Source organism: Acipenser ruthenus, chromosome 11 (assembly GCF_902713425.1).
Source record: "Acipenser ruthenus chromosome 11, fAciRut3.2 maternal haplotype, whole genome shotgun sequence".
NCBI lineage: Eukaryota > Metazoa > Chordata > Actinopteri > Acipenseriformes > Acipenseridae > Acipenser > Acipenser ruthenus.
The window spans coordinates 12,057,436-12,129,524 of NC_081199.1; positions in this window are offsets into that span (position 1 = coordinate 12,057,436).

Below are 72,089 nucleotides of genomic sequence, written 5' to 3' on the forward strand. Positions count from 1 at the left end.
TGCCTCCACTATACCCCCATAGCTTGGGATTATAACAGAGCTACAGTATAATCCCTTCTGCGTTTACTAATACAAGCAAATTGTATTTCACTAATTCAAAACAGCGAGAAAGACCTAGCCTAGAAGAAATGAATTCCAAAGTCATCAATGACTAAAAATAAGTGTTTTTTTTTAATAACAGGAGATTTCTTTTGGAGATTTGAACCCATCGTTGCTTCAGACCTGCTCGCTGTTGATCAGTCGGTTTGTGTTCACATCTGGGATCCCAGCTTCACACTAAAGCACAGGGAGGAAATGCTTGACAGGACAGAATGACAACAATTACATTCAGAAAGGGACACCGCACAGGGAACAGTCACTTTACGAGTTAATTAAAAATCCCATTCGGCATAAAATAAATCAATTAGCTTTAGACCTTTAAGGAGAAAATAAAATAGCGTGCGGTACTAAATTGTTTAACATGGACAGTGGCATGCAATGGGATTCAGCTCAGCGCCTCCAATCATTTGCAGCTAAATTTAATACAGAACAAATGAACTGCAGAACATTATTGCATTCAGTGCAAAGTGGGGCATGGGTGTTAATTTAGTGTAGGACCATGGACAACAGCACAGTATAGCATTGAACCACTCATATCTAAAGACAGAAGGGCAGCTTTGAACTCTGTATCAGGGACACAGGAGAGCATAGGTCAGCAGTGTGGAGTAGTGGTTAGGGCTCTAGACTCTTGACCAGAGGGTCGTGGGGGACACTGCTGCTGTACCCTTGAGCAAGGTACTCTACCTAGATTGCTCCAGTAAAAACCCAACTGTATAAATGGGTAATTGTATGTAAAAAATAATGTGATATTTTGTAACAATTGGAAGTCGCCCTGGATAAGGGTGTTGGCTAAGAAATAAATAATAATATTTGCAAGGCTTCCCATTGAACTCTGTATCAGGGACACAGGAGCGTATATTTGCAAGGCTTCCTGTTGCTTTGGTTCAATGATCTTTTTGTTCTACTGGTTTCCCATACAGACCTCAATCACCAGTGCAAATAGCACAAGGGAAAGAACTGCCTTACATCAACCCATGTAAAAATACTACAGGAAAACATATAGGAGTATAGGATTAATACTATATAATTACCTTAATCCTCCACAAGGGATGACATCTCCAATGATAGCGATATAGTGGAGGCAGGCATATGCAAATACATGTGCATGTCACATCCGTCCATATGGACGCATGTTACTCTTTACGTTTTTACATATTCCTGAAAAACCTCTTATCCAGTTGTGCAGAAACAGTGTTAACTTTAGTTAACACTGGGCAGTTTCAGCAGTGGAAAGTCACACTAGGCTTGGCTGTTTTGTGCTGCCGTTGTAAAAAATAAAAAAATAAATAAATAATTAATACAAATGATAACCATGGAAACGAGTGCCAACAAGATTCTAGGACTGCCATACCTCACAGGTGAGAAAGAGTCACCTAAATTGTACCTAATATGTATTTTTCTGACACATACATTATGGTTAATGTTTACTGTATTTTGTATGAATTATTTATTTATTTATTTCAAAATTATTTTACCCACAGTTTTCTCCCCAATTGAAAATGCCCAATTACATAAGCAATTTCCCCACACCGCTCAGGTCAGTGGGCATCCTATCCCACAAGACAATCGTCTCTTTACACCCAGAAACTCCAGAGAGGATTTTAGAAAGATACTGGCCTCTGGAGGACCAAGGCCAGCCCTGCAGGTGTCTGCTTGAGCTCACCAGGCTCCGGGCCAGTAGGGTGCGCTGTAGCGCGAAGAGGAGAAACAGTCCCTGCTGTTTTTAACTGTATGCCTAGGTTAATTGGTTCCATTGTTGATATAACACATAATCAGCAGAAAAGCAATAGCAGGCAGAGGGTTTTGTTCTAATACAATATGGATTAGTAAAGAATAAAATAGTTCTATACTGTCTGTAGCACTGTATAGTCGAATAGGAAAATTGCAGGAAGTCCAGTGGCAGTCACAAACCATTAACATATAAATGATATTTTAGAATATGAATAAATAATTTGAAAGCATTCCAAGCAATTTTAAAATGTAGTGAAACAGTACGTTCACAAATAGAGCACCACATTATCAAATAAATGATGAATTAATATAGCAATTTGTTGATCCATTCGACTATTTTTTACCTCAATTATCTGACTAGTAGTCGTTCTACCCCTAGTATGCAGTAGAAACGTTCACAGGCCACCTCAATATAAAGGCCACCCCCTTATATAGGCCTGTGACAGGGAGGACCCTGTCGCTGGTTCTTGGGTGGATGTGTGCCTTTGTGAAAGCAGCTGGGACGCGTAACAGGAGAAGCATTGCTAGGCAATTGAGCAAGAAGGCTCTCCCAGCGCTGAGCTGATCCGAAGATCCTGATTGGCTAGAGGGTGTGGCCTGCAATGCCACAGACCCACAGACGTGAGCTGCGCTGAGCTCCAGTGTTTGTTTACACCAAGGGGGAGAGCATCAGTTCCAGGAAAGGATTACTGCACGAAACTCCCAGACGTGCCCTTGAAGGCGCTGCCCAGCCAGGTCCATCAGTGAGAGTCAGAGTCGCTGAGAGGATGCCAGGACTCCGGGAACACCAGAAATAGGTCAGTTTAGGGAATGTTTATCCCAAACAAGTATAGGGAGAGTTGTGTAGGGTATCCGGTTCCTGGAGCGGGACGTCCCTTATAGTGTTTTGTTTTGTTTTCTTTATTAAGTCTGAAGCTAGGATTACCTTTGTTGGTACCCGAGCATCGGGCCTGTGTTGTTATTAAATCTGCATGCCTGTGAGGCATGTCAACACCCACTGCTCTGTGTCTGACTTGTTATAATTCAGTGACGACTCACACAGGTAACATCCCCCTGTTAAAGGCCACATTTCGCTTGTCCCTTAAAGTGATTGTATCCAGCAAAATAATTCCATACATCTAAGATTTTGCATGCCTTATACTCAGGATATTACACTTACACTTGGGTCATTTTAGCTCAGCAGTGTCTTCTGAGTCCCGTTACTTGCTGTCAACAGGGGAAGCAGCTGGTTGGTTCATGACAGTTAAGAAGTTAAAGGAGGGGGAACAAGATCACTCTCCAGGTAAAACGATTAAGCTAATGCAACACTAAAATAAAAGCATGGCTTGCAAACAGGGATTTCTTTACCCTAGTGTAGCACCAGATCTCATGTTTTAAAATAAAAATGCTACTTTAACATGGCTTTCTTTCACAATGGATATATCAGACCGACTGTGCATAGTGAATGGAAGTGCACAGCAAATACGATTAATATAACTATTTTGAGCTACAATCACTTTATTTGACTGGCATTAACAGCAAGGTTAGAGATTTGAAAACACATTGTTTCTGGTGATCTTTCAGGCAGTGTCAGAGCAAGGTGTAGGAACATTGCGTCTGTCTGTGCTCGTAGACCTTGAGTTACAAAGTTCAGAAGGCAGTTACGTGACTTCAGATCTATTGTTATATCACCTAGCAATGGAACTGGCTATGGGATTAGTACAAAAGTACTAAAGACATACACAGTGAGTGGCGTACACAGTGAATTTTCATACAATCTACTCCTAAACTAAGCTGTTGAACTCTTTTTTATGTGCTGCATTTTCACCACAAGAGATGCTCACATTTGATTCTCTTTCTTAAAAATCTAACCTGTACAATGTAATGTAAGGGCATCTTCTCAGCCTAAAATACTGCAATTGAATGCAGGCAATGTTGAAGACAGTTCAATTGAATGGCAGGTCCTTATTCAGTCATTAATGTTTGTCCTAGTGTTGGCTGATGGTGTAGGTTTTTACATTTGCTTTTTTATTATTATTATTATTATTATTATTATTATTATTATTATTATTATTATTATTATTATTATTATTTGATGTATATGTTACACTCAGTCAGGATTCGATCAATCACCGAAAAAAAAAAAAATAACCATTTCGCGATTTGAGAATTTACAACTTATCAAAGAACGAAATGAAAAAAAAATTCAGTCTTTGAGCACATTATTTAGATCCATTTGCAAAATGTAAACTATCAAACAAGCAAAGAACAAAACAGAAAAGAAGATACAGCTTCTTCAGTCTGAGTAAAGTGATATAATCAAATTACGAAATTTTAAATACCAAACCAACAAAGAACGAAGCATAAAAGAAGAGACTGCTTCTTCAGTCTTCGGTCTGCTGGAGGATCTCTGGGGCACCTTTACATTCGAATTGAATTTCAATTGTCCGACAGTTCATTCCTAATTTGGACGAAGTACCCAAAGAAAACAAACTTCTCTTCGTACAGCAGCAGAAGCTGATTCTGGGGCTATGCTAGGGTTAATTTGTGTCAAACAAAGAAGTGCTTCTGTGTGTGTAAGGGCATTCAGTGCAATTATAAATGCCACAGCAGCAAGCCATGCAAACACAATTAAAGTGATTTGTATGTTTCTGAATCTAAATTGTGATGTTTTTTTTTTTTCAATGACCTCTCATTATGGATTCTTTATATGTATCTAATTTGATTGAACTACTTTAATTTGACCTGACTGTTATTATCTAAGCAATCAAAACAGTGTTTTAAAATGATACTTAGCCGAGTGGAACTCTCAATATGGTTTCCTTTGAAAATGTCATCATCATCTCAAATAAAAACCTTTAAGAAGGGTTTCTTACTGTCAAAAAGCAGTTTTTATTCCACAGGCACGGCACTGTCTGGTACTGATCGGGTCTGCAAACTCTGGTTTCTAAAAAGTGGTAGTTCAACCCTTCCTATGATTTATGTGAATATTAAATGTTTAAGAAGCATACTTTTCTTTTCTTTCTTTCTTTCATTCACAAAAGAATAGTGATTAGACAAACGTAGATTGACATTTGACATTTGACATTTGATTTTTGTATTTTAAATACTGTGCATACTTATAATATGAATAAAACAATCCATTTTAGTTGTGTTCCCCATTTTTCCTCTAAAACTGTATTTTCTAAATAACAATGCGAACGCTATTTCAAACTTGCAAATGAGGCCACGGTCTCAATGGGTTAACTTCCTGCATAAATAATAAATACATAAATAATGAATCGATGACATGTATCGTATAAATATAATTGATTTTATGTTCATTCAATACAAAAATATTGTATTAAAAAGTTTGTATTTCACTTGATGCCCATTTTTAACACCCCACAATTAATTGCTATTTGCAGGTTGAGCAGCATCTTCAAAATCTGTTTGGGAACTGCACATTTGCTCAAAGCTCATTTTGCAATTTGATTATATCGCTTTACTCAAAGACCGAAGAAGCTTCATTCTTTGCTTGTTTCACAATTTGAGCAACATAATTTGCTCAAAGACCAGATTATCCTTTTCTTCCTTTCTGTTTCGGTCTTTGCTTTTTTAATATTTTCCATTTCGCAATTTGAGCAAAATAATTTCCTCAAAGACCGATATAACCTTTCAATTCATTCTTTCATAATTTGTAAATGCTCAAATCGCAAAATGGTTATTTTTTATCGGTGACTGACGGATTGCTGCCTATGAGTGTAATATATACATACACCAATCAATCAATCAAAACCTGTATTTGTCTAGGTGAGTGAATTGATAACAAATTCTCATTTCCAATGACAACCTGGCAAGAGGCTCACAACACCACAGCAAACAACCAAAAACACAATAAACATAATCAATCATAAATACATGAAGTGAATTGTAATATTGTAGCACATGCATATAGACTTATTCAGTTAAGAGTTTAATAAAATCAGCATACACCCATTTTTATAATCAAACTAAGATTTTAAGTGATTGTTATTTTATTTTATTTTTTTAAGCAAACTTCACACTATTATGTGCAAGTACCAATATGTGGGTGTCCCCAAGTGGCTCACTTGGCAAAAGCAGCCACATGGTGTGCAGGGTGAATCATACAGTCAGGGGAGTGCAGATTTGCATCCTGGCTGTGCAAAGTTGTCTGTCTTAGCGGGGCATTTCAAAGGGAGCGTTGCATTGCATCTGGCGCTCCCGGGGGTTAAGGAGGTAAAACCAGCAGGGACTGTTTCTCCTCATTGTGCTACTGGTTAGGTTCCTGGTGAGCTCAAGCAGAAACCCACAATAAGGGTGTAAAGAGGCAGTGGTTGTGGAATTAAAAGAAGCCCATTGAGCTGTTGTGAGGAATAGCTTGTAGTAAGGGAGAGTAATTGGACATTCTAAATTGGGGATGAAAGAGTGGGTAAAATTATTTGGCACTGTAAATAAAAAAATAAATATTTTGAGGACTCAACACTTTAAACTAAACAAACCACATGTATGGTTAACACATGTATGGTTAACACATGTAAAACCAGCTTTGTATGCTGTTCTTTGCATGCATCAGGATTTGGATACTTGGCAAATCTGAATTTATTAAATGTATTAATCAAATAATAACGTTTAGGTAACTGCATTTTATGTCAATAGCAGTTGAACACCTCCATCCTTCCTTCTATACAGAATATAAACCATACCACCCCCCTCCCTCCATTGACAAAGCACCGGGTCTGAAGAGTGCTCTCTTCCACACCCAGCCCACCTGCCAGAAGGAATGAGCTCAGTACTGCCTGCTCTGTGCTCTTGCCTTGTAAAAATGAATATATTACTGTACAGTGCCTTCAAATGAGATAGGGAGCTACAGCATTCATATCATATTTATAGAAAAGTTAAACATTCACCCATGCCCCGATAGTGACACAAATGCAATGGATTTTCATGACATATCCTCTAATTCCAGGCACTGCTGCCACACATGTTCTTATCATCGTATTAACAACCTATTGTCTCATTTTTAAAATTGTATTTATGATTCATCTAAAGCGATTTTTTGTATTATTCATTATATGGAAATTGGGACAGGGATTTTATATAGGCTGTGCCCGTTTTAGGTGCAGAAAACACATCACTAAGCATGTGAAAAGGGGTCAGGTGACATCATAATTGGCTGAAGACCTCAGCCACTTAACCTTTTCCATCTTTTCAATGAAATTGACAAGGGATAACAGTAAATAAAGGTTGGTAATGGCTACAAAACAAATATAGCTCGATTTGTAACTTGTATATTAAAAATAAAGCAGAATATACCAGGTTTATAGGACTGAAAGTGATTGTGTATGGGTAATATCAGAACACACAGCCTCGGTCTGTTCAATTCTAGAGGAGGTCCATTACAGTCTAAAACAGTAGAAATAAGTACAGAAAGTTATCAGAAACCTTATTTTAAAAATGTGTTTTACACAACATTTTACTCCTGTTTCTGTATAAGTGGATCAAACATAAGACAATATTATTATTCCCCAGATCAAAATTTGACCCAACAGGACCAAAACAAGGACCTAGCACCTGGAAGTCCTCAATGCAGCAATCTTACCTCAGCTGTTTTTTTTCTACCTGTTTCACAAAACAATATTTTAAGACAGAACGGCATAGTAGATCACCTAGTAGAATCAAAGACACGCGAGTTATACCAGTATGATTCAGATCCTGGGTTAATTCACCTTGTATTTCAGTGACCCCTCCTGGATGCCTGTCTGGTGAGTCCAGGTAGAGAATAGCCAGGCTGGGTCTTCAGCAGCTTGGGTGCATCTGTTGCTTCAGTTCTACGGGTGTGAAGGGTCGATATCTTCAGTTCTACTGATCGGTAGGAGGGCCGAAGTGCTGAGATGACATTTGAATTGAACATTCAAATCCGGAAATTAAAGAAATGCAAAAAGAAAATGGAAGATTAAAAAAGACTTCTAGTCAAGATGTTTGTCATTACATTTACAGTACTAACTTTCTTTTAGCAATTGTAAATTCAGCACTAATGAGTGTTTAATAGTTATGGAGGATAGTTTTGAAGAAACACGTCCCTATTAATTAATAACACCGAATTAAAAAAATTGTTGGATTGTGTATAATGAGAATGAACTGCAGTAAAAGAGCTAAGGCTGTACATTATCGTCGTTCTTTTCTTGTGTACCCAATTGATCACAGCAGCAGAGACTCCAGCAGCGCAGAGTAAATGGGCAAAACAGCATCGATCAAAGAGGTGGCCTTCAGGTTGCGACCCTGACTTGTGGCATCTAAAACAAAGCGATGGGACAGGAGGTCCCTTGCAAGTCATGTGGCCTCCAGTCTGTTGGCAGATTTCCTTGTCATTAAGGGACATGGAGGCTTTTCTTTCACCTTTCTTTTTTATTGACCGCTGTCAGACAATGGGCTGGGATGAATAGACTGAGGATCTCTTTGTTTGGAGTGGGAGTAGGGGAATAATGAAGATGTCTAACAGATCTTTTCAACATGCCTCCTCCTTACAGTGAACAAGCCTGCTGTCACCTCCACAGAGTTCACAGGTCAGCGATACAATAATGGACCTCATGCATAGGAATAGGTGAGCGCGTGCAATTCTCTGAAAAGGGCTGACAGGGGCCAGGGAGGCTGGGGAATGGAAATTCTCAACTTAATCATTTCAATTTTTTTTTTAATCAGTCAAAAACTGGCTTGCCATTTGAGGGCTAAATTCATTTATACATTACACTCCAACTGGTATTGTTGCAGATGGATGCAGTCAGAACAGGCAGGTTTTCTGTTTTCAGAATAAGCCAGAAACCAATGATGTACAAGTAAGGGCCCTACCTGCTTTATTTTATATTTATTATTTTACCTCTTTCTCACAACAGCCTGGCCTGTTGGCTTCTCTGAGGTGTGATGATGAATAAAAGCTGATTTTGTCTCCCTGACTGTGGGAGTGCCACAGCCAGTGCTACTCTCAGGAGACCGGCATCTTCACACAAAATGTGTCGATGATAAAGTGCAGCTTTGTATGGTATGAAAATCTACTGTATTCTTCTTGTTGTTTAGATTGTTCTGTTTCATCACATCCTGGGGACTTTTTAAAGTTGAAACTCAAGTTAATCGCACCCCGTGGTAGACTGGAGTGACCTCTTAACCTGTCCCCCTGAATGACATAAAAATTCCACATTTGTTCCATGTATTTTTTTCTCTGATGTATTGCTTACACAGAGGGACAGATTGATGATGGAGCAAATCTCTAAAGCAAGGGCAAAACACATTTGCCCCTGATTTTGATATTTAAAAATATGGGCGCAAATGGGAGCAGACTACCTTTGCCCTGTAATGTGATTTTGGTGACATGCTTTACCCTGTCCTTTTCCATCTGCGTTAGTGCCAGTGGTCAGCATAACTTTCAGGATGGGTCCTCATTTGCATATTAGCTTTGAGCGATTTTGATTAAGGTTACAGACTGGGGCAACAGTCTAAAACTAACCAAGCGAGGGGAGGTTTATTTGAAACACAGACACTGTCGACCCCTTTGCAAAAGGGAACAGCATGTGGTGAAGGAGCGAGGGAGCGAGTGCGACAGAAAACACAAATTTTCATCAAAAAAAACAACAAATAATATAGATGTGGAACACGCCTTCATTAACTTTAGGGCTGCTCTGAAAAATATATATATTTATATGAAAACATATATATATATATATATATATATATATATATATATATATATATATATATATATATATATATATATATACTTCATAATGTTTTACATTTGAATATGCACGTAATCATAAGCTGTGTGGCGTCTTTCAGAATTTATGTCTGTACGTATCCAAGGGCTGCATGAAGGAAGTGCCTAGGCAGATGAATAGGGAGGAAAGTGCTTCCTTCACTCGTGGTGATGAGGCCAGACCGGCTGGCCTCCAAGGCTGGGAAGTGAGCTTCGCTTCCCCCAACAGGAAACATAAAATAGGATAGCAGGAGAATCAAAAAGATAAAGAGAAGACCAGAGGTCTCCCCGGCTTGATGAGGGTTGCCTTTGCTAAGGGAGGTTGGCGAGGCCGAACTTCCAAGGCTGTGTGGTGAGCTTCACTACCCTCGAGGGGAAAGAGAAAAATAAATAGGCATGCAAAGGAGGCTAGGGGTCTCCCCTGGCTCTCAGAGCCACCTCCGAACAGTCAAGGCTGCGTAGCTGGGCTCTGAGGCTGGGAACAAGGCATGGGAGAGAAAACAGTGAAGAAGGTTTTGGCCAGGGGGTTAAGGTTGGGAAGTGAGCTTCACTTGCCCCCAAAAACAGGACCACCCCCCCTTCCCCATGGTAGGAAACCTCCGGTGGCCCCAGCAGAGAGATGGCCCCCACTCTGAGCATGCTAGCAATACTCTGTTGGACCAAATAAATATTAGGCAGAGAAGAACGATTGTAATACTCCACTGCAATGGAAGACCAGCACTCCATTTGTTATGAGATGCTGGTTGACATTGACTTTGACTGCTGAGGTTGCTGCTCCTATACGGAAGGAATGAGGGGTATAGAAAGAGTGGGGGGGGGGGGCAAGCTTTGGAAATGAGTGAGGAAAGATGGGAAGACATCATGCTTGTGTGCTTCACCTACCAGCTCAACCTAACTGAATACTTGGTTTATCTGATTGGCACTTATAGGGGTTATAATTAATGATTTTCAGCACTTCCATTTGCTATGTGCAGTTTTGAAATGTTTTAAGAAATGTTTTATTGTACAACGTCTGGTTTATAAAGTTCTTTATAACATTGCAAGGATCATTCTTCAGGGATTCATTATAAATCAATCAATCACAATTTCAGTACCTTTGTACTGATGTCATTTTGTGTATAATTCCCTTTCTTTAAAAGTATTTTGTGAGTACAATGTTCATGTTTGTGATTTATGATAAGTTTCTACATTGGATATCTGATAATATAAGAGATGTCATTTTGCCTGGTGCTGAAAGTTCTATCAGATATTTAATGCTATCGAGTGAATATTGTACTTCATTTTATTTATTTTTACCTCATTTAGGAATCTACCTTAGACTGATTAAAATCTGGGCAAATGCACTGTTTTTAATTACGGCTCTCTGCAAAGCAGACACAGGGCTTGATCTAAGGAAAGAGTTCTTCAAATTCTGTTGAATTTAGGGTTAAACATACTTTCTTTTCCATACATTGTACCAGTTCTCCATGAGTATTTTATTTTACTCACAACCCATCCCTTTCTTTGTGTGTTCCACCGTTATTCAGACATTCTCAATGCAGAAGAAATACAGTACTCCATCATTGACTATCATTATATAGTATTGATAAAGTATGTTAAAAAAATACAACATTTCAATTAATATGATGGAAATAACAACTTTCTTACTGCCTAAACTTGAAGGTTTATTATTCCTGTATTTATTTATTTTATTATGGCAGTAAAGACTTTAATACTATAATCAGTGTGCACTTTGTGCCTCTTTCCAACTATTGAAAACTGAAAACGACATCATGAATCAGCCTATATAACCCTAATATCAGGCGCCCTGAGGACAATGTAGCTTTTAAATACAGCTTGTGTGTGTGTGTGTGTCTGCGTGTCTGTGTGTGTGTGTGTGTGTGTATGGGTGTGTGCATGTCTGTGTGTGTGCGTGTGTGTGTGCATGTCTGGCAGTGTGTGTGTGTATGTGTGTGTCTTTGTGTGTGTGCGTGTCTGCCAGTGTATTCAGTTAATCAGTGTCTGGGGGAGTGCCTGGTTGTGTTTGTGAGAGCTGTTCCTCTCTTGGCTCTGAAGAAAAGCCCCAGTCCTCAGCCTGCTCTCCTGCCCTCTCCCCTAATCACGTCACAAAGAGCCCCCGCTGCACTAAGCCCCCTCTTTCGTGCTCTTGTGTTGCAAATCTCAACAACTCTTCCCAACAACAAGCCTGGGGCTGTGTTCATTCTCTCTTTATCCCTCGATTCAATCGCCCCCTAATCTGTACATCGTCCCCCAGGACAGCATGAGTACAAATCCCCCCTCCGCCTCCAGCCCCAGTGTTTTCATCGCTGGACAAAATGCAGGCAGGGCCTTCACAAAAGCACTGCTTTCATGGGAACTTTGTTTGCAGACAAATTAAAAAATTCAGCTGTTGGTTTTAAGCATTTACCAGACTTGTAGGCCTCTTTGCATAATGGTCTTAAAGCTGAAAAGCTGTCACTTTTTCACATATACAAGGATACACGTATAGATGTTTGAGGGCTGGGGGGATTACAGTGGTTGAAACTTGTGAAGCTATCCTGAAGAGGAGGAGAAGTGACAATTGATCTCTTCACTTAAAATATGTTTGGACACCAAACTACATCTACAGGCCTATTTTCTCAATACAAAACTTTTAATAACATTTTAAAGGAGGTCCTGTTAAGGACTGTGTATAGTCTATTTATCCATTCATTTGCCTTTATTCTTCTGTATAGTGCATTATCAAATTGTATTTCTTCTAAAACTACAAATTATAGGTCATTCATGTTATGTTCATTTTTTCTAAAGCGTTGAACTATTGGTTAATTTGCTTTTTATTTCTTATTTTTGATAGGTGACTCTGTTTCTTTTATATAATGTTGTAACTGTCTCTCCTACATATTTTATTTTTTTACATTTTTGGCAAAATATACCATAAGCAAGGCTGCTAGTTTTGTATATAATCTGAAATTAGGGATGTTTGCTGATCAGTTTTAGTTGACTTTTTATTGGCACTAACAAAAAGACATTAACATTTGTTACCATGTTAGTAAGCTAGCTGTCAACGGTTTATACAGTAAAAAAATTAATTGATCAGAAAATGAAAACTTGTTGATACGATAATAAGAGCGACAAAAACAATGTAAAACCATGGATATATTCACACTTTAAATATGTCTATTGCTTTGGATTCATATTTAAACTCGCCGGGATATTCCAATATATTTTTGTCTGTCACAATGTTTCAATGAATGTGTTGTAAAATATACCATGACTGATCAGTGGGTTCTGTTGGGGCCTCCATTGGCCTTGCTCACTGTGTCTGTCCAATGCTAATACAATAGGGTCACTACAATGGAAATGCAATGCTTTTGTACAGTGGCAATGGTAGTACAAGTCCACCTACAGTGGTATGAGGCTTCCATTGGTAGAAAATTATCAGAGTTCATAATCTTGTTCAAAGATGTCATGCAGTTTGGGCTAGAGGGCTGCAAATGTCTGTATTAATAATAGACACCGGAAACACAGAGAACACAAAGCAGAGCTGTACCGGGCAGGCAGACAGAATCACATGTACTGGAATTCTAACAAGTCATTAACCATGATTTATAATGCCATGGCTTTTAACTGATCGCAGTACCCCAATAGGGATGTGCAAATTGTCTACACCCCTCTAAGTTGAAATCACGTTTGAGCCAATTGGGGTTCCTAATAAAATAAAACGATACTGTTAATAATGAGATGAGGGGGGCTTCCTGTGCTCATTTCCATTATGAACTGATTCATCTTACAGAAATCATTACGCTTGTGTAACATCCAACAGATTGGAGATGAAACCAGTATTAGTTTGACCGAATTTCAAAGACTGAGACATGGACTTTGTGGTGCATATTGAATAGTATTTGTAACGTTTGATTTAGACTTCACTATTAATGTCCACCATTGTGATACAAAAGTAAAGATCAAAGACATTTGGGTTTGAATGTTGCCCAAAGTCTCCCCCTACACACCTCCTTCTTAAATCTTGTTCCTACAGTGTAAAAGGCCTTTTCATGAAAGGAAAAAGGGGACCCTCTTTCGTTTAGACAAAGGCAACTTAACATGCTTTCACACCAACAAGAAGGGAAAGGCGTCTGAGCTAAACCAGGGAACAAGAGGTGTGAATAAGACCTGATCTTCTTAGGCTTGTAGTCAGTGTTAAACCCTACGTGTACTCTCTATCTCTTTTCTCTCTCCCTGCTTTTCGAAGAACAAAAACCCTACCAGGCAGGGAGAAGAGGGGAGGGGGCATGCAAGAACATAGAGGGAGACGGGCAGGGGGGGCCTGAAAAGCTATAATCCCCAACCACTCCTGACCCTGTGTTTATGCTGAGGGCTATGACCTATCCTATTGAAGCTTTCATATCCGTTTCAATTGGCAGCCCAATTGAAAAAGCTCATTAAATGTCTACCAGTGCCCAGGAATTTGGGGGTATTCAAAGAAATCTAGGCAAGAGAAGAGAACAAGACATGAGAGTGGGGGGGTGTTAATATTAAAGGAGCTGTAAGTAGGGTACGAAGGAGGGACTCGGCTTGTGGTTCTTTCTTCTACCTTTTAATTCGCTCTTCTCGTTAGCTTTGTCTTTGCTCAATCGTTCTCTTTCTCTCTCGTTCTCTCTCGTTCTCTCTCATTCTCTCTCGTTCTCTCTCTTTCTCTTGCTCTCTCTCTTTCACTCTCTCTCTTTCACTCTCTCTTTCTTGTGCTCTGTCTTTTTCTTCAAAGCGGGCCATTGAAAAGAAGTCACCTGTTTTTTCCCAGTACTCTCTTTCTGAAGAAATCAGCTCACTTTTCTTGTTTTTGCATATCAAAAACAGGACAATTAACCCCAAGACATTGAGAAATGTTTGCCTGGTCAGGACATAGTGATGCTGTCTTCCAAATACTATCCCTCCCCAAACACACACCCATACACAAACTTTCATCTCTGGGAGCTATAGATAGATAGATAGATAGATAGATAGATAGATAGATAGATAGATAGATAGATAGATAGATAGATACTTTACTTTTAAAATAACATTTATTTACAACAGACTATAAACTTTTACATTACAATAAATTCTACAAAAAATAATTTATACATTTGAAACAAGTTCGTCAGACTCTTCATCCACCTCACAGAGCACTCCATTAAAACACCATATCATTTCAAATTTCAGTAAGTCGTGCATCATTTTATAAAAATAAATTCAACACCTATACGTTCCCCTACTAGCTTTCGAAACACTTTAACCATATCTTGACTTTTTGTTATCAATTTCACTACTCCTACTTTTTTAAATGGCCAATTTAGCTTGGCCTAACATAAAATTAGCCAACTGAAATACAAACTTTTTACTCTTTGCATATCTGACCCCAAAGATAAAAATAGTCTCCAACCCAGCTTTAAAAAGAGGTTGTTTAAAAAATCAAACAATGGATCCAATCTTTGACATTCGATGTAGCAGTGAAATACAGTCTCTCTTTTACTGCAGAAAGGGCACTTGTCATTCACCTCCGGATTTATTATTGTTACAAAAGCATTAACAGCCAAAATAGTATGCAAGAGTCTCCATTGTAAGTCACCAGATCTTTTACAAAGGGGGGGTTGATATTATTATTTATTTATTATTATTTATTTCTTAGCAGACGCCCCTATCCAGGGCGACTTACAATCGCAAGCAAAGATAAATACATTCAACTGTTACAATACAAGTAATACAATAAGAGCAAGAAATACAATAATTTTTGTTCAAGTGTGACAAACCACAATTCAATAATACAGCAGATAATAGTGATAGTTACATCAGGATATGATTAAGTACAAAACACTACAGGTTAAACACTTGGCAGATTACAATATTCTGAAGTACAGGATTAAATGCAGTAAAATAGGGGGCAGATAAGAGCAAAATAAAGCACATTTAAATGAAGGGTGATAGTGTCCCAGGATACAACAGAGGAGTTCTACAGGTGCTGTTTGAAGAGGTGAGTCTTAAGGAGGCGCCGGAATGTGGTCAGGGACTGGGCAGTCCTGACATCTGTAGGAAGGTCATTCCACCACTGCGGAGCAAGGGTGGAGAAGGAGCGGGCTTGGGAGGCAGGGGAGCGTAGCGGAGGTAGAGCCAGTCTTCTAGTGCAGGCGGAGCGGAGAGGTCGAGTGGGGGTGTAGCGAGAGATGAGGGTCTGGAGGTAGCTGGGTGCAGTCTATAAAGTTCTCCAGGCTGGCTTATCCTCCTCTCCAGCTCCCAGCCACTCCCTCCAATGTGTGTCCGGTAGAACTTTAAGCACATCTTGAAACTTTACTTTCACACACATTTTATATGCTTTTTTTCCCTCCAATAGGGAAAATTGGCATTTACACAAGTCCTTCACTTTTAAAATCTTGCCACTCCTCTTCTTCAAAATTACTAATTGCAGGAGAGATTAGCAAAGAAGGAAACAGAGTCTGCTTAGGGATTCGATGCTCCCTAAAAACACTCTCCAGTGCCTCTCGCCACTCTGGGGACAGAGCTTCATTCAGCTGTGACAGGTAAACACCTGCCACACGCACAGACCGCATGGCCAGAGCATTGGCTAAATATTCTGGGTCCTTCCAAGCACATTTTTCTGTGTCTATTAGATTATAGATCTTCACAACTTTAGCCCTAATAAGGGAATCATTAACCGATTTGAACTTATAAATAAAACTAAATTGTGGATTTACCACCAAAGGCTGTTGTAGAACCCAAAAGGGGTCTAAAGAAAACTCATACTCAGCCTTTAGTACACTCCAAGCTCTCAGCACACTCTTGTAAAACAGAGGAACACACGTCAAATTAATTTGACCAACATCCATAAATAACAAATTGAAATCAAAACCAAGCCCTCCAACCTGACAAAAGAAAGGCAACGCCAGTCCTCTCCAAGGCAACTCTATCAGTGAATAAAACAATTTTTGCAGTCTGAAAGCAGCTGTCCTACACTCAGTATTAATTAATCCTTGCCCACCTTCATCCAATGGCAAATGCAGCACACCCTGCCTCAACCAGTAATATCCATTCCAAAAACACTCCAAAAGCAGGGATTGGATCTGTTTAAACAACATTTTTGGAGGCTCCACACAAATTAACTTATGCCAAAGACTGGAGGCGACTAAATTATTTACCACTAAAACTCTGCCTCTGAAAGACATTTGAGGAAGCAGCCACCTCCACCTCTGCAAACATCCTTTTATATTTTCCAAACCCCCCTCCCAATTTCGCTGTTCCATTTTCTCATTGCCCAGAAAAATTCCCAAATATTTAAAACCTTCCCGAGTCCACTGCAGTCCATCAGGCAATACCAGTGACTTGCATCTTTTTTCTTCAGCACTGCTCTTACTCCAATTTACTTGTGCAGATGAAACCTTTTCAAAGATATCGTCAGCATAATCTGACAGCTTTATTGACTGATTACAGTTTGGAATATATAAACCCGTCAAAACACTTCTTAACCTACTCAAGAACGGTTCAATTGATAGTGCGTATAGCATACCAGATAGAGGGCATCCTTGTCTAATTCCTCTCTGAATTTTAAAAGGTGCAGTAAGTCTTCCATTTATTTTAATCAGACTGAAAACGTTACAATAGAGTGATCTTATTTTACTAATGAGATCAGAATTAAGTCCAAATACAGCAAGGACCTTCCATAAATACTGGTGGTCTACTCTGTCAAAGGCCTTTTCCTGATCTAATGAATAAAGAGCAGTACTAAAGCCAAACAATTTTGAGGCTGCCAATATGTCTTTTATAAAAACTTTTTAAAAACTCTATGGGCAAGCCATCAATACCAGGAGCTTTGCCCTGATTCAGCCCTTGTAGGGCAACAGTAAGTTCTTCTATAGACAGGGCACTCCCTAGCCCTTCATTAGCCTCCTCAGGCAAACACGTCATGTCCTGCAGGAAACCCTGCAGCTCCTCAGGCTCAGCCCCAGCCTCCACTGCAAATAAGCCTGAGTAGAACTTGACAGCGTACCTCCTGATCTCCTCTGGCTCTCTCAGCTCCACTCCGTCCGGCCTCCTTAGACAATGAACTGGACAGCGTACCTCCTGATCTCCTCCGGCTCTCTCAGCTCCACTCCGTCCGGCCCTCTAAGACCTCCCGCTCCAGCTCTTGCAGAGACTCATTTACCCTCTTTGTACCGTTTTCATTGTACTGTTGACAGAATGTTTTTATTTGAACCTACGTCCCACCATTGTCTAAGATTCGAAAAGGAACCTTTATCATCCCTCCATTTTTTCCAAAAGAAATTTAAACATTTGATAAATTGCAAATCATTTAACAGATTAGTATTGAATTTCCAATAGGAACGACTGCATTTAACAGTAGGCAATAAAACAGAAAGGAATACAAGGTTGTGATCAGAAAAGGTAGTAGGAGAAATGCTACATGTTTTATCAAATTGAAATGCTCTATGAAAAAAATTTGATCTAATCTAGCCATTGAGATGTTACTCTTACTGTACTTAACCCAAGTATATTGTCTTTTATTAGGATGTGCACTTTTCCACACATCAATTAAATCAATCTTTTTTAATATAACTGATAATTCTCTTGCAGACTTAAGGTGTGGCTCAGGATGATTTCTGTCATTTTTACAATTAGCAGTACAATTAAAATCCCCTGCTAAAAACAAAACCTCATCATAAGTGCAATTTACTAAAACCTGGTCCAGAATTTTGAAAAATTCCAACCTCTCTTTTCCATCATTGGGGGCATAAATGTTAATAAATACAAAGGATTGTCCTTCTACTACAGCTTTTATTTTAAGCAGCCGACCTTTTACCAGTTCAGTAAAGTCCATTGTTTAAAATGTTCCTTAAACAAAACTGCCACCCCAGCACTCACATTAGATCCATGCCACCCCAGCACTCACATTAGATCCATGCCACCCCAGCACTCACATTAGATCCATGCCACCCCAGCACTCATATTAGATCCATGCCACCTCAGCACTCACATTAGATCCATGCCACCCCAGCACTCACATTAGATCTATGACTAAAAACTATTTCCCCTTTCCATTTCTTTTCCCACTCTGAATGGGCTTTGAAATCACAATGACTTTCTAGTAAGAAAATATTCTGGTTCAAATATTCAAAAACCATTTATATTAATAGTCCCTAACAGAAAAGTCGTCATTGGGATAGAAAGAAAGCTCAGAATACAAAAAACAAACAATATTTGAAAAAAACACTGTGAGTTTCTTAACATTTTTATTTTTGATTAAGCTTACTACAAACTCTAATCAAACAATTCTTCAAACACCAGCGCTCTTGGTCTGTAAAGTTTGACCCAGAGGACTTTTTTACCAGATAAGCCGCTGTGTTCACAAACAAATTTAAATCAGGAAAAAATCCTCCACATCAATTTTTCTCCTTCCCTTTGTCAACAGTAAAAACTGTCTTATATCTTGCACACCATACCCGCTCTTTAACAAAGTAGAATCAGAGCATTGAGACGAGTCGGTTAACACCGCCGCCTCCTCCTCCTCCTCCTCTCTCTCTGACTCTGAATTACTTTCATGTATTGTACTGGCAACCATAGCACTCCAGGTCTTTTGCCCCTCCTTTTTGGGAGGTTGTTTTTTTTTTCTTGTTTCTACTACCTCCATATTTTTCCTTTTTGATTTTTTTTTCCTTTTTCCTGGAGTCTTAAATCCATCATTATCATTCACATTCTCACTCATCTCCATTGCCAACTTGCTCATTTCAGAAACTCTCTCTGATGCATTCTCCCCTAGACACTCAGTTTTATTTTCACCCGCACCCTGCTTGTCCTCTCTTACTTTTTCAGTCTCTGCTTCTCTCGTACTATTCGTATCATTAACAGTACTACTTTCAATCTGTTGCTTTTCGTTACCATCACTACTGGTATTTTTAATTTCCTGCTCTCCAGTTTTACCCTCTGTTCTGTTCACCTCCACACCAACACTTGTCCCAGTCACCTCTCCATCATTTTTAGCATTCACATTCTCTTTCTCCATACCCCCACTCTCTGTTTCAACATCAACATTACTCGGCTCTGTGGATTTCAAGTTCACCGCTACTTTCTCACTCACATCTCCCCCTTCTCTCTCCTCTCTTTCTTTTGCTTTCGGACAATTTTTAACTAAATGTCCATCAACCCCACAATTGAAACATTTCATTGTTTCTGAAGTAGCAAAAATCACTTAATCACAGCCATCCACTTTAAACTTTAAAACAATGTAAAGTTCCTCGCTCACTTTATTCAAAACCATAAACAACTGTCTCCTGAAGGAGACTACATGTTGTAACAGTGGAGATTTACAGCCCAACGGTATTCTTTTTGGGGCTGAGACAATTTGCCCATGTCAAGACAATTCATTTACAATTAAAGCATTTTTAAGGAAAGGTGGAACGTTTGATAGAATTATTTTTCTCGCTGGTGTCACTAATGGCATAACTGCAACAAGAGAATCATTCAAAATAATTCAATTTTCTACTATTTAATTTACTAGATCAGTTTGACTTAAAAACGGCACGACTGATCCATTCATTCTGGACGCAGACTTTATATTTTCATAACCGACTACTTTCCCAATCGCTAACATGCACTTCTCTATAAGAACAAAACCTTCCGTAGCTATTTTGATTCCGTGTTTACTAGTTAAACTCTCAAGGGGGAAACCCCCTCTAAGCCAGCCATGCTGACCGCAAAAGTTTAACAAAGTTCTTTAATTTATTTAACAAACAAAACAAATTAACTATTCACATAAACAAACACATATAAAAAAGAAAGAAAAACGAAACACCTACTTCGATCCACTCCATCTCACTCACTCCACTCTCCCAGCATGCATCACACTAGATAGATAGATAGATAGATAGATGATTTCCATTACACGAGAGTAGATGTTAAAACTTCATGCTGATTTGAACTCGGCTCTCGCCAAGATAAGCACCAACTAAGACGTAGCTTTACAGTAAACTAATGTGATCCATATGTGTCTCCATCCATTTACGTTTCCTTCCATATGATGATGTAGATATCCTTCTGTCTGGTGTTAATGGCTGAAGTGTAATGCTGGCTCCAGGGATCAGCTTATTTTGCCTCCCTGGCGCATCAGCACACACAACGGCTGCGATGCTGGCTCCGGAGATCAACCACAGTGCGGCCTCCCCAGCGCATCAGCATGACAACCATCTGGATTGAGCTAAGTAGGGTACATCTGTGGGGTCTTCAAGTGGGCACCTTCCATCCTCAGTGTTTCGTCGACTAGCCCACGACACCTCAAGAGGGCTCGATGGTGATTCTGGCATCCCAGCATCACCCCCCTCCGTCCCCCACTCAACTCAGCCCAGCTTACTTACCTGTACATCAGCGTTTCTTTCTTTCTATTGTGCTTGAGATCCCCAGCCAGAATCTTTCCGTCTCAACCACAGCCAGTTGCTGCTCCTCTCTGCTGCTTTAGATAAGTTCTTCACTGTGCGACGCAACTCTTGGCCACTGAATCCGACGTCTCTGAGAAACCGGGTTGTAGAGTGAGCCACAAATCCTCGACAACCCACTTCCACTGGGTAAACCCGGACTCTCCATCCTCGCTGTTCCGCTTCAGTGGCTACCGCAGTTTCTTCCTCTCATACGCCTCATCTACAGCATCCTCCCATGGCACTGTTAACTCTACCAGGTGAACAAGGCGTGCTGATCCAGACCACAAGACAATATCTGGTCGAAGGTTAGTGGTGGCAATCTCAGGTGGAAAAATAAGCTGTTGACCAACATCTGCCAGCATTTTCCAGTCTCTAGCAGCTTCCAGTTGTCCTGGGTGAGGATTGGTTTTAACACCTTTTCTTGGTGGTTGCTCTCCTGGGCGGAGGAATGTTGTCTTTTGTGTGTAATGTTTTGATGGAACAGGTGGCAACTTATTGGTCATGTTACGCTTGTCTTCCAATGCTAAGGCCAAACATCGCAACACCTGGTCATGGCGCCAAGTAAACCATCCTTGGCTAAGAGCCAACTTACATCCTGTCAAAATGTGCCTTAATGTTGCAGGTGATGAACACAAAGGACATCTAAACCTCTGGGTAGGGATCCTCTCCTACCCAGAGGTTTAGGTTCTGTGGTGATGAGAGAACATCATATGTTGACCTGATGAGGAAACTGATCCTGCTCTGTTCCATTGACCATAGGTCTTGCCAGCCAATCTTGCTTTGTTCCACACTCTCCCATCTCATCCATTCTCCCTGCTTGGCCTGGGAAATGGCCTTTATACACCTCATCCTCTCCTCCTGCTTTTGCACCTCGTTGACTACCAGCTTCCTCCTTTGAGCTGGGGCTGCCTTGTGCCATGTAGGAGGAGCTGAACTGAAACCAAGACCCCCTCTTCCATGCTGAACTTGCCCCATGATATCACCAATTTGAAGGGCAGCCTTTGCATCTTCCACAGCTTTCTTTGCCGCCCACTTTCTTCCAGTTTTCAACACAGGTGCTGCCTCCCTTACGCATTTGTCGGGTGACTCTACTAATGTCATTTCCAGTCTGATCTTGGCGCACTTAAACTCCTCAGTTAGAGCAGAGACTGGTAGCTGCAGTATTCCTTTACCATAAAGTCCCACTCTGCTGAGGCAGCGTGGAACTCCCAACCATTTCCTGATGTATGAACTGATTAAAGCTTCCAGCTTCTCTACTGTTGTCAAAGAAACCTCGTACACAGTCAGTGGCCACAGCAACCTCAGCAGTAGACCAAACTGAAAGCACCAGAGTTTTAGTTTACCTGGTAAAGCGCAGCTGTCTATGCTCTTCAACCCTTCCACTGCTTGTTGTCTAACTTCTCTCACACGAACTGTGTCCTTTAGATCCCCATCGTACCATCTCCCAAGACTCTTCACTGGCTTCTCAGACACTGTTGGTATTGCCTCACCATTAATGAAGAATGTTTTATCTACTACTTTGCCTTTAATTATAGAGATGCTCCTTGATTTAGTGGGCTTGTATTGCATTCGTGCCCATTCAATGTTATTGGTTAATTTGCCCAATAATCGATTAGTGCAGGCTACTGTTGTAGTCATGGTTGTCATGTCATCCATGTATGCTCGAATTGGTGGTAGTCGCATTCCAGAAGCCAAGCGCTCTCCTCCTACTACCCATTTTGATGCCCTAATGATTACTTCCATTGCCATGGTAAAAGCCAGTGGAGAAATGGTGCATCCTGCCATTATTCCAACCTCTAGGCATTGCCATGTAGTGCTGAATTCTGAAGTTGAAAAACTGAATTGCAAATCTCCAAAGTAGGCTTTCACTAAATTTGTTATTGTCATCGGTACACAAAGTAGTTCATGTGGCACTGAACCATATGCATTAGCCAAATCCAGGAATGTCACATGGAGCTCCTTCCTCTCCTTTTTAGCTGATTGAATTTGTTGCCAGATCACATTGATGTGTTCTAAGCAACCTGGGAAACCTGGAATGCCCGCTTTTTGTATTGAAGTGTTAATGAAGCAGTTCTTTAATAGGTAAGCTGACAATCTCTGAGCAATAATGCTGAAGAAAATCTTGCCTTCTACGTTTAATAGAGAAATGGGACGAAACTGACTGATGCTTGTAGAATCTTTTTCTTTAGGTATAAAGACTCCACCTGCTCAGCGCCATGCTCTTGGTACAACCTGTTTTTCCCATGCCACTTTCATCAGTTTCCACAGAATTCGTAGAACTCCTGAAGCACTCTTGTACACTCTGTACGGAACTCCATTAGGCCCTGGAGATGATGAAGCCCTTGCTTTTTTCACAGCTTGCTCTACTTCTTTCCACTTAGGTGCACAGTCCTCCATTTGGTATTCTGGTGGATTGATAGGTGGGATGTCTGAAGGAACTGACATAGGCTCCTGCCTTTTTGAATCTGTATGTGTTTCCTCCAAATATCTCTCCAGCTCAACCTTAGATGCTTTTAGTGTGCCATTCTTCTCACTGGTGAATAACTTCTTTACAAATTTGAATGGGTCTTTATAAAAGTTAGCTCTCGCACGCTCCTTCTTTTTGTAGCGTGTCCGTAGGCGCTCAGCTCTGCGCAATGTTGCAAGCTTATCTTTTATGACCCTTTGTAAGAGATTGAGTCCCTCCTTCTGACTTTGTTCTGCTCTTTTCCATTGGTTCCTCAGCTGTCTCCTTTCTCTAACTAAGCGTTCAATCTCCTGCTGCCGTCTAGACTTTCCAGGAATAGTTTGTACTTTTTCCTTCCTTTTTTCAACTCCAAACCTTTCACTTCCATATGCGTAGATGATGTCCCCAAATTTATCCAGCTTCTTTTCAACTGTTCCACTTAATCTTTCCAATGCAACGCAGAGATCTGTGTTTACTGTGTCCCATGCAGTTTTCTCACAAGCTCTTGGCCATTTAACTCCAGGCTTGTGCCCGTTGAGGTTCTTTTCTATTAGATAGATAGATAGATAGATAGATAGATAGATAGATAGATAGATAGATAGCAGTTATGTATAAATAGGCTTGCTTCTTTCCAACATTTATTTTGCAAGGGCTCACAAAATAACTAAATAAAGCACTCACCCTTTAGAGTTTATTGAAACATCATGAAACCCATTAATTGTGCAACAGGTTGCAGGGGCTTTTCAATATAATGAGGTAATTTTCAGTTTATTCTGTGCTTCTGACCAGCAGCTGGATAAATGTGGCCAGAACGGAGCTAAGGATATTCATAGTAAATGAAACAGGCTTCAATCATACCTGATGCTTTCCTATTGTGGAATTTGAACACCAGTATCTCCGCCCCACTCAATCATGGAATGTTGTCAGCTCAACTAGTCAGCAAAGACTCAGTAACGAATCTTGTTGTATAATTAATAGATTTCACAGTGTTCCAAGAAATTTGGTTAAAAAATAAATATGTTACTCTGAAGAGCCCCTGAAAAATAACCGTTGAGAAGGATCAAGCCTATCTCTGAATCACACTACTTCCTAACATGATGCTTAACCTATCATAGAACAATTCCTTTGAATTTAAGATGCACTTTTTTTAACCATCTTTTGCTTCTCAAAAATAGCCTATGTCTTAAATTCGAGTACAGTGTAGTGATGAGTTTATTAAAATCACCAACAAAAGACGTGACTACCCGAGTACACAAACAGCAACGTGACTGACTGCCTAGAAAAGGCGAACAAAGACATCACTGCCCGAATACACAAGCAAAAATGTCAGCGTTTCTAAAAAACACTACCAGCTCGGACAAATCGGAAATGCTGATCAGATCCCCGTATTTTTCGTCATGCCACGCAATACCACAGTTCACAAATTGGGAGAAAAACAGGTGTGAGTAATCGCCATATGCATATGTTATGTTCTGTTGGTATTGTGCACACCGTTCTGACTGTTGTGTTTGCAATGCGATCAATGCTGTTGTGGTTGCTGGGTTACATGTTGCCTGATGTAGTGGAGTGTTGTGTCGTGCTTGCTGTTGCTGGGATGTGTGATGCCATAAGTGAGTGAGGGGTGTGTGTACGACAGAGACGCCATCTTAAGTCCTATAGTACGCAGCACAATAAACAAGATTCATGGTTAATCTGCAACAACATTGTTTCAGGTCAGTTTTGTACGATACAACAGCGTAATTGAGGTTGTATCTTTGTAAATGCATATTTATTTGATGTTTTATTTTTTCCTCTAATTGAGGATGGTGAATTATACATATTCCTAACAAAGTAAGATATTGAGGGTCCCTTTCCTCCCCTAAATGCACACAAACCCACTATCAGCCATACAAAATCAGATAAATCTCCTGCAATACTTTTTGTGAAATAGCTTGAGATAAAAGATCCATATTATTATTAATATTTTGCATTTCCTGCTTTCATTTAATTACAAAACAATCCATTATTAAGCTTGTCCTTGAGTGGATTGGTACTTTAAACCTGCTGAAGGTGATTCTTCAGAGAATGTGTTATAAATGGAAACCAAGATAGAAACAAAGGGTCAGTGGCAGTGACATGTTGGAAAATGGGGGTCCCCCCAAGAGAAAGGGAGCACTTCCCAGTTCAGCAGACTGAACTGCTCCCTCATCCCCCAAGAGAAAGAGTTCCCGACTTTAGCAGGTACCAGGTATGAGTTATATTATTACAATGATCAAATAACACTATGTAACACAATTTTTGTTCCTGGGTAGTAAGTGTTATTTCCTAATTGCTTATGCCTCAAAAGTATAGAAAATGGCTATTATTCTCCACAAACTTTGCTTTTGTGACCAGGACAGTGATATTTTGAAATTTACCTATTTCCAATGAGAAAACGGGCGAATTTGTGTCTTTTCGTTCACATAAAGTCAGAAAAAAACAACATATGAATCCAAATTAACATGTATTTATACTAAAGTAATACAAAAATGACTACAAAAGATTTAGTCTCCCATCATGTTCTCGTTATACTGTCCTTGGTAGCGGCGTTCCAGTATATCCTGGTGGAAGCGCTCGCCTTGCTCCTCCGAGTACGCTCCCATGTTCTCCTTGAATTTATCAAGATGAGCATCAAGGATATGGACATTGAGGGACATCCTACAGCCCATTGTGCCGTAGTTCTTCACCAGAGTCTCAACCAGCTCCACATAGTTTTCGGCCTTGTGATTGCCCAGGAAGCCCCGAACCACTGCGACAAAGCTGTTCCAAGCCGCTTTCTCCTTACTAGTGAGCTTCTTGGGGAATTCATTGCACTCCAGGATCTTCTTTATCTGTGGTCCGACAAAGACACCGGCTTTGACCTTTGCCTCAGACAGCTTAGGGAAGAAGTCTTGAAGGTACTTGAAGACTGCCGACTGCTTATCTAGAGCTCTGACAAATTGTTTCATAAGGCCCAATTTGATGTGCAGTGGTGGCATCAGCACCTTCCGGAGGTCCACCAGTGGCTCCCACTTAACGTTGTTCCTCCCCACAGAGAACTCGGTCCGCTGTGGCCAGTCCCGCCTGTGGTAGTGCGCCTTGGTGTCCCTGCTGTCCCAAAGGCAAAGATAGCAGGGAAACTTGGTAAAACCGCCTTGGAGACCCATCAGGAATGCCACCATTTTTAAGTCTCCTATGACCTTGATGCCATCTCAGAAAAATGCAGATATGTATCCACTTAGGCAGCTGGAACTAAACTGAACTGGTGGGCTTAAGGCCCCTGTATTTATACTACTATTTATATTACTGGAAAGTTCTAGAAAGTTCTAGAAGTTACTCCAAGTTTACTCAGCACTGAATCTATCTGAAATGGGCAGCAGTGTGGAGTAGTGGTTAGGGCTCTGGACTCCTGACCGGAGGGTTGTGGGTTCAATCCCCAGTGGGGGACACTGCTGTTGTACCCTTGAGCAAGGTACTTTACCTAGATTGCTCCAGTAAAAACCCAACTGTATAAATGGGTAATTGTATGTAAAAATAATGTGATATCTGTATAATGTGAAATAATGTATAATGTGATATCTTGTAACAATTGTAAGTTGCCCTGGATAAGGGCGTCTGCTAAGAAATAAATAATAATAATAATAATAAATGTTCTGGAAAATAGGTAAATTTCAAAATATCACTGTCCTGGTCACAAAAGCAAAGTTTGTGGGGAATAATAGCCATTTTCTATACTTTTGAGGCATAAGCAATTAAGAAATAACACTTACTACCCAGGAACCAAAAAAAAATAAAAAAATTGTTACACGGTTTTGGTATACTGGTAGAACTGAAAAATGAAACTGGACTTCACAATTTATTTTCTGTGCTCTAGGTTTTTATTTTAATAACTGTATGGCTATTTAGAAAGCAATCACAAAATGCAAACACAATATTTGTAATATTTCAATGGTTGGGTATAATGTTGGCACAGAGGTTATTTGAGCTGGAGTTTCTCTTTAGTGCTTACTGGGTGTATTTTTTTAAAGCTTACTTAAAAAAAGTGTCTTTCATAAAAACAAAAGAATTTTTTCTATCAGACTGTTGGTTGCTGTTTTTTTTTTTTAGCCTACTTCAAATTAATATTTAATAATAAGGGAACACTTAACTGGTCCCACCATCCCTCACCACACTAAGAGACAGTACTCTCTCGTCCAAAGCAGGCTTGAGGCCTGGAGACTGAACTACTTCCTCCCTCACCCCCTAAGAGAATGGATGCCCCCTCCAGTCCAGGACAGACTTGAGGCACGGAGACTGAACTGTTCCCTCACCCCTAAGAGAAAGTGTGCTCCCTCCAGTCCAGGACAGACTTGAGGCACAGAGACTGAACTGTTCCCTCACCCCTAAGAGAAAGTGTGCTCCCTCCAGTACAGGGCAGGCTTTAGGCTTTGAGACAGAAGTGCTTTGTAGATGTACAAAAACATAATATTTCCTGTGGCCATCACATTTCCTGAAATTCCTCTGAAACTAAAATACATGGAGGCGATTCAAACAAAGAGTGGGAGATACACAATAAAGAAGAAGGGAATGTCAAAGGTTTTTGTTAACATTGCACAGTCCCATTCAATCATAAAAATATTCCTTCTTTTTTTCAGATATGCAAAACATTCATCGCCCTGCATTTGAGGCAGATAATGTATTCCTTTCCGGTTTTGTTCCCTTCTTCAACACAGATATCCAGATAAGGCAGAGCATTATCAACATAAAACAGACAATTAACACGAGTGCCCTGCATTCCCTGCAGGGTTTGCTTTTATACTCAGGATATCAAGGTCAGGACTGCTCTGGCTAACACCGCCTCCCCTCCGCTTCCACAGCGCAAACACAACACAACATAACACAGGCTGAATACTGGTTCACCTTGACCCCATTGCACAGAGCACTGGCAAAGCATTGAACACAGTGTTTCATTCTTCTCTGCAATATAACAATGAATGCTGGGAAGATGAGCGAGAATAGGAGTCGCTTGCCTTTCCTCTTTACCACATTAATATCACACCACCACCAGAGCCATTCATATTGCATCTCTAGAGCTGCCCCAGAGCCAAACTCTCACATTTGTATTGCTCCCCAGACTCACATTCACATTACACTCCAATCAGCACATATCGAAGCCCTTGATAATAAATAATAATAATAATATCTTTATATAGCGCCTTTCATACTAAATCACCATCACAAAGCGCTTTACAGAGGTAGGCTGTGAACTGTACATTACATGCAGAGCACCTTATAATAGGACATTGATTTAACATATCAACGGCAGGATGGAGTACAAGGAGGTTAAGTGACTTGCTCAGGGTCACACAGTGAGTCAGTCAGTGGCAGAGGTGGGATTTGAACAGGTAACTTTCTGGTTACAAGCCCTGGACTTTAACCACTGGACTACACTGTCTCCTGGATATAAATGTTTAGTTTGGCTCTAGGTTCCATCAAAAGGAAAGCAAATACAACAGAAAAGGTGTATGTTTCTATATGTCAGATACTATATGGTGAAGTTAAGTGTGTGATTATTATAATGGTGCTATATTGCCGTTATAGGTAAAAGAGTTTGTTTTTTTTTGGGGGGGGGGGGGGGGATTAACAATTATTTTTCATTAATTCCCGATTTTCCCACAGGGGTCGCTGGTGTGTTGTGAGCCAAGGACTAACAGTTGCACCATAAATAAAAAAATAAATAGCAGAGATTACTTCCTCTTTTGCATCGAACCCGCGAATGCAAGTGATGCGACCTCGCCAGGTTTGGTGGTCATCTTCTCTTTCAGGGAACCAGGGTTACAGTAAGTAACCAAACGTTCCCTTTCAATTCGAGGACAACCAATACGGAGGAACAACACACGCACACACCAATACTGCACAGGAAGTCACACTCATACGACAGACAGCTGAGAGAAGACGGCCTGCGGCACAAGCGAAGCAGACCGTAGAAGAAGGAAAGAGACACGCAAAATAGAGCTGCTGATTCCACGAGAGCAGCAAGTTGGCCCTCAGCACGAATTCAAGGCAATTGCAGTCGACTCAGAAGAGCTCTTTTCAAAAAACATACTCTGGTTGGTGACACAGAAGTGTACCTTACCGTAGGTGAGAGGCAAAAGAGGAAGTGTGCTCCGCAGAGCGACTACTTATTCCCTTGGCAGGCGGGACCGAAGACGTCATTCCATGAAAGTACTGGTTGGTGGTCGTCTTTGAATTAAAAGGGAACTTCCTTTACTATATACAGAGCAGACTATAATCTAAATGGAAGGATCTACTTTCCATTGCATAAAAATATCATGTTTTAAAATCAGCCTTCCAGTGAAAAAAGAATGGATATTAAACACAAAAAACTACGTTTTACTTGACGGTAAGAGCTGACAATTCCAAAAAAGACGGGAAATTGTCAGGTAAGGCCGCCACTGTACCCTTACCTGACCCATGTTCTGACAAGGCTTTCCAGTACACACTGTCAGACAACATGATGAGGATTCAACAGAAGTTTAGAAGAGTCATTGTCATAAATGGATAAGATCTATAAAGTAAAATGGATTGATTGGTTTGAAAATGCTTATGTAATATTATTTGTCTCCTTTCAATGATTTCATTACTACGGAACCCCTAAAGGGACATGGTATAAATTAAAAAGGGAGGATTCTATCTCGTGCACATGACTTACTAAGATAGCAATTTCATCCTTCTGTCATTTTCACTGCTCCCCTTATGATTCAGTGCTACCCTGCCCCTCACACCTCAGTATCTCTGCTAGAAGCCTAACCTGGATGCAACCAACAGGGTGGTATGGCATCTCCTGACTTGTGTGGCTTCAAGCTGCACCACTGAACTTAATTTAATGGTCACTTTTGGTATGGAATTTCCTTACTTTTGTGGCTTCATGCTTAAAATGAATATTCATGATATTTTGAGCAATCACTGTTTCAAACTGTAAACTATATTATAGCCTATATGCTATGCCATTGTTTCTAAGATTAAAGCAGTATAATAGTGTTCCTTCAATGTTTCAATACAAATCCACTGAAGCATTAAAAATGATATAGAATGTTCAGTATGCATAATTGTATATATCGTAGTATATTATATTCTAGGTCTTTTTAAACATGAGACCTACATTGTGAAGTATTATGTTAGCTACACCCACTTTAATTAGTGCAAAGTCTCTGCCAAGATCCTCATACCACGCATATACAATGCTGGCACGATGGATGGGTGTGCTATACTATTGAAAGTTGCCATCAACATCAGGCTACAAGTGCAGATCATTTCAAATGATTCAGATCGTTTACATGTTACACCCTGTACTAATTAATGAGTGTAAATTAAATAATCTTCTAGCTATTTACAAGAAAGGTTTTATGGGTGTATCTGCGATAGCTAAGAATAGCATATACCTGGGTTTCTGTATTTTCAGTTATTTGTGTTTGAGGAGTGCAGAAAATACCGTAAGTCACTCGTCTTTTGGATTAAAGTATTTGTTATAAGCTGACTGGGGTTCTTTTTTGTAAAACGTGTGAATTGTCATGTATTGACAATAACTTGCAAACATATCCAGGTAAACAATTCATCTTTCAATCCTTGCATATTCTTTTAATGCAATTATTCAATTATATACATTTTTAAATCTTAAATTAAAAAAGTGCAGTACTGTTTTAATTGTCTTCTATGTTACTGGCACAATTTTCCAAAAAGGACCTACGTGATTTTCTTATTTGTTGTAATTAAATATTACGGTATCTCTGACTATCTAACAGTTTCCTCTTTATAAATCTTGATTTTAAGAGCAAGCTGTCTCACGCTTTTTTGGAATTAGAATGGCTAGAGAAAGTTTTTTTTTCTCCCTCTCAGGTCCTTTGCTCAAGTATCTTGGTATAGAATAGATAATCATACCTCTCTAAATATATGGAAACAATTTGAACAATCTTTCCTATATGTGCAATGGTACCACAAATATTACCAATTTAATACCAATGCAGTATGCCAGTGTTGGACAATTTACCCCCAAAATACCTGCAGTGGTGACTGCCAAGAATACCACATTTAATTTTGTACCAGTGTAAATTTTATAAAATCCTCTTCCAGAGATCTGTTATAACTAATTAAAAGTGTCTTCTAAACAGTGCACAGTTTTGGAAGTAATTGTCTGATTCTTATAAAATTCTCTCCACTATTTCATACAATGGTGTGTCAGTCTGGTCTCTCATCAATGGCTGTGGTGCTTTTATTCTTCGTAGTATTCAGATTATTTGTGTTAGAAAACAAAGGCAGTGCTTCTTGCCATCTGGGTGTGAACCAGTGACCACGCGCCCTGCAAGTGAGCATCTTAACCACTGCACAAAAGAGCTTGTTTGCACAGGCTGGATTTTAACTGGGTGTTTCACTGGTTATCTATACAGGCTGGTTTTTAACTGAGTGTTTCACTGGTTATCTATATTTTTAAACATCATCTGCTGATGTGAACAGTTCTATTTTGTAGATGAATGTAGATTAGAAAGAGGAGGGATCCCAGTTCTGAGACCCCACTAAAAGCTACACCGCTCACAGGTACTCTCTGCCTCCAGTGTTTCAGGCAGCTAGGAATCCACTTGCATGTTCTAGCTTGGAGTCCACAGATTTGACTACAGTACCAGTGTTTTGTGCAGCACTTTGTCAAAGGCATTTTAAAGGCGGTCACCTGTTCTTTTTATACTCATCCTCGCAGTAACTTCTTTAAAGAAGGCTAGGAGTTATCAGACAAGATCGTCATTTTCTGCATCCTTGTTGGCTATGTCTTCTAATCTTATAATGTTGTTACTGTATATCCCTTAGCCTCCCAATATCTATCTATCAATATATATATATATATATATATATATATATATATATATATATATATATATATATATATATATATATAATATAGAAAATGAATAGTCCATCATGATTTATTCTATGATTTTACATCTTCTTGTTTGCTGATGGGCCTATATGCATTTCATAAATTTTGAATACCTTCTTAGTGTCTTCATTCAAAAATGGTAACCTGTATGTGTTGATCATGTCCATCTGTCTACATTGTGATTTTGCACCAAACTTAACAAGACAGTTAGCAAACCATAGGCATTTTGGATTGGCCATAATATTATAGACTCTCCATTTTTATTTTACCTAGATTGCTCCAGTAAAAACCCAACTGTATAAATGGGTAATTGTATGTAAAAATAATGTGATCTCTTGTAAATCGCCCTGGATAAGGGTGTCGGCTAAGAAATTAATAATAATAATAATAATAATAATAATAATAATTTAAGATATCTAGAGATATCTGTATATCATTTGCAGATATCTTTAAATAAATATGAGATCTGAAACCCTTTTGAAGATATCTTAATTTCATTTTGATATATCTAAAAATGTAATAGGGATATCTCAAATTGATTGATAAATATCTTTAAATTATGTTTTGTTAGCATGAGACACCAAACTGTTATTTAAGGCATTGGTTCTGATCTCAGCGAACCACACAATAAACAGTATAGCTTACTGAAAAATAAGCACATAATATTAAGAATAACCGTAGACTTACCTTTCTTTGTTTTTCTGTGAGCAAAATTATTTTAAAATTGACATTTTAAAGAACGGTTCTAGTTTACTTTTCATTAACACAAATTTACAGAGAGAAAAAAAAATGGATTGCTTTATTTTTTAATTGATAATTACAGCAGAAATTTATGTGAATTAATCATCTGTGAAGTTACATCCATGAGCTATCAGCACAGTTGGAGCTATTAATCTCCAGCTATAATCTTTATTTATAAAACGCTGATTGGCTGTTGAGGATTTCTTTACCGCACAGTTAAATAGTACAATGCACGGCAATTAATAAATTAATAAATTATCGATACACAACATATTATACAATAAATATACACATTGTTGTGGGAGGTCTTGTGCAGTTTTTAAAAATTCCTTGCGTCACATTTGATCTTTTTGGAGGCATGACAGTAGGCAAGTGGCTTGAATTACAAGAAGCAAAATCTCAGTTTTAAAAAAAAACAAGATACACAAAGATCTAACAATCAACAACTTAAAGAAATTGAAGAAAACAAAAATGCCTGGGCAGCTGGTGTTTATATTGATATGATGAAACATATGGGAATGGTAATCGACTTAAAAACAGTTTGTCTTGAAAATGTAAACAGTCTGTTATGATAATTCTATGCTTCAGTGTGTAATTCGGCTGGTCAAGAGTGCTCAATTTTGTTAGCCTGCTGGTCTCAATCACTCTGTAAACAGTGCTGGCATAAACTGCAATGATAGCCTGTTAGTGACCAAGCATTTAAAAATGCCAATCATGTATTTTTATATTAGCTTCCCCAGGTCAGCGGTAGTGAACTTTGTCGTTGCCTCCTTTTCTGTATCTTTTCAATATCAACAAAAGTACATGATTGACATTTTTAAATGCCTGGTCACTAAAAAGGCTAACATTGCGGGTTATGTCAGCTTTGTTTATGGAGTGATTGAGACCGGCACAGAGGCTTTATTCATTTTTAATTAATTACAATAAATGGAAACGTTGAAAACCTCCAGTTTATGTTCACAATAAATATAATCTTGTTTGAGGGACTATTTTTTCTACAAAGAAAGGTTATATAATGCAAATTGTTCTTTTTTAAAACATACATTTACTTCTAAATTGTATCTGTTTTATAAGTGGGATAATACACTTCAGGGCTTGTGTGTTGCTTTGCTTTGTGCCTCCAACCCAATTACAGCCGTATGTTAATGCAACACAACGCACGCCCTGTCGTGTTTTATCCCTTACTTTACAGGCTGCTGTGTTGAGTGCACGTGAGCGCAATACAAGAAAACTCCTTAGTAAAGAATACATTTTAGACACTCCAGAGCTATATGACTGAGAGTTTAGACCTTTTTGATATTCTACATGTATGCATTTTCTTCCTGCTTTTGTAGCTGAGTTTTTAAGGTCTTACATTTTGGGTTTGCAATGGGATCTATGAACTATGCTGCTGCTTCCTTTCCGTAATTATGTAACCTTTCCTTGGACCACCTGACGGGAGCCGGTGGACCACTGATTTAGAGATATCTTTAAATAACTTCCTGTTCATTTAGAGATATCTCTAAATCATTTCATGATATCTCTAAATGACTTCCTGTGAAAATGCTATATGTTTTGAATGCACTTCCTGTCCATTTAGAGATACCTCAAAATGAACAGGAATTGAAGTTTGTATGCAAATGAGCTCCGCCCGCTTTGTGCTTTCACAAAATTTGTAATGCTAAATGGGAAACATGCAAATTTCAGCATTACAAGAGCCAATCAAATTGTGTGAAAGCACAAAGCGGGCGGAGCGTATTTGCATACAAACTCCAGATTTAGCTGGCCAGTTAAATATTTAGCTAAATGTTAAATGTTGTTAAGAGATTTAATATTTAGTTAAATATTTAGTTAAATGTTAAATCTTGTAACTAGATTTAGAAATTATATCTGAATGTACACATTAAAAAAAGTATTTATTTTCACAACATTTATAAATCTGGTGAAAAAATACAAGATTTAAGTTAAATCTGGAAAAAAAACACTTTTTTTACACATGGCACCCCATAATCCTGGTCCTGGAGGGCCAGTGTCCCTCCTGGATTTTGTTCCAACTGTACCCTAAATTACTTAATTAGACCAATTAAATGCTTACTAGAAGCTTAATTGTTACAATTAATTAATGTGTACAGTTGAAACAAAAACCAGGATGGACCAGTCCTCCAGGACCAGGATTGGAGACCCATGCTCTAAATAAACAGAAATTTATTTTGAGATATCTCTAATTTAGAGATATCTGAAAATGATTCATAGATATCTGAAAATGCATTTTAGATATCTAATTTAAAGCTCCATTTTAAAATATCTCTGATTGTATTTTAGATATCTTTAAATGATTGAGAGATATCTGGAAATGATTTAGAGATATCTGGAAATGATTTAGAGATATCTTAAAATATTTAGAGATACTTCTGTTTTCTTTTTTGTTAACACTTTACCTGATAAGTTGTTAAACAACTGTTGCAACATTGTATTCAGTCTGGGCTTCTTAACCAGTTGGATAAATTGGTCCTGCATTTCCAAAATGAAATCCATAAACTTGGTCCATGTTTGTCCACAAACTGTAGTTTCCTGTAGGAGGTGTGCACTACAGTGAGCTCAGTGGAGCTATTGACAATAACACAGGATGTAAAAAAGGGTTTGGTTTCTGCAAAACTTACTGCCAAGACTAGTACCTCATTGAATGCTGTTCCATTCAGTTAATTGATTGTAATGGAATTTTTAATGAACATGCATGGATATCTACTATCTGTACAACAGGATCAATATGGCAGAAAGTGTTAATAGCGCTGTAATGATTGTCAGTCCCATTGGAATTGATGACAGAGCACATTTGAGCATCCATCGCAATGCCGTTGCACCTCTAGTCTTTGGAACTGTTGGTTTAAGCAGAAATTTAAAAAATGGCTTTAAAATCCATTTCTGTACCTACTGTTAGCACTAGCAATCAATGGGCTACCTTTGTTCTGTTTAAAACCTATTGGTTCTGCACTTTTATATTTACATTTTACAGAACCCCCTGCAGTGTTTGCAAGAAACACATTACTTTCCTTTGCTGTATCCCGTGTTGTCCCTTTCACAGTAACAATGCTGGTGCTCTGATTGAAACGAGTGGCTTATTATGGGAACAGAAAAACAGCATTGTTGCATGAAGGAGCACAATCTGGATACGCTCCAGTTCTCATAAGGGGAATTATCTTTCTCCTGGCAAATGCTCCCGAGTAAATGTTGAGAGATCTATTGTCCAATTGATCTAGTACAGACCAACATAGGAAAGTTTACAGTCTATTTCCTGTTGCAAGGTCAATCCCCATGGTTTAGCCAAAGGCACGCACCCAGGTACACCATGAGTGAGTCTGACACAACAAACAATAGTGGACCAGGAAGAAAAGTACAAGATCTATAGAGCTATAGAGTGCTTCTTAAATAAATATCCCAGTCGATGTTAAAAAACGGGCAAAATACACAGAGCATTTTCCATGTGTCATTATTGATACCATGCATAATAGATCATTATTTTAAAAAAACTTAATTTGAAGGCTTTTTTCTACATCTTGTTGCACATGTGTATTGCTATATATGTAGAACGCAAGTGCAAGTCTCATGTTGGGTGACCTATTACACCAAATAGTAAAATTAAAATGCAGAAAAAATAAATATTGCCAGCTATAATGGGCTTTTGAAAATGATGTTACAGTAATGAGTGTTTTTAAAGCCTTGCTTACTCATTTTGTATTCCATCAGCTTTCTGCTGTAACTAACAATAGCTGAAATGAAATGTCATAGGAAGAAAAGAAAAAACACAACAACACAGAAAGCAGACGAGTGTTGGAGGAAAGCCGCAAAACCAACTGTCAGCTCGCTGTGAACAGGCTGTAAATCTGAGTGTCTCTTTCAGGGAGGACAGCTGTTTATATGCGTCTAAAAATATTGATTTTAGTGGGTGAGAAAGCATTGCCAATAGCGCCTTCTTTGCAAGGAGTGTTGGTAAATAGCTTTGTCAGGTCTAGAAGATCCACTTCCATCATGGAAATAAATAGATATTGTGCTACAAGCAGCTTGCAGTAAGCAAATAGAGGGAGGCTGAGTCTGCATCTATTAGGCACGACAGCTAGACTGGAGAAGCAATGGACTGCAGTGTGGAAGCCATGGGTTTGAGGCGCTCAGTGGTTAGTGCTCTGCTGCAGTGTGGAAGGTAGTCGGTTTGAGTGGCTCGGTGGTCAGATTACTGGACTGCAGTGGGGAAGGTTGTGGGTTTGAGTATCTCTCCTAAATAGATATTTCATCTTCACATTGTAAAAGTCATTGATCTTACTTATTATTCTTCCTACATATCCCCTTGTGACCTCGCCTCCATCCCCTACCCCTCCCCTCTGCCACTCTAACCCCCAACTGCCTCTCTCTCCCCTTCCTGCTCTCTTCCACTTTCTCCCTCTTCTGCTTTCTTCCCCTTCTTCTCATTGTCTATAATGTTCTCCTCCTATTTCTCTCTCCCTCTATCACTCGCTCCTCTCTGACCATCTCCCTCTTCTCCTCATTCTCTCCATATGCCTCTCCCCCTCTGTTTCCCTCTTGCCCTCTATCTCTTCTCTCACTTCTTCATTCCTCTTCTCTAGCCCTCTTATCTGACCCTTTCCCTCTGTTCTCTTTTTTCTCCCCCTCTCTTGACTGACCCTCACTGAACCTCATTCTCTCTCTCTCTCTCTCTCTTTCTCTCTCTCTCTCGCTCCCTCTCTCTCTGTTCGGGGTTTCCAATCAGGTGTTGGATTGTGCAGACACTCCCAGTTCATGCATACCAATCCCTGTCTGTCAGTCAGTTATACTCTCTGCCTGTTTTCTGTATCTACTTGTCTGTCTGTACACAGGAAACATAACTTAAAGACCAGAACAGTGTGCTGAGTTCAGTTTGCAAATAATATTCACAAGTAGCCTAAATGTACTGAATCCTGACTGGGTAATAACCTCACACTTTCACAAGGCCCCACTAGCCTAGTCACCCCCCCCCCCCCCCCCCCCCTCTCATTCTCTCTCTCTCTCTCTCTCTCTCTCTCTCTCTCTCTCTCTCTCTCTCTCTCTCTCTCTCTCTCTCTCTCTCCCTCCCTCTCTCTCTCTCTGTTCGGGGTTTCCAGTCAGGTGTTGGATTGTGCAGACACTCCCATTTCATGCATACCAATCACTGTCTGTCAGCACGTATCATATCAGCTTAAGAAAGCGACCAACAGGGAAGGGAAAGGTTCTGTACTGAATAACAACAAGGCCAGCGTTACAATCTGGGAGTAGCATGTGATGATTCCTGACAGAGATGATTACATTCTACCTGTCTTTATTCAAAGGAGCCTGGAAATTGCAGGGTGGTTCTAAACAGGATACCGTCACCTCTCAAACTAGCCCTTCTGATCACGCTAAGCAGCACATGGCACAAGTCACATGTCGTTTTTAAATACCCAACTGGATTGCACAGAGATACAGATCAACACAAGCCAAGCAAAACACTCCAGCAAGAACTAGAACAGGTTAAACACCTGTAAAATGAACAGGTGTTTAACCTCTTTCAAAAAATAGGAGTTAATTAAAGACTGGAGTAAATGCTTTAAAATTATAACCCATGATATGGTCTTGGCAGTCAACATTATTTGACATAAAGAACAGTAATTTTGCATTGGTTGTAGATGCGTTTTTGGGTAGTTCCTGATATAGGAACTAAAGGCTCTAGTCGAAACAGTTTTTTATGGTTTGACCTCGCTACAGATATCACTGATATATTCTCACATCTCACCCAGTCCCTCAGTTCTAATCACTAGGCCCGCTGCTCACTTCCCAGTCCCTCAAAAAATACAGATACTCCTTTAAATGAATTATTTAGTACTGTACTTTATATAAAATCACAGTATTCAAAATCTTGTGTTTATTATACTGACCGCATAGCATAGCATTTTGGAACTGTCCACTTAAATTTGAATAAACATTTTAGTAAAACACTGAGCAAACAGAAACAAATTACAAACAAAAATCACTGCTGATTTGAAAGTTTCAGTAAATTCACCTATGAAAAGGGTTGGCAAAATTCATGGGACCAGTTTTATCACCCCTGCATTGACATAAATGCTTAAACATTTTTTTTAACTGCTGATAATATCTTAAATGCCAACACACTTAAAACTATCTATTTTTTTTTTACATTTAAAGAATCGATAAGCAAGCGATAAGTGTATTAAACCTGAATATCCAAAAGAGACACATTCAAACTGCATATGACACTGACCCCTTTTAAAATGCACTCAAAGTGATCATGTTTTAAAAATTATTTTGCCTATTCGAAATCACAGTGTTAGAGGTCTTCAGTTTGTATGTCACAATAGTGTTCCACATTTCTATACACATGCTTTTTAGATAGATTAGCTGTGGGCTGGCTTGTTAATTTTCCAATAGAACAGATTTGCATTCCCATTTCCACGGGTTAGCTTTAGGGTCTGGGGACTCAGACACCCCCTCCCTCCTTCTAAACCAGACCCCCCTAATTCCAAAAGTCATCCCGCTCAAGTCCCTCCCGAATAAAGCACGGCATGAATATTTAACAGTAGCTCCTCGCGATGCAGTAAGCCTGGCGATCCTTGTCAAATAAGGCCTAATCTTTTCAATTTCTGGGTGCAAATACTCAGACTGGTCACTGTTTGTCACTTGGATTAATGACAGAGCGTCCCATAATCCTTCAGTGCTAATTCAAGTGGCTGCTGGTGGCCACATAGAGGGAGGGAGGGATGCTGGGATACATACGCAGGCGAGATTACTTTCTTGCCGTTATTTATTTAACATTCTCTTGTGACTGCGTTCCTCCTGGGCAGAAGGCAGCTCTATTTTTGGAATAAGGTGCACGGTGACAGTCCTGAACAGCAGGAACTGGATTGTTTAGATGGGAGCTCATTATAATATTAAGGTGCAGGGTGACAGTGCTGCAGAACTGACTCATTATTAAGGTAATTTTTTCTGCTGAGTTGAGAATGAAGTATTTAGACCAGCGCTCGTTATCAGCTATAGAAGGAGACCTATAAAAAGAGCACTCTGTACAATATTCTATTATATATTATAAACCCATATATGAAAATCATCATGTGTCTGTACTCCAGACATCAGACATCTGTACAGGCTGTGGATTACAGGTACTGCAACATATTGTAAAGTACTGTGAACCAAGACAAAAAGTGCTGTGTCTTGTAATTAACTCTTAGGTATACATTTCCAGTGGTTCTTTAAAATCTGTCTTAGATTGGCTATACCTTACCCATGTCCGGTGTAAATTAGTGTTACAGTTTTTCTCAATTACTCAATTACTAAAGTAAAACAGCTAACACAAAGAAAGAAACTGACTCCTCATTTGCAAAACTACTAACACATTTCTCTGGTTAACACACAAATTACAAAATTCTAAAACATCTGTATGGTCCACTTAATGCATGTTTTCTCAATTGCTAAAACACAATTCCTGAAACTTTAAGTACAATTCTCAAAACAGTTCCCACAAACACCGAACCTGAGTCCTCAATGGCAAAACTATTCACACATTTCACAAGTTTACATACAAAATGCACAATGCCAAACCATGTATACGGTTCTCTTAATGCACTTCAATCGCTTTAATACAAGTTTCACATGGGAATGTCTTGTTTGCAAAACACATTTAACCTATTGCTGTTGCTAGCAATCAATTCTCATTATTGTAAATAACATTCCACATGTGGAACTACAAATAGCATCAGTGATCAGTCTTTTATCAAATGGTAATGCTGTGAATAAAATGATGTGATCCGAAGGAAATGATTGGAGTCTTGAAGCAGGTAGAAGAAGGCGGTCACGGCTTTGGTCATGGTATTCTGGACGGGGGTCAACACAGCCCAGACAGGTGAGATGATTATGGACCATGTCATCAACAGAGGTCTATGAAAGAAGCTGGGTTAGTAATGCAATCAAATCTGAAGCAATCAACGGTTGCACATATAGGTCAGTGCACATTACAGACCGTACAAATGTGTAATTATGAATATGCATAGTGTCACATTATCATTTCACAGTAATATCCATTGTGCATGCCTTACTCTGATCTCAGAATTGAAAGGAAACCTTCTAGAGGTGGCCATGGTCGTCACCTTACTGAAGTACATGAGATAACAATTGTAGGGATGGTCCTTGCCAAAAATGACATCCACCCTCTTGAGATACAGAGAAAGATTGATGAAGATGATGATGTATTTCATGATGTAAACAAGTTGTCAGCTTGTCAACTATTGACCGCGTTCTGAAGAGGCACAATGTTCGAATGAAACAAATCTACCGAGTTCCTTTGAAAGGAACAGCGAAAGGGTGAAGGAATTGCGATCTCAATGTGTACAAGTAAGTTCAATTTACTACAGTAATGATAATGTACATATATGACCAGTTAGGGTAACATGATGTGAAGTCTACAATTTCTCAATAGCTGAGTTCAATTCTGAGCTGGGACCTTACTGTAGTGTGAAGTGAGTTCTGCTGGTCTAAGCCTACCTTCTGATGAACAACACACCTGAAAGTATCTTTCTATGTTTACGGAGAATTATGGAGCTTGAGGCCAGCATTTTGCCTTATGAATATATGATGAGGCAGGCTTCACTTTAGCAAAAAGTCGCAGACGTGGCCGAAACATCATTGAACAGTGTGCCACTGTGGATGTGCCTGGCCAGCGTGAAGGGGATATCTATATGTGTGCTGTCTGTGGATTTTCCATGCCAATGTGAAGGGGATATCTATATGTGTGCTGCCTGTGGATGTGCCTGGCCAGCGTGAAGGGGATATCTATATGTGTGCTACCTGTGGATGTGCCTGACCAGCGTGAAGGGGATATCTATATGTGTGCTACCTGTGGATGTGCCTGGCCAGCGTGAAGGGGATATCTATATGTGTGCTACCTGTGGATGTGCCTGGCCAGCGTGAAGGGGATATCTATATGTGTGCTACCTGTGGATGTGCCTGACCAGCGTGGAGGGAATATCACTATGTGTGCTGCCTGTGGATGTGCCTGACCAGCGTGGAGGGGATATCACTATGTGTGCTGCCTGTGGATGTGCCTGACCAGTGTGGAGGGGATATCACTACATGTGCTGCCTGTGGGTGTGCCTGACCAGTGTGGAGGGGATATCACTACATGTGCTGCCTGTGGGTGTGCCTGACCAGTGTGGAGGGGATAGCACTATGTGTGCTGCCTGTGGATATGCCTGACCAGTGTGGAGGGGATATCGCTATGTGTGCTGTCTGTGGATGTGTCTGACCAGTGTGGCGGGGATATCGCTACGTGTGCTCATACATTACAGAACGTCTGCTACTCTTTCTTGATGAATTACATGATCGTCTTGTCCAACCCAATGAAGCAAGCCTGGAATGCAGGGAAGGAAGAGAGCCCACAACCTTTGCGATTGTTTGGAACAATGTGAGTTTCCATCAAGCTGTACATGTGCAGGAGTGGTTTGCTGTACATCCCATATTCTCTGTGATGTAACTTCCACCCTAGTCCCCTTTTCTCAATCCAATCAAGGAGTTTTTCTCCTCCTGGAGGTGAAAGGTGTATGATCACAATTCCCATGAACAAGCCACTCTTCTCCAGGCCATGGATGAGGCTTGTAATGACATTACAGCAGAGGAATGCTAAGGCTGGATTCTTTCCTCGGTGCATTGCCAGAGAGAATATCCACTGCGATGTGGATGCAAATATGAGGCCAGAATGAGAGCCTTAGTGATCCTGAATGAGTATATGAGTGAATATGTATAATTTAAATTACTTACTGTAAGTAGCCTACTGTTTAATCACTGCTTATAATTTATCTATAATTCATATTCATTATGGTGTCAATCAAATATGACAAAAATATCTTAAGTTTAGTATACATTGGTTTTAATGTTTGATTTCATGAGCTTTTGAATTGCGTGAAATATTTGAAAAAGAGAGCCGTATTTCATTTTGGTTGAAAACTTAAATGCAACATATCTGTGTATTTCATGATTTGGTGCAAGTATTTGGTTTTGCAAGATATAAAATAAAATCCGAAATGGGTACTTAATGTTACAAATGCATGAACAGTTTTTTTAAATGAGAGGACGGTTTTGTTTTTGTGTTTTGGTGACTGTGGTAATAGTTTCAGTAATTGTGCTTTAGCAATTGAGAAAAACTGCAATGATGTGTGTAAAAACAACTCATGATAATGAACTTGATGCTGGTGAGACGCCTGCTTTAAAGAGCTCAAAGGCTCCACCTGCAAGCAAACAAAGATCCAGGATTTCTTCAGGCCTTCAAACGTTGTTTAAAGTTCAGGTAAGACTTTAGGAATGCTATTTAAAGCTGCATTCATATGTACATCTGTATTGTCATTTTACTTTGGGAAAATTTCATTACAAGTTATAATTTACCATTATAACAATGTAAACTGAAAAATGCATCCATTTATTCAGCTGTTCTTTATGTAATACTGTATATTAGTATCTCTGCATACCTGTAACTGATATATGTAACAAATATAGAATGAGCAAGGTCTCCATCTTTAAAAATGTCAACCCTCCCTTCAGTTTACTACTAAACTATAAACTAGCATCAAGCAGCTGACAAGCCTGTGACATGTATCTCTTGTATTGTGTTGCTATTGCATACTGATTCACGATGGTTAAAATATCTGTATGAAACCCTGAAGTTAAATGCAATCTGAAACAGCTTTTGGAGTGTGTGATACAAGTCTGGAGAGGATTGGTGTGAAATCAAGACAGTTGTCACGTTCACCACCCAGAGTGTTACAGACAGACAGACACAAGGGTCCCAGTTTTTGAAAGGTATTCAGATATTTACCTTCAGTATCCAAGTTCATTTAATTTAATTTCAAAAACAAAAAAAGGGTTGTGATTAGTCCAGATCAGTGTAAGAGGACACTCTGCTGTAAACTAAGTAAGCAAACTGTCAGTCTATTTACAAGGCAAGGTAAAGGAATGGAATAATACAAGCTGTTACAAATATAGTTAGAAATGATAAGGTGGTGGAGCCGAACTGGAAGCCTATAGATATTAAAACTGTAGAACAATGCCATCAGATTGGACAATGGAAAGTTTGTATTTAGACGTACAGACAAACAGACAGAGGAAAAACATAGGAACAAAGCTGCACCCCCTCCACCACTCCCCTGTTTTAAGGACCCCCCCAGCCTTGGCCTTGACCCCTCTGTGACCCTCTTAAAGCAAGGTCAGCCTCTCATCTGTATCACTCAGCGCAGGAGGACGCGGTGACAGCGCTCCATGAATCACTGCGAGCGCGCTGACGGGACCAGCCTGTCATCCCCATCCATCTTCTCAACCTCTCACAAATGCACACACAGCATAGCATAGGGGAGGGGGAGAGAGAGAAGCAGCTGAAACAGGAGACCTCATTCGGAAGAGAGAAATGGTTACCATAGTAAAAGCTTAGCAAAAGCATATGGGTTAAAGCATAGTAGAAGCATGGTAAAGGTGTGCATTGTAAAGCCCATAGAGGTATAGTAAGGCATATTAAAAGAACATGGTAAACACATAGTATAAGCATAGGAAAAAATATTGAAAACTGCTACATTTATTGTAGCAATCTTTTATAAGGGTCATAAAGGCTCAATATCACTATAACCACGTACACACTCCTGTATAATCACTTTGTATAATCACATTCATGACATGCTGTCATAATATATTTTACTATAATGCTGCAAAAGAATTACAGTAACAAGTCACAGAAATCTACTTTAATATACAGCAGTAGTTATTATGTATTATTATTTATTTGCAGAAGCCCTTATCCAGGGCGACTTACAATTGTTACAAGATATCACATTATACATTATTTCACATTATACAGATATCACATTATTTTACATACTATTACCCATTTATACAGTTGGGTTTTTACTGGAGCAATCTAGGTAAAGTACCTTGCTCAAGGGTACAACAGCAGTGTCCCCCATTGGGGATTGAACCCACAACCTTCCGGTCAAGAGTCCAGAGCCCTAACCACTACTCCACACTGATGCTACATAGAGCCATGTTTTCCAAAAGTTTATTCCAGTCTTTAATCAAATCCTATTTTTTAAACTCAGAAAAACACCTATTGACTTGATTAAAGTAGTACCAAACATCTAAGTAATGTAATTGGAGCTCTCTCAAGTCATTTCGCTTTTGTATATTACTGTTGAATTTTCATCTTTCAAAAAAATAGGAGTTAAAGACTGGAGTAAACACTTTGACAATATGGTCCTGTTACAAGATGGCTGGTGGATGATGTCACATACCAGGAAGGAACACACAGACAGGCAGTACTGGGATTGAAACTGAGACGCAATGGCTGCGCTCAGTGTTTTATTGAATGAAATAAATAAAAGATTTAAACAAAAACAGCACATGGCACTTTAGGCCAAAATGAATAGACAAACAAAACGGACTAACACTAAACAAACAGTGGACGAACAGACAAACAAAAACGGTGAGTCAAAACAAACAAACAAGTATCGTGTTGGTCCTTCCAGCATGAAAAATCAGCAATTGCAATATTTCTTTTTCTTTTTTTTAAATATTTCTCCTCTCCACACCCGTTCTCCACTCACCGAACACACAACCCCAAGTGAGTGCTTCGTACCTCTATATATACATTGTGTCAATTACTAATTAATTATTCACTTGAATCCCAGCACGTGAACTAATTTGTGCAATACAATACAACTATATATTTTAAACCACTTGTGCTACACAGACCCATTTATATCCTGTGCACCAATACCTATACACCAACATTAACACACCACATACAACATATAACACAAAACACACACAGGGGCACACTGCCACAGGTCAATTGTGTTCAATTCAAATAAAGCACTACTCTGATTTCTAATATTACTGTACGTGTTTGGCAACACTTAATTGACCTAAAAGAAGTGAATCTGAAGGGACAGAAAGAGGTAGAGAAGGAGCGGGGATCAGGTAGAGAAGGAGAGGGGATCCTGAGGGAAATAATGTACTATCCAAAGTCTTTGTTTTGATCTGAGGGGAAATCATCATTTATGAAACCTCAAAGTCCTTTTTATACTTAAACACTTGGTCCAGCCATTTGTTTTACATAAAATAGAAATACATTGTAGCAAATCGTTACCAAGATTGGATTGTGGTGCAATAGCATGTCTCTTTTTGTATGTTCAGATAAACCTGAGAGAAGAATGCTGTCAGGATGCAAAACAGGAGAGTATATGTATCTTTATATGTGTTTCACTAGCAACCAGGGCTAGAAGCCTAGCTTGAAATAGTTGAAATTGCCTGATGCACTGATGTCTGATAGAAGCCTGGTAGAGCTAGAAGCTGATTGGTTTATTGATCTGACGGGGTATATAGTTGCCATGATGTGTGGTTTATTCAGAACACAGAATTATAAATCTTATAATTGGCTCACTGCAGGAACCCCTCACATTGGCTCAGGAGAACTGAAGGTCAGTGGGCATCCTCTGATCCAATGACCAAGCTAATTGTCTATTTATATCCAGGAACTTGAGCTGAGATGTTGGCGGGCTACCAGCCTCTAAAGGCCAGTCCTGCAGGTGTCCTCCTGAGCTCACCAGGCGCCTGGCCAGTAGGGGGCACTGTAACGCAATGAGGGGAAACAGTCCATGGCGGTTTTAATTCCCTAACCCACGGAAGCACCAGAGCCAATGCAATGCTCCCTTTGAAATCCCCAGAGCAATCTTGCACAGCTAGGAACCTGCACTCCACTAACTGTATGACCCTGCACACCACACAGCCGCGCCTCGACGAGGTGAGCAACTCAGGGACCGCATAGTACACAATTTGACATATACTGTCATAGAAACACTAGCATAATGAATAGCATTTACTAGAATGACCCCTGACCTGGTCATGACCCAAACCTCCTTCTCCAAACACACAGGCACTGACATCTGCACCCTTTGTGACTGTCCTTCAGCCAAGCAGGGTCAAACTGCAAAGTATAATTGGTCCTATTTACAAAGCTTTAACTCAGGAGTTATTTAAAACAAAATGTTTTTAGCAATTGATTTAGATAATCAGGAAAACAACTGGAAGTAAAATACGATTGGAGCCCAAATTATGCCATTTTATTTGATTACAGGGTATGTTTCATCCAAGGAGTCTATGAGGAATTTCGCTTACATTGAAAAATGAAATATTTACTATGGGGGTAATTCCACCTTTAATGGCTACCATATGGTATTTTTGCATGAACTTGCTTGTTGCCATATTCTTATTTTTCCATTTGTATCAAAGTCTATGCAGGCTACGCAGTTTCGATCATTTTAAGGTCATTTTCCCTACTTTGCATTTTTTCATTCATGTGACTGCATCTTTAATTAGCTTCCAGTATAATATGTGGCATTATGAAATGATTAATATTAACAAATGTCGTCAGCATTCCCATCCTATAGACTCTTGTACTTCAGCTGCACTGATGCAAAATCCTGCACGTGACCAGTTTGAACTGACCAGTTTGAACTGCCCTGTTCTTGAAGTCCTCAGACCCTGGACACCTGCAGCAAAACAGCCAAGGCCTAGTCCAGAGGAAGCATCTTAAAGCTGGCTGAGGCCTGGCCTTGGAGACTTCAGCACTGGCTAACAGTCACAAAACAAACACCCAATTAAACACAATTAGCCGGCTCTGCTTGAGAGGGAATGGCAGGGGGTGTGCAGGTCAGCACTGAGGTGTGCTGGCTCAGTGCAGAGCTGTGAGGAGAAGCTCTCATGGAACCTGTCTGCCTGCCAGCTATGCCATTGTCCTTTATCTGTTATAAGAACAGACCACTGTCACCTAAAGACCACTGTCACCGACTAACTTAAAGTGCACAGAGCTATTACCATCACTTTGTAGATCACACATTTCCCTGTATGAAAAATGTACACATTATGTTAAACTTGTATTTGACTTTTAATGGTATTTTATCATATAATTTGTAATGAATAAAACTAGTAAAATCCAGGAGACCTACAAACTGATAGCAACATTGTGAGAGGAGTAAGGCTGAATTGGGAGGGTCGGGGGGGGGGCACTGTATTTGGAATCCAGAAAAATAACCATGAAAGGTTTATGTGGCAATAGTCTGTGTGCCTGACACTAACCTGCCTAGTGGTATGTATGACCAACGGATCCTGGAGATTTGCATAATAAATCAGAGACTTCTGGCACCTTCTGAGCATCTGTCTGCTCTTTGGTCCTCCCGAGGGGTCCTTGATAAAGGCAGATTTAGAAAAACATAAGAACTCAATATTTAAGGAGCTCAAAACTCAGAACCACTCAGTATGATTGCAAACACCTTAACATAGTAAGAGACATGTAGACAAAATATGTTACTATATATTAACAAACCATTTATACAAATAAATAGATTGTTACCATGTTAGTATGTCAGTTGTTAACAGTTAATAAACTGAAAAAGTAGCATTTTAGCTTACAATGGATACATAACTCTGTAATAACATGGTAATAACTAGACAGCTACCCTTTTCAGCTTCCCTTTTCCTAAATGGTAACTATTTGTGGAAAAAGTATGCAATTGCATGGAAATAATTTACACTGCCTCCCTCCCAGTCCCTCTGCTCAAACCACTAGAGAACATTGCTTCCTTCCCAGTCTCTCAGCTCTAACCACTAGACACACTGTCTCCCTCCCAGTCCCTCTGCTCAAACCACTAGAGAACATTGCTTCCCTCCCAGTCCCTCAGCTCTAACCACTAGACACACTGCCTCCCTCCCAGTCCCTCAGGTCCAACCACTAGAGAACAGTGCTTCCCTCCCATTCCCTCAGCTCTAACCATTAGACACACTGCCTTCCTCCCAGTCCCTAGACCACAACAAGAAAAGTGCTATATTCCACTTTCCCAATGTTTATTTCCCTCCTGTTAGTACAACCCGCTCCCCTCCTCCACTCATGACATATTTGTCAGCGCTGCACTGGAAGGAACAGAAGCCGTTTTCAAGATTTATAGTCACTTTGAGAGGGCCAGTCAACCGGAACGCTCAAGCGAGCGAGCGTCAACAAATCTCAACACCCCCCTCACTCTCCCTACCCATTCCACACACACACAGTCTGGCACTCCGCCAAGGCACTGCCGAGCAGAGGTGAATTTCAATGAGTTCTGAGTGACAATCCAAAGAGGGGTGTTAATAATCATTGCCTGTGTAGCACGCATGTGCCGTGCAAGGTAGCTTGTCCTCTCTCTTCTTCTAGCTGCAGCAGTAGAGAGCAGAGAAATTATGCTGGTTTCTAGGTAGGAGTGCTGAGTGTTCAGAGAGTGGATTTATTGTTTCAGTAACACTTTTATTGCGAAGTTCAAATCCATAGAAATTCCTATTATTAAAATAGTATGAGCCAAGGTTTTAGAATCAATTTCCTTACCTCTTTTTTACTCTGTATTAAATAATAATCTCTGTATTAAAGGGCTAACAATAGCCCAGTCTCTATGCTGTTTTTGTTTTGAAGTGTGGTGATTTCGGTAGCCCCATATTTAATACTGTTATTTTGACTGCTGCCAGCCGTCATTTCTAGTTGTATATGATAATGTCATCATCGCCTGACAAGCCCCAAAACAGCACAAGAGCCACACAAAACCACATTTGATTTTTTTTTCTAAAAATGTGGTAAAACTGTGTCTCAAAACCATATACTCAGTAAGCAATAGTGCCCTGTGGGGTGTGTGGGAAGATGTATCTTACCTACACCTGGATGCGTTGTGAGGCACGAGGCCTTGGTTGAGTGACTTCAACCACCCAGAAGTGGGTAAGATATGTTTTACCACACACCCTGGAGTGCATTATTGGGCTTATAAAATGACAATTTCATAAAATGTCTATTTTAAAAAAAATGTATAAATAATTATACAAAATATTAAAAAATAATAATAATTAAAATCTCATTAAAAATGTATTAAATATTTTTCCACACTAAAATATAGTCAATTTATATATTTTTGAATGTATGTGTTATAAACATTAAACTGCACATTTCCATTAATGGTAAAATGATGCATGTGAAATGGAAATTCTTCATTACTTTGCAGAGTGTCTGTGGCTGAGACAGCGCTGTGTTGTTTTTCTTCCCAGTTCTCAGTGTTTCCACAGCCAGCAAGGATTGTGCTCCATTTATGGTGTTCTTTAAGGTAAGTGGACCAATAATCTCATAAACTGCACTAGCATCAGTGACCTGTGATGGACGTAATTTCCTGGGATTGAAGCCTACAGTCAGACAGCAAGTGGACTGCAGTGCTCCTTATTGAAAGGCTTGTGCATCATTTAAACAGAGAATAGAGAGACAGATCATCATGCTTTTGAGGTAGTTAACTCCCAAAGGTTCTTTCGAATACCAGATTGGTTGTTTATTTAATAGTTTATGGCTGACTTTTTTGGGGTGAAGGTAGAAGCTTTTTTGCATTTGATGGGGTCTCTGAAATATATTACTTGAAACTGGACACAGTCTCCGGGGCTAGAAAACATGAAACCACAAGAGCTTTCTTTGTTTTGTTCAATGTCATTTTTGTGATTTTTGGTTTCTTCATTTAAATTAAGTGTTGTATATTCATACCCATTTTCATCTTTTAAATAGAATGATAATTAATGTCATATGGATATGTAAATTGTTTTACCATAAGTCCAGTGTGCCCCCCCTCCCTCTCCCCCTCAGCTCCTCTTCTCCTTTAAAATCATTTGATCTCAGCGAATCATTTTCCTAAAAAAATGTTGGTTTGGTCCCAGATGACAACAGGTTTTAGGAAGAAAAGAACAGTCTTGTCACTGACAAGCAACACTCACCTATTATATTTTAAACTTAAAACTAGCAAATAATGTTTTTATTGCATTATTCAATTTCAAGTGAATATCACCATTAGGGGTTGCAAAAACCAGGGAGTACCATTTTAAATGGAAACCATTTTGCTCTGATTTAACAGGGGCAATTGTTTCATCCCTCAAGATCCAATTACCTACAAGTAAACTATAAAGTCAAGTGCAGCAATGTTTCTCCTAGTTTTCCCTCAGAATACAGCTAACACAGTGTTGTGCTTCTCCTCCTGGCAATCCCTCCTGCTTCTCACAGTTAATGCTCAATTTCATCTGGGGAAGCTGCTGGCCTTGAAGACCCTCCTTGTTTACACTCCAGGCAGATTGTGACAATCGTCCCTGTGATTTCACAAGCTGTAGCCCCCAGAGTACAAGAATCCTCAACTCAGCAGTGCCAGCGACAAATCTCCTCATTTCCGTGCCAGCATTTATGTCTGTATCTTGTGAAGAAGACATTTATCTTATTATTTCCTTTCTTACCTTCTTCTATTGCTTAACTTAGTTTTTAGTCGTTTCCAAGGGGACTTATTTTTAATGCGTTAACTAAAAGATTGATCATATTTAAGGGGCCTTGAATTCAAATAGTTGTATAGTCATGTAAAATGAACTGGTGTGTTCCTCCTTTGAATAAATAGGATGGATTGCAAACTGGTAAATGCTTGGAAACACACACCTGTGTACCAATAGCAAGAGCCCTTGGCACCCCTGGTAAATTACAGCCTTTCTCTATCTTGGTACTCATGTGTTTTCATTTTGAATGAACACATGCACACTCTCTAATGAGTCCCTGCTCATTGACATGAATAAGAGCTGTGTGCTTCTCCTGCCCAGAATCCTACTGCTAATGACGTTGTACATCACTAAAGCCTTCTTCTGTAAATATGTGCGGAATACAATCTGTACTGTAAACTTTGACAACCGCCAAGCAAAGTATTATTATTATTATTATTATTATTATTATTATTATTATTATTATTATTATTAATTAGTCATTTAGCAGACGCTTTTATCCAAAGCGACTTACAGATACTAGGGGGTGAACCCAATTGGTTTTTACTTCTGTCTCAAAGTAGTTGTGTGATGTGAAAATTAGCCAGTTGCAGTACATTTGTTAGTATGATGCTCTCAATTCCTTAGCCATATTCACACAATGCATTTCTGTTTCATTGAGAGTTAATATTACATTGAACTGTTCATGTCTTTGTGTTTAGATTTTATTCAGACATTTCTGGCATTAATTGAATATGTATTCAGCCATGTAATCCATAAAATGAGAGTTTTTTTAATATTGTAACAGCAACATAAGGTTCTTATTTGTGATACCTTTCAATCTGTTGATCCTTGTATTATACTGTATATATATATATAAAATACAAAACCACAAATGCTAAGGCTGAACTGACCTATAAGGTACATTCTTCACCTCAGTTTCCACTTCTCATTTGGAGAAGAGATCTTTGTAGTAGAGAGTGTATTTTATATGCATATTCATCCTATTACAGCAGTCAGAAAATACAGCACATCAGTCAGAAAATGCATATAGCTATGACAAGCACGCATTTCAGATATTGTTTTTCCAAATGGATATGTTGTATATTTATAATGAATCTTAGAAAGCCCCAAACCCTAACCCTAACCCCACTGATAAACTGGAAAGACACAGGGAAACACCACTCAGGTTCACACAATTTAATTACAGATATTTACAGTTGCAGTTATAGGTGACCAACACTAACTCCTGGAGCGTGTAGTACAAAGGGAATCTACAGGCTGCACCGCCGATGGTACAGCACACGGGCTCGTCAACACAACCAGGAGTGTAAACAAAAGAATTACAAAAAGGCTAAATAAAAGACTTTGTGGGAAAAAAGTGGGAAAACAAAGCTACAAAATAAAAGATGCATATTGTCTGCTCCCTCTCCCACTAAGGGAGGTCCCAAACATACCTCCATAAACTTGGACGGGATATGAAATCCCCTGCTGTACCAGCGAGCCCGGTTACAGACAGGTGGTTGAGAACGCTTTCTTTACACACAAGGTCACAAAGACCAGTATTTTCTGGATGTGTGTCAGTGGCTACTTTATATAGTGAGACGCTCACAGGCTCATCACAGGTGGAGTGTCTGGCTCTCTCCTGCAGCCACACACACGTGTCTGAGAAGCCAGTTGCATGTTGTCTCTGTAACAAATGGGTGGGTCTGACTCAAACTACGAGAACCTTGAGTTTTTCTGGTCTTTAAAGCAGTGCCAGTGATAATGTAGCAAGTCTTCACCTTCTAGGTAAATACTGCTGTCTTGTAAAAATAAAAGTGGGTATGTGAATATGGTCAGCTAGATGGACAAGGCAATTCCATCCATCCCCTCAGATTGTAATGCTCTCAATAGCTAAAGACTATTACATTGTGTCAAGGCTGTGGCCAGTGCAGGCCCCACTCCATACTAGGTGCATCCTGGGAGAATGTTGTCATTCTAATTTTGATCTTGATCTTTCCCTTTGAAATCCAGTGAATTTGAATCTGTATTGCAGCCCATCTCACCTCTCCTCCAGACCCCTGATCTTGAGTGATGCTCCCTAGTTAAGTGCATTTCAATCAACTCATTACCAGCCACAGCACAACATTTAACTGACAGCGCAGTCTGTTTTTTTTTCCTATCCAGCAATATCACTAACATGATTAATGGAATAAATGACAGGAATGATCACACGCACTCCTCATACTGACTTGCCCTCTTCCCCGGCCATTAGAGACAAGATTGTATTGTCTGCTCCAGGTAATTTTCCTCATTATGTCCTTCACATGGTTCCTCTCCCCAATTAGCTGAGAGAGAGAGAGAGAGAGAGAGAGAGAGAGAGAGAGAGAGAGAGAGAGAGAGAGAGAGAGAGAGAGAGAGAGAGAGAGAGAGAGAGAGAGAGGAGAGAGAGAGAGAGAGAGAGAGAGAGAGAGGGGGGGGGGGGGGGGGGGGGGGGGGTGACTAGGCTAGTGGGGCCTTGTGAAAGTGTGAGGTTATTACCCAGTCAGGATTCAGTACATTTAGGCTACTTGTGAATATTATTTGCAAACTGAACTCAGCACACAGTTCAGGTCTTTAAGTTATGTTTCCTGTCTACAGACAGACAAGTACATACAGAAGACAGACAGAGAGCCTAACTGACTGACAGACAGGCAAACTGAAGATAGACAGATAGATAGATAGATAGATAGATGCATTGGACAGATAAGCAGATACAGACAGACAGAGAGACAGACAGAAACAAAGATAGAAGAAGAAATAAAGTTAGATAAACAGATAAATTGATGCAGTGGACAGACAGAGACAGACAGACGGAAGGGTCGATGGATGCAGTGGACAGACAGAGAGACAGACAGAAGGATAGATGGATGCAGTGGACAGACAGAGATACTGACTGACTGACAGAGAGACAGACAGACGGAAGGATTGATGGATGCAGTAGACAGGTAACCAGGCAGCAAACACACAGACCAAACACCAATCTCACTGTCAGTGTGTCTGTGTGTCTGCTGCTGGTTATCTGTCTACTGCTGTTCGCTATGCTCAGAGGTTGATGCAGAGCTAATGCAGATGTGTCTATTAGTGGAGGTAAGTGAATCAGATGAGTGGTGCAAGCCTCTATTGAACACTGTAAAAGGCCACTTTAGGAGAGGCAGTGGTGGGATTCTAAATTGCTCTCAGGGTCTGAAGAGGACGGCTGGATTGCTGTTAGAAGCAAACGAGGCTCCGGCAACATAGCGGTGCCACAACCCAGGGCAGGTGCTTCAACCAGGGGGGTGAAGAGAGACTGAGCCACTCCTCCAGGTCAGGGGCCATCCTCCCACTCTGCAGGACCAATGAGACAGGTGCATAACTAAAGAAACTACTGCTAAAGAAAATATTATTAGTAGTAGTAGTAGTAGTAGTAGTAGTAGTAGTAGTAGTTGTTGTAGTAGTAGTATTATTAGTTAGATTATTAGCAGATTATTAAATAAATAAAGGCTAAATAAAATATTAAAAGTAATGTCTAGTCTACACATACGCTAGTAAAAAGCGACAGTTATTGTAATGTTGTAAGCCCTACAAATAAAAATAACAATACTCAATTTACAGATATATACTTTTAGGGACATTTTTCAGAGTTGGTTGATATAAATTAATTAAAATGGTGTTTGTTAGTCTTTTTTTCTGTTGTTACCATAACATAAAGAATGGATGAATGAATACATAGCCTGCACAAAATAACCAGGGTTCTGGTTAGGAACAGGGCACAAGGTACAAAACCAAACACTGGTTCTGACCTCAGCTCACAACCAGAGTGCTCTTGGTATTTAATTTACTGCATACAATTATTGTTGCAGTAGACTTTTTACAAAAATTAGAAAACAAGGTTTTAATGGTGTCTAAAAATACAAAAATAAAACATGTCTAAAACAGACAGGCCATTGAAATCATTCATCCCAGATGACACTGCTACACGTGGCACCATGCAGACCGTAGCCTAGCAACTGTCTGTAAAAGTTACCTCGGTGCATCTACTGACTTTTATTATGGTGCACCTGTGACATATCCGAGTCAAGGGACCAATGTAACAGGGCTTGGGCTGGGTGCGAACCGGCAACCTCGTCCACTGCAAGCAAGCCTCTTAACCACAATGCAAAAGAGCCGGGCTGTTCTGCGTTTGTGGTTTTAGGGCTTCTATCCTCATCTCATCCCATGACGGTATCCGAACGGAAATGCATCTCACAACACTGCCCGTTATGAAGCAGTTCAGAATGCCTAAAAAGTACTGAAAGTTATTTCAAGTGATCTTGGAAGATAGAAAACAGCACAGCAAGGTCCAATACATCTTACAGGTATTGTTATAACTAATATGGAGGTGATACTGGCTCTTGAAGCATCCCCACACCCCTGCCTCCCTGTTAGTTTGCAAACCTGCCACTGCGCATACTACTTATAGTATGTCATTTCAGCTAGAAATGTCATATTTCACAAACAGATTAACACTCTACATCACCGTGTAGGAGGAGAAAAAAAGAGAATGATTATAAGAATTATGATGATTTTTCACTCATCTAGCCACACCCTTCACTTTACCTGTGACTTAAGATGGACGTGACATTGGGGTCATGTGACTTGTGCTTTCCGGATGATAAAGAGCTGACGCTTTGAGATACACGGTACACAGCTGTATTCTGTGATTCTGTGATTCCCTCTGTGAAGTTTGATTGTGGGCATCGTACATGAAAAAGTATTCCTTTCATGCTAGCTATTGTATAAAACAACTCCTGTCACAGTGTACAAACATGTGGCTTCTTTAGTTTCAGTTGTATAGAGCCAGTACTCTTTGAATGTTTGTCTAACTGCTTGGTACACAGCTATAGTCTTTGATTATCTTAGTAGTTTTAGCCTCTGGCCATACATACATATGCTTTGACATAGGCTCTTTATACAGTAGTTGGGACACAGCTGTATTCTATGATTCTCTCAATAAAGTTCCATTACAGGTGTTGTCCAGGAGATATGACACATTCCACTGGCATATTTTTTTTTATATCCTGTAGATGTTTTTTTATGTTTACAAACCATTTGATGAGACAGTCCTTCTTTGATAACACCCCCGGGAATGTTTTGCTTTTGTTTGTTGCTCAGACACAAGCAGGAATTTCAAAATAGTGTAGAAAAAGGGGGTGAAAATGAATGAAGATGAATAAATAAATAAAAATGATGGGGAAAGGATATAAGATTCAAATGATGTATTTCTTGATCCATCGCATTGTCAATTGGAACGTCAAATTTGAATCTTTAAGTGAACCATCTATTTATCTCACTGACAAATTCTATGGAAGGAAAATGTGTGGTGGTATAGGGTGGAGGTCCTCTGGGCTTTACAATGCTTCCCTATACTTTGCCATGCTACCACTCTGCTATTTTACACTTTGCTGTTTTTACTATGTGAAACTGGGTTGGGTACCTAAGATGGGGTACACTTGCTGTAAGGTCTAGATTTATAAAGGCATAGCAGCCACTTTACCAGACTGAAGCTTTTATGACTGTATTGAGCCAGCATTCTTTTTAAACAATGAAATAATTTAAAAGCTTTGTTGAAATTTGTTAGCAGCCACACCACCTCCAAACAGCTTGCATCAATGAGAGCAGGAACAGCACAACCAGACTGTGAAGTGAATTGACAGACATAAAAGCAGAAATCAGCAGGGGAATGAAGCCAAACATATTCAACAGATTATCCTCAGCAATTGCCTTCACTGTGTTTCAATCAAATCAGCCCCTCCAATAACACTGAAGCTGTGATTGACTGGCAATTGTAGGAACAGAAAATAAGCTTTATTGCAGGAGGGAGCGTGGGTTTGAACACACACACTGGATTCAGTGATGGGCACAGCCAAGTTTTCCTTTTTTGTTATATGCTAAAAGAATGTAATAAGTTCAAGACACTGAGAAAGACTCAGAAATGTTTGTTGTTACACGTTTTCCATTTCTTTTAGTATTCCACAGTTATAGAGTGTGGAGTAGTGGCAGCAGTGTGGAGTAGTGGTTAGGGCGTTGGACTCTTGACCGGAGGGTTGTGGGTTCAATCCCAGATGGAGGACACTGCTGCTGTACCCTTGAGCAAGGTACTTTACCTAGATTGCTCCAGTAAAAACCCAACTGTATAAATGGGTAATTGTATGTAAAAATAATGTGATATCTTGTTACAATTGTAAGTCGTCCTGGATAAGGGCGTCTGCTAAGAAATTAATAATAATAATAATAATAATAATAATAATAGCTGTGGATACTTGTTCTCTTTCATTGCCCTGATGTCACAGGATGCGTGAATAAAAATGTCGAAACAATTGTGTCAGATGGAAATGTATTGTAACTCACTGGGGATAGGGGGGACAGGTTAAAATCATGGACTGGATTTTGGTGGTAGATTTGGCCATCCCTCAAAGATCCGCTTTTTATCACCATATTGAAATAACGACCAGAATATAATGAGAGTCAATGGGGATATGGTCCTTATAATATCACTCCAGTTATCATCACACTCTGGTTAATATCACTGCAGTTATCATACAACTCATTTTCATCACTTTGGGAAATAAAAGCATAAGATGAGAAGGTTTATAGAGCATATAGAATAGTTGTATTATGTTTTTAATAATTACATTGTATTGTATAGACTGTATATTTAAATGAAATCTTATTGATGAACACTACTTTAGTGCAGTACATAGTACAGTGTTTCAATGTCCACAGCATATTGATTGTATTAACACTATCAACACTGTTTTAATGCTTATTTTGACAGGATGAACTACTGATAAAGTCAAACTGCTTATTACAGTCCCTTTGAATTGATAGTAAAAGGCTTGGACTGTAGTACCTCACACGCACGGACCCCACAAAAGCCCAATAATAACAAAGAAAAGGGGTGTTTTGAATGTTTATTTTCCTTTATTAATGAACAAATACAGCTCAAAGCAGCAGTACAGCAAGCAAAACACAAGTATATGTAAGCAGTATTACTGCACAATATTAGACTCTATAGTACTGTACAGCTATTACAAATCTGCAGTAAGCTCGCAAAATAAATAAACACACCACTTGTCTTGAGCACTGGATTGGTAATATAATACAAGACACAGTAGCCCTGGGATCAGCTGATCATAATTACAGGAGGGTAATCAATTCGCAGCAGAAAGACAGTACTATTGAGTCTCAATAACAATAAAATAAAAACATTCAAAAATTTAGGGTGATATGAAGAGCTCTGGTATGGGTGTTCAGTTGTTTGGTTGAGCTGGTGCAGTTGTTTTTTTTGTTTGATTGAGCTGGTGCAGTTGTATTTGTTCAGTTGTTTGATTGAGCTGGTGTCATTGGTAACCTGAGCGCTCTGCTCTAGCTCACTCTCGCTGCCAGCCTACCTCTTAATGAACACACAGCGCCAGCCGGCTTTAACATCCAAAAAGGATTCAAACTGTTTCCCTGCAAATTTACTGCCAGCGTAACCCTCAGTGTGGGGCTAAGTGTTTCCACCGAGCCCAGAGAGCAGAAAATGGGAATGCAAATGAGGGGTGAGAGAGGAGGGGGCAGGGAGAGTTAGAGAGAGGGGGAGAGAGGGAGCGATAGAGAGAGGGGGAGGAAGGGAGGGCTGAGAGAGGGGGAGGGAGGGATAGAGAGAGGGGAGAATGGAGGGATAAAGAGAGAGGGGAGGAGGGAGGGAGGTATAGAGAGAGGGGGAAGGGATAGAGAGAAGAGGAAGGGAGGAATAGAGAGAGGGGAAGGAAGGGAGGGCTGAGGGAAGGGAAGGGAGGGAGGGAGTTATAGAGAGAGGGAGGAGGAAGGGAGAGTCCTGAGCTGTGTCACTTCCATACTGGGGATAGAGAGAGGGAGAGGGATAACTTGAACTTGTGATTTGGAAAAAACAAAGAAACCGTCATTGCAGTGTCAGAGTATGTGCATGAGGCACCATGGTTGGTTTGGTTTGCTTTGACATTGTTTACTGTGTTTTCTTTGTTTGTTGGTTTTTTTTTTTTTTTTAAGAATGTTTTAAAGTTTATGACGCTTGTAATCTCTGAACACCTAGTTGCATTGATCTGAAGTTTTTATACAGGTTCATAATGGAGGGAAAATGAATCAGGCACAGTTATAGATTTTTATACTGAAAGGGTTCCCCCAAAACAACCCAAATACCCTCCCACTGGCTATTTAGAGATCTACGGGTATATTCATTTGGAGCACACATTGGGTTGTGATTTGGCATTTGATTATTTGGGCGTTTGTTTGGATGAAAGTGTATGCACTTTATAACTTCTGAACGCCTTGCTTGAAATTATTATAATATTTGAATACAGGTCCATCATTGTGGGGGAATTAACCAGGACGTATTATAGGTTTTTACTACAAAGGGTTCCCCTCAAAACACCCTGACACCAGACACCCTCACCACAGCAATTCCCTTCACGGGAGAAGGTCAGTGGCATCCTCCAATCCCACAACCAAGCCAATTGCCTCTTTACACCCAGGAACTCGAGAGCAGACGTCAGCGAGCTACCAGCCTCTGGAGGACAGCCCAGGAAACCCCAGCAGTTGTCCATTTGACAGTGCTTGGCCAGTAGGGTCCACTGTAGCGCGATAAGAGAAACATTCCCTACTGGTCTTGCCTCCCTAACCAGTGGGAGCACCAGAGTCAATGCAACACTGCCTCTGGAATCTCTAGCAAAAAATAGCAACTTGGCACAGCCAGGATGCTTCCCTGAGCTCGCTTTACTGTATGACTCACCCAGCACACCAGCAGCCACTTCGGGACCCCACAAATTATTTTTTTGGACTGCTCTAAACACTCCCACATCACATATAAAACAATATTTTAATATCTGTGGATATATCAGGAGAAATAGATATTTATGCACTGGAGATATGAGAGATAAAGGGTCAGTTAGCCCATTTTCTCTTTGACAAGACCATTGCACAGAAGAGGTCAATTACCTCATCTTAAATTATGTTTGTTTAATGAAAGATGATTCAATTGTAGGTCCTTGTGAGTGCAGCAGAATTGTCTGTCAGAGTGTTAGATTACGTAATGTATTAAATGTTTAAACTTTAACATATTGGGGAATTTTTGTAAATAATCAAAAAAGCCCTCATGAGAATCCCTCTGTTAGAGTGCTGTTACTTATTTTATGATGCAACATTAATGTGGATGAGACTGCATGTGTGCAAAATTGGAAAAGACTTTGAATGAATATTGAATAAATAGCCTTACACTGCATCCTACTGTATAAACAAGACACCTGACCTGCATATTTGACATGCATATTTTTGACAATTAACATTTAGGAAACTGTTAATATCCCTGTCTGTGCAGCCATGTGTGTTTTATTAATATATTCTGTACAGAAAGGATCATGAGCAACCAAGATATCTTCCAGATGCCCGACAGTGTACTGAATGAGTCAGAGCAGGGAGCATTGTAAAAACATCTTACAGAACAGATACCAAATAGGCCTGCTGCAGCCAAACATGCAACAAACCACATGGGATTGAACATAGTTTTAAATCAGAGGCTGTGCTGTGAGCGTGAGTTGTGCCTGCAGCACGCCTCATTGACAGCTCACAATAGCAGCTCACTCTCCAGGCTTCTGTCCAGACTGGGTGCCCACATGCTCCCTCCCTCTCTCTGCCCCGGACCCCTCAAGCATGTCCGGGCCAGAATGGCTCCCCTGACGCCCTCCCCTCTCCCCGTAATAACCTCTCTTTTCACGGCAGTAAATTGCCATGCCGCCGGCTGCACCTGAGGGCTCTGCTTCTGCTGCTGATGATGATGATTCTCAAACGGGACAAATAGGCTTTTAATTCTGGAGAAGAGACCCCAGGGACTGTCCCCAATCATACATCCATCACCATCCGCCGGTCCCTCAGGATCCCCCGCTCACAGCCCTGCCTCTGACTCGCTACCTATCCTTCCTCTCTCTCTCTCCCTCTCTGTGCTTCTCTAAATTCAATCTGATCTCTCTCTCTCTCTCTCTCTCTCTCTCTCTCTCTCTCTCTCTCTCTCTCTCCCTCTCTGTGCTTCTCTAAATTCAATCTGATCTCTCTCTCTCCTTCTCTCTCTCCATCTCCCTCACTCTCCCCCTCTCTCTCTCCCTCTCTCTCCCTCTCTCTCTCTCCGTTCAATCTGATCGCTCCCTCTCCCTCACTCTCTTGCTCTCTCCATGTTCCTCTCTCCGTTCAATCTGATCGCTCCCTCTCTCTCTCCTTTCAATTTAATTCAAATGGTCATACAGCATTTATTCATTTATACTGTACAGTTAATGTAGGAAATGTACAGAATAATGTAACATTTAGATATATAAATGGACACACACCATATATATATATATAAAAATAACAGTACAAACAGAGCTGTGTCTGCACTTTGAATGAGGTGGCAGACTGCAATATACTGCACACAGATGCTACCTCTTTCTTTACCCCAAAAAAGATTCATATTTTCTCCTCATCCTCTTTCATGAAGAAAGCCACCACCATTGAGAGATTTTTTTCTAATTCTCTCTGTATTTTGTACAGGGAGCATTAAATGCATTTCTGATTTTCAGAGCCAGGCCTCTATGGGCTCTTGTGAAGCATGTGTCAATCTTAACTTTGCGGTCACTAATTGTGGCTTTGCTTAGGAGCTGATCTGGGTTTTTAACTATGGTGAGGTAATCAGCCAATAGGGAATGTTACAATCTAATTTATTATTTTGTTACATTCCCAGTATGAATTATACTGGTAAACCGAGGCAGATCCCAGTGTTTGGCGTAGTGTTTTCACACTGAGGGTTATTTAAATCACACTCTTGAATCTGAACATTGCAGAGGGATGATAGAAATGCAATGTAAGGTTGAGTTTCAGGTTTGGTAATATATGGGGATTAAAGGAGTTTTGATCACTTTTATGAAGATTACACCAGATTTTCACTTTTCCTTTTTGAATGATATGTAAAAATGGGGATTACTCTTAATTCTGCTCTACACAAATTGTTTGGGGGCATTTCTGTGCATGTTAGGGGTGTGCTGATACTTGTATGTTCTGAGCAATTGTCTTTAAGAAGTATTTATCAGCAGGTATTAAATAAATCAAAACACAACAATGTATTTGTGTGTTGATTTCAAAACAAAAAAGCTGCCATTCACTCACCTTTACAATTCAGTACCAATCAATGTCAATTAGCTTTCACATTGCGTGTTTTAAAAGCTGACGTTTTTACTGCTGTACTGCAATACCGAGGCCGTGACAATGAAAATATGTTGCAAAACTATCAAATGCAACTGATTTGTCACGTAAACACAACTTTCCTTTCCTTAAACACAGGCTACCGCTATACAATCGGACTACCGGACTACAATCACAGATTACACCTTGCCCTGGACTACAATTACAGATAACACCTTGCCCTGGACTACAATCACAGATAACACCTTGCCCTGGACTACAATCACAGATAACACCTTGCCCTGGACTACAATTACAGATTACACCTTGCCCAGGACTACAATCACAGATAACACCTTGCCCTGGACTACAATCACAGATAACACCTTGCCCTGGATTACAATCACAGTCACAGCAGAGATGAGGAAGGAAAGTAAAAAAAATGATTTCATATCAAAAGGATAAAAGAGAGGTAAGACAAATAATCATTTATAAAATATAAAATAGTTTTAGTTAGTTTGATTATGATATTTTAAATAACACTGGCAGATTGCCACTGATTGCTACTCAATATGTGTAAGTAAGGTAAACCGAGGCAGCAATTGTTTTGTGCTGAGTAATTGATATGTTTTATTCTATTTAATGAATACCTAATAACTTCAAATTCCTTAAAGGCAGTGTCACAAAGACGGCCGGAGTGGGTGGCGTCAGACCAGCAGCAGGAAATAAACAGAGACTTGGGGTTTTGATGAAGCTGAGCACGTGATCGTGCTCAGCATTTAATAATTAAACAGAACAGAAAATAAAAGGTTTGAAACAAACAACACAAAACAGGTCACGGCACTTGCGGCCAAAATAAACAGGTAAACAAAACCGAACAGACACTTAACAAACGGTGAATGGACAGACAAACGTTGAGTGAGCAAAACAAACGTTTCTTTCTTTCTTTCTTTCTTTCTTTCTCCTCTCTCTCTCTCTCCCGTTCTCCACTCACGAACACCCAACCACGAGTGAAAGAAAATGTGTCTATATATACTGTTGTGCTGGGATTCAATTACTAATTAATTATTCACTTTGAATCCCAGCACGTGAATTAATTCTGTGCAACCCCGTGCTCACATATTACATTTAACCAGCACGTGAAGTGATTTGTGCCCTCCTCGTGCCTAAATACAAATCTACACTTTTTAAATACACGTGAAACACAGACCCGTTTATATCCTGTGTACCAATCTATACACCAACATTAACACACGCACGCAACATACAACACATAATATGCACACAGGGGCGGGGCACATTGCCACAGGCAGTTACTCAGAAAATATGAGTATTGATACGTGCTTCTCTCTCTCTCTCTCTCTCTCTCTCTCTCTCTCTCTCTCTCTCTCTCTCTCTCTCTCTCTCTCTCTCTCTCTCTCTCTCTCTCCATTCTTTCCCCCTCCCTCTCTCTCCCTCTTTCTCCCTCTCTCCCTCCCTCCATTTATCTTGTTTAACAAATGATTCAGAGTCAACTCAACAGATCAACTTTTATCAAATTCAAATTCACAAAGGCTTAATCTTTTATCATCTTTAAATTGAATAAAATGATTTTGTTTAATTTTGGAATATAAATTGTGTGACTGAAGCTCAATACAGGACACAATGCCTCACTGCTTCATTTGTATAACCTCAGTTCACAAAGCAGAATCTAAAGAGTGCTGGTATTAGATGTGCTGCTCTGTAATCAAGTAAGGAGACTTTTTGGTCAAACTTTTATATTTAAAAAATACTGCCCTTCTACAGTTGTAGTCAAAAGTTTACATACCCCAATGAAAATTTATAATTTCTAGAAATTTCTCAAAAACAAAGAATTACAGGAAAAATCTTCTGTGGCAAAAGTTTTGCTTTTGTGGATGAGGAAAAAAAGAACAATTATTTGTAATCTACAATTATTTATTTCAGCAATTTTTTTGCAAAACTTCAAAAATGCAAATTTAAAAGTATTCATACCCTGACAAGGAAAATGAAATTAATAGCTAGTTGAGGCACCTTTAGCAATAATAACCTCTTTTAAATGATTAGGATATGTGTCAATGAGCTTTTGGCATGATTCTTTAGTCATTTTTGACCATTTTTCAACACAAAATTGTTCCAGTTCATTCAAATTCCAAGGACTTCTCTTTTGCACAGCCTTCTTCAACTCATACCAAAGATTCTCAATCGGACTTTGACTAGGCCATTCCAGAACCTTGATTTTATTCTTCTTTAACCATTCTGAAGTAGACTTTGATGTGTGCTTTGGATCGTTGTCATGTTGGAATGTCCAGTTGCACTTTAAACCAAGTTTTGTAGTGGAAGGTTTCAGATGATTGGCCAATATCTTTTGGTATTGTATGGAATCCATTTTCCCATGTATTGGAACAGTAGGTATGGTGTTCTTTTCTTTGTACACCTCACCAGAATTTCTCCAAATGTAACGACTATCAGCGTGACCAAATAGCTCGATTTTTATTTCATCACTCCACAAAACCTTTGACCAGAACTCATATCCATCATTCAAATGCTGTTTTGCAAACTTTAAGCGATTGTCCCTGTGATGTTTTCCTAAGAGAGTTTGTTATTGGAACAAGACGAGATTGGGTTTTACACACTGGTTTCATGCTGCAGGTGGAAACATGGATGTATATGTGGATTATATGTCATACTCAAATAATCTTAGTGCAGCACCTCAACGTCCTGCAAAGGGAATATAGCACAGGTGGTCATCACACTTCACATTTATACATAAATCTGGAGAACCACTTATCCAATTGTCATGAAACGTAGCATAATTTATTAGGAATAAGTCTGGGGGTTTATGGCGGTGTCTGTCTGTCCATTCGTCCATCTGTATGTCATTGTAAAAGGGGCAAGTATCCGCTGATTAAGACAATGGGCACAAGAGGTAGCATTGAGAAATGCCACATAGGTGCCCAGATTTATTTACAAGGATTTACAACACAAAAACACAGGTCATTCTTGCTTGCAGTCATCAACTTTTACATCATACTTGGGGCTGTGTGTTACTGATTACCCATTCAATATATTGTGACAGTGATTTTAAAAGCGGAAACCATTTTTAATGTTTTAAAGCAATTCTTCATATACATTTCCATACTGTTTAATAGGGATGTAAAGGGGTGTGCAGCTGTAATATACATGCCTTCTCAAACTGTGATTTTGTATGTTGTGTACCGATAGATCAATATTGTGCACTGGTTTTTTGGGTTATTGATAACATTAAAGATGCTGCTGTTGCAGTCACTACATTCAACATTTAAGAACATATTAAATGTGTTTAAGAGAGTGCTGTGGTAATGCCTTGGCATCTCAGCTCCTTGAATTGAATGGAAAGGAAAGTGCTCAACCTGAACCACAAACCATACAGTTCAAACACGAATGTCATACCATTCAACTAAAGAGCAAGCTCTATAGTAGAGAGGTCAGTACGTATACTGATGTCATTATTGTTAACTTATCAGCTGCTAGGAGGAGGTCCATCGCACTGTCCAAAGCTAAACAATGATGTTCTTTTCTCCTCGAAGCACAGCAATGTTGTCGCTGGCTCCCTTATTGCTGTGCGGTTACTTTAATTGTGAAGTGATGTGGTAATAGAAAAAAAGCAAATGTAAATGTTCTATGTCTACAGTGTGACGCTTGTAAAATGTGCATATCCCCAATTATAAAAAGAGGAACAGAGTTAATGTTGAAATACTTGGAAGGGGTAAGACATCATTAAATACGGAGGGCCGAGTTCTCAAAGCTATTAACTCCAAATGGACAATCAACAGAAAAAAACACCAATAGGGCCCACCAGCTAATATAACAGCTCTAGAGAGAGGGGGGTGAGGGAGGAGGAAGGGACAGAGGGCACAGGCAGAGAGGTGATAATGAAAGACCTGGTGGCATTGAGTTCAGTGCTGTATGCTGGGGTAGTGAGGGGTAATTGTTTGTTTATTGTCAGAGTCTCTATATATAAAAGCTCTAGAGAGACAGAGAGGGGCAAGGGAGGAAGAAGTGACAGTGGGCCCAAGGAGAGAGGTGATAATGAAAGACCTGGTGGCATTGAGTTCAGTGCTGTGGGCTGGACCAACGAGGGCTAATTGTTTGTTTATTGTCAGAGTCTCTAAATATAAAAGCTCTAGAGAGAGAGGGGGGCGAGGGAGGAGGAAGTGACAGAGGGCACAAGGAGAGAGGTGATAATGAAAGACCTGGTGGCATTGAGTTCAGTGCTGTGGGCTGGAGCAGTGAGGGCTAATTGTTTGTTTATTATCAGAGCCTTTGTTAGGAACCTGTGATTAGTGTTCTAATGCAATCTAGTGATCTAGTGATGGACAGCACTAGAGCAGACACATACACACACTCAAACACACTCACACTCACACGCACACACACTCACATATACTTACACACACACACTCATACGCACATACATACACACTCACACTAACACACACACTCATAACATACACACACACACACAAACACACACACAGACACACTCACACTTAGGCATATGTACTGATATGGTTCCTGTCTGTCTGCCAGTCAATGAGAAGAGATGAGGTTAAAAGCTCTAAATCTACAAATGCAGGCGAGCCTGGCTCTTCTGCACTGTGGCTAAGACGCTCGTTTGCGGTGCGCTGGGTCATCGGTTCATGCCCAGCCTCCACCCTGTTACACCAGTCTGTCTGCGTGATTGCCTAAACTGCAGTTGGACACACATTTGGACCTGCAATATACAGCACACACTTGCATGATACTACATGTGTAATGTAAATGCTGTATATAAGTTACAGGCCCAATGAAGCAACTGAGGTATAATCACTGAGGCATGGTTGTGTATTAAATATCTTGCAGACTCTTCATGTCGATCCCAGAACAAAACATTGCAAACACCATAAAACAGTAAGGGTGAAAAAACATTTCAAATGCCATTCAAGCTGCTTATTCTTTACAGTATGAATCTATAGCTAAAATGTCCTATTATGATTATTGCAGGATTCATACACCAAAATACCAATAAGAGAATACTGTGTCTTACAGTATATTTTTTTACTGACACCTCTTTCAAAATCAACAGATGTTTTGCAATATATCGTCTACATGGAAGCGTGACGGCGGTAACTTTTCTAAGTGGAGTGAAGGGCACCTGTGTTCAATTATATGATTGGTGGGAAGGCAGAGGCAGTGGGAGATGGGAGAGCATCTCCTCATGCTGAGAGACAGCTGTTCATCACAGCCCGCTGTTAACAACCTTGTCAATCCGGAGCTGTCAAGCTGTCAGTCACTCGACGAGACCACTTAACAGGCAGAAGAATCACAGTGAAACAGGTTTAATCTCATTGCTGATCACAGGGGACTGTGCTGCAGCTGAGCTAGACAGGGTCCCAGTCTTCTGGGGGTTTAAAGAAACACAGCAAAACTAATGATTTTGTGTGTCTCGTCGACATTGCAAAGTCATGAGGATTTTGACTAACGTTTTAGTAGATCTGTGTCACAGACTGCGTTTAATGTTGGACAGTCCCTCCTAAAGAAAGGTTATTCCAAGTTTAGTTATTATTATTATTATTATTATTATTATTATTATTATTATTATTATTATTATTATTATTATTTATTTCTTAGCAGACGCCCTTATCCAGGGCGACTTACAATTGTTACAAGATATCACATTATTTTTACATACAATTACCCAATTATACAGTTGGGTTTTTACTGGAGCAATTTAGGTAAAGTACCTTACTCAAGGGTACAGCAGCAGTGTCCCCAACAAGGGATTGAACCCATGACCCTCCGGTCAGGAGTGCAGAGCCCTAACCACTACTCCACACTGCAGCCCTTAGTGCTAATTGGGGTCTATGAAACCAGCTGTTGCTATTAAGTTCTGCGTTAAATGAAGCTTAGTGTTCAGCAAATGTTATAACAAGAAGTATTTAGATCAAGAAGTCTTTAAAGGAAAGCTAATAAGAGATATCTGCAGACCACTTATAAGGCTAATACATTAAATTAACTGGTTTGGTAACTTTAATGGATTTATTTTTCCATTCTGAAAAAAATAATGATGATTTGGAGCAACAAAAAAAAACTTTTGAGAATCTAGCCTCTTGTCTAAAACTGACTTCAGCAAAGAAAATCTTTATTTAATTGTTAATAGCAGCTTTGCTTGTGTTGAGGATCTTGTTGGTCCTTTCATTATTTGATGACATATAGATCACTTCCTCTGCAGTAAGACCATGTGACCTATAGCACAAGAAGAGATTCGGTACCAGGAACAAACAGCTCATATGTTTTTCTATAGCATTAAGCAATGAATCCATTATCATATGCAGTGCTGGGGAAGTTACTTTAAAAAAATAATCTGTTACATTTACAAATGACTTTAACAACACTGTAACTAGCTACAGTTGCAGTTACAAATAGTCACTTTTCATGCACAATTTACATTAAAAAAAAAGTGGTTTGGTCAGGCTGCAGTGCAAAATATTCTTTAAAGATCCAGCTTTCGAACCCCCTTGTTCTCTCCATTTTCTTACAAGATGATATAAAAAGCACGTTCATGTGACAGGTAAGGTTTGATATGCATTGTTGAATCACTTTCTGATTTCCATGTTATGCATGAGCCATAGTCTACCGTTATTCTTTTCACTTAAAATGTCATTCATTACCACATTTAGTAACCTGTCTGAAAAAGGAACCATGTTTTACAATACTTACAATTCAGACAAAGATTCAGCTAATGAGGCAACAGCGCCAACAAAAATCTCATCTCTGTCTGAAAAATTGACTTTTTAAAGGTATGGTGAAAACTATACATTTTGGGCTGGTAGTGTGTAACTCAGAAAACTGTCTCCCTTGTGAGTATTAACAGCCTGGTAAGTCTGGAGTCATTTAATTTCTTGTACACTTAACCAGACTAAAGTTATTGCTTCATTACAGTAAAAGAGATTTCCATCACAATGAAGGGAGGCCAGTGATAGAGCTGCTGTGATCCATCCTCCATCTTGAATGGGTGTCTCTTTCCCAATGAATATTGTGTTGAGCTACAGTGCCTGTTTTAACAAATCGTTTTGCTTCCTGAAACTATATCTTCAATCTTATACAGGATTCAAAATTAGATGATAAAAAATACATTTATTCAGTACATAGCAACAGCACAAATCCAACCTAAACCACGTAAATATACTAAACCGTGCAGTTTTACTGCTAAACAAGTCAGTTGTACTACAGCCCCGGGTGAAACGTGCATTGCATTTCAATTAGATTTATCTATGTGCTATGGTTCAGTTCATGGACAACACATCTGAATTTCTTTATTAAAGTCTTCCCTTGGTAACCAGGCACTGCTACTTGAGTATTGAATATATATATATATATATATATATATATATATATATATATATATATATATATATATATATATATATATTCTCAATCGGTATGGCAAACCAAATTATCATTTAGAGATATCTGAAATTATATTCTATCTGAAATAATTATCTTGAAATATTTAGTGATATCTGTAAATAATTAACAGATATCTTTAAATTAATTTGAGATATCTGTAAATAAACAATTTTAGAGATATCTTACTTTCATTTAGAGATATCTAAAAATGAAATAGAGATAGCTCAAATTCATTTACATGCATAACTGTCATTTAGAGATATCTCTAAATAGCTTCCTGTCCAGTTAGAGATATCTTTAAATAAACAGGAAGTTATTTTGAGATTTCTCTAAATGAACAGAAAGCTATTTAGAGATATTTTAAAATGGTTTAGACGTGCACTGCAGTTGTTGCTCATCCACACTTATAAAAGACCTAATGGAATGTGCAGCAATGCTAAAAGCTTGAGGTCATCATATCCAAATGTTTGTGAAAGAGTATGTACTACATTTCTTTAGCATTACTGCATATTAGAGGCATGGCAAACTGGTCTGTGCACTTTTGTAGATACAAAACATGTTTTAAGCGGCACGCAGATTTATTTAGTTTGTTTCTCAAAAAATGCTTTAAATGCAGTTTTATAACACTTATGTGTAAGATATGGTGTTGTTACTAATGAATGCATCACAGAGCGAACAATGTATTTAGCACACTATCTACTCTTCTCAAGGGTATAGTATCTGAATTAAGAATAAACAATAACCTAATAACGTGGCTGAAGATATTGAGACAGTCTTATTGTCAAAACATTTGTCAGTGAATGTTTTATTTTTTTCACACTGTAGTGCGATTCCCTGCTTAATAGTTATGGATGTATGCATGAAGTAAGCCACAGGGGCTCTGGTGTAATAACCACAGTGCAATGTGCAGTCTTTCTTTTATTTAAAATGAAATGTGAATTATTAGGAGTCAAATGTATTAGAGGTGTTTCTTACAAATTTTCTTACATGCATTATTTTGCTTTTCCAAAAAATGGTGCAAATTGCCCTTGATGAATGTGTCCCAGTGTGGGGAGTGGGGTTGCCACGGTTGCCAGGCGCAGGGCTGTTTGGGGGTCAGCCCTGCTGATTGTCTCCCTAAACTAGTACAAATTGGAGCTGTAATACCCTGAGAGGGGACTGGGGGGTCCATGCACACAAAGCTGCCATAATCCATCTGTTCGACTGCCACTATTGTACTGCTAGAGGAGCTCTGAAGAGTTCATTATGTCAGTGCTTGTAAAACTGTCCTGTTTGTAAAGTTAATCCTTGTTCTGAGAAGACAGAGGGGGAGAGGGAGGGGGTGAAGGAGAGGTACCCTTCCCAAATTAAGTTTAATGACACATAGTGGCACTGCATTGACAATGCTTCTGCACTGTGAGGCATCATCACAAGGACAGTTACAACGGGATAGGTCTGGTGTTGGTAAAAAGATACAGCACTACTAAATAGAAGCTTAGAAATATTATTTGACATTTGCTTCAACACGTTTTTACGTTTTCTTTATTGTATGTACAACTATGGTTTCCATCACCTAGAATTTTAGGATTGAGAGATAATTAAAAAATGATATTTACTTTCATTGTCAAAAGATTGCATCGATGCAGATTCATTTCAACCCCTGTTTATGGCCTCTTCGCAACCCATAGAATATTGAGTTCAATCTGTCAAGTTGCTGCCTCTCTGTTGGTATTAACAAAGGGGTTACAGGATGTTTTGTTTTGTTTTTTTTACTGTATTTTTATTTTCATTGTCTGTAAGGAAACTTTCCATTTCGTCAATGTCTACTGATTTAAAGAGTTAATTTTCATTGGGCAGGTCTATGTTGTTTCCTACCATTACTGGTGTTAATGAAGGGGCTGTAAGGATAAGTCAGAAGCAGGCACATCGGTAAGTGGCATTTCTTGACTAAAATTGTTCTCAAAGAAATTGGGGTCCAAATGAAAACAACAATAGAAACCATAAATCATTTTAGACATTTTAAATTATAAAACAGCAGCTCTGTCCTGAATTTCAGCAGCACACCACTGGATTGGAATA